Genomic DNA, 72,089 nt, shown 5'->3' on the forward strand with positions numbered 1-72,089 from the left:
TGTCCTGTCCCATCTAAATCACCTCCCGGACCATCTGTGGTATGCATCTCACCTACCACTTTGGAAAATGCTCGACTAGAATAAGACATCTCAGTTATTGAGGCCTCTGACATATTTCCGACTAAGGAACTACACACCAGAGAAACTGAAAGAAATTTCAGCAATCATCCAAGCAACATAATACAGTGGTAAAGTTACAAATGCTGGAAACAGCAGCCTGGTCTGTACCTTGCCACTTTACTGTAAGGAAAGTGAATTAATTGCTCTGAGTCTCAGTTTCCTTATCTGTAAAATGGTAATAATACCTGTCTCAAAGGGTTGTTGTAAAATTATCCGAGAAAACATGTAATAAAAATTGTAAACATTTACTGAGTATATTGTGTCAAGGTTTACATATATGATATACTGAATCCTTGCACAATCTTTTAAAGATAGACATTATTAATCTCATTTTACACTTTAGAAAACTGCAGCGTAGGAAATTTTGATTCCCCCAAGCTGGTACATGCCTGAACAGGAATTAAAGCTTATGTTTTCTTATCTCTAGCTCATACCTTCTTAGCAGTTATGCTCTAGACATGCAGATACAATGGTTAGGGAAAAAGAGGATATCTCAGGTGGATGGGACACAAGCAAAAATGTCTATATATAAGACAGACAGAGGTGGCAGAGGATTCTTTAGTTTGATTATTATATTAGTTAGCTACTGCTGCAAACGTGCTGCATAGCAAAACACTCCAAAACTCAATGCCTTACAACAACAGCTTTTCCTTTCCACTCACACTCCAGACTTTGTGTTTGGTGCATGTCAATGCCACATGTGTCGGCTTTCACCTCGGATGACCAGCTACTCAGATCCGTTCTCATGGTGGGTGACAGAAGCTCAAGAGAACAAACCAAATTACATGTACACATTTAAGTCCTCACCTTCCACTAGCTACAGCAAAGAGCCAAATCTCAAAGTGGAGCTGGATATGACACTCTACCCCATTGGGAAAAGAGAGGAAAAGAAATATTCTGGAAAATATTTTAGTGTATCACCCTTATGATGGAGAATCTACCAAGAGGGGTAATGAAAAGTCCCTCAGAAGACAAATTGGTGTCTGATTGTGGAGTACCCACATGCCAAAAGGTATGAATATGATTCTATAAGCCACATGGAACCACTGAAGTTTTCAACATGAAGCTTGAATCTCACACATTCTATCTCATTTCCTTAGAGCTCCTTTGTTAACCAGTTCACTACACAGTGTTAGCAAAAGGCAATTGTAAACTAATGCTCATGCATAGGTAGAGAACAGTGTAACCTGAAGCAGCTCATCTGGGAATACTCAACAATGGTAGAGAGGTCAAACATTGTAGCAAATTTTTAGGGAATAAATAGTAAGGGAGATACCTCTCAAAGTCCATGGGCTGGATGACTGTCTACCTGTGCAATTAGGTAACAGAACTATGAGACTGGGGAATGGGGAAAGGGGATATGTCTTTTACTATATAAGACCATTTAGAGCCTTTAAATGTTGCACCATATGCATTCATTGCTTAATAAAAAGATGAATTTAAAGTAATTTCCAAAAAAATAGAATCTTTTTAAAGATTCAATAGCCTAGGGTGGAATAAATACATGATTCTTCTACTTAATTTTTTTTCCATACTTAAGCTATTGGAAGCAGGGTGAAGAAATGTTTTTCTCCCTTCTGCTTAGAAAGAGAAAAGTAGAACTCTCCATTTACATATTATGGTATCTTCCCTTTCCACATGTAAGAAGGGTCTCTGGATACACAGCAGCTACAAGAGATTTTATTATTAGCTCCCATTAGTCATGTTTCCTGAATTCACACCTTTTGCCAAGTGATTTTTTTTTCTTTCCTTTCACTAAAGGAAGAGTACATTTTGCCATCCCTTAAATTTGGGCTAAGCCATATGACCTGTTTGGACAATGGACTAGGGGTGGAAATGACAGGGTGCCAGCTCTGAGTCTAGGCTTTAAGATTTGTCTCATGTTCCCATTTGCTTTCTAGCACCCCTACCAGTTTCATGAAAGGAACACACCTGGCTAGCCTGTTGGTCCAAGTCAAGAAGTACATGGAGCCGACCTTACCCAACTCACAGCTTTGAGCCACCTAGATGGGCCCAGCAGGTCAGCAGAGCTATTAATATATGATAAATAAGTGCTTATTGTATGGTTTCTGAAATGTGTGGTTTCTTGAAATGCAGCAATAGGTGGCTGTTTAATAATAAAAATTGAGAAATATTTAATGCAGGTTCTACTTTTCAAATTGTATGGCCTGGCTGACTTCTTGCCCTCTCCTAAAGGAAACAAACACACTGACACCTGTTCTGATGTTATAATATGTCATACATAGAGCCAAAGGCTTGACCTGTATTTTACCTTTTGATGCACACCAAATCCTACAAGAGAGGCACTAATAGGTCCCTTTTATAAGAGAGGAAATAGAGACTCAAACAAGTAAACAATTTTCTGAAGTTTATGAACATAGTGAATGGCAAAATTTGGATTTTAAACTATTTATATTTGATGTTCCTCTCTCACAGAAAACAAAATGCTATTTTTTTTAGGCAGGCACAATCTAAAACATACCCCTTACCAGGAGCTGTTGTCCCTCTCTAGCCAAGTCACATGCCGGACGCTAGAACTATCCTAAGGCATAGCTAAAAACGGAGCTGCTAGGAGAGTGTCAGGGGACAAACAGAGTTTTCATATTCATCTCTGGAGAGTTATCTCAGGAGAGGCAAGATTCCCTTCTGGAGACAGGGGCCCTGGGCAGTGTGCAAACTTCTGAGCTCAGAGCAGCCCCAGCTAATAAATCATTTGTGAGACAATAGCCTGCGGCATGAAGTTACTCCAAGCCCAGTTTTGCCATCTCTGGATAAAAAATTGTGCTCTGCACTGCAGGCTGAGGGCTGGGAACAATTTGCTGCTTTAAACTGTTCAGGCTTCTTGTGATACCCTTTGTTTCCAAAGCTCTGTAGCAGGCTTCTTTTGGGAAAGATAATAGGACCCACTCCCACTTGGCAGAAGAGGTTCATATGCTGGCTTACTTAAAATGGTTATGAAGAAGCATCATCCATCTGGGAATTATTTTGGAAGTTATGACTGACTCTCCCAATGATATTCTCATTTTCTCCTCCCTATAGCTCAGCCAGCTTTTTCACTCCTAAGTTTTGCATAAGAAAACTGAGGCACTAAGACTATGAGGGAGTAGACCCTGATTCTGCATCTGATAAGGAGGAAACCTGGATTTGAAATTCTGACTTCTGCAACCAAGTCTGGGGCTTGTTCCTGAGGACTGGCTTACCTGGTGTCACCAAGCCTGAGTTGCCATCAGAATTAAGCTTTCTTTGGGGATAAGATTTGTCCTCTCCTACGGACTCTCTATGAAATTGCAAAGTACCTGCCAAAGATAATTTTGATTGAGCCTTTATATGTTCGTGTACATGAGTTGATCATGGAATAATATGGAAAGGATGCACCTTCCTTAGAGGCATATCTATCCCAACTACTTCCTTTCGTACCTGGAGAAACAGGCCCAGAAAATGAGACCCATGTTCCCAAGACCATGCAGGTAAGTGTCAGTATTAGAAACTCAAACCTATTTCACATGATGCAAGTAGCCCACTGTCCTCCTTACAGAGCCAGTTTGAAGCAAAAAGCATTAAAAAGAGTTTGTTTTTTTTTTAAGAGAGTGGGCCCTGTTTGGCCCACTCTCTTATCAGCCCTCCTCCTGTGTAATAACCAAGGCAGATTTTTGTTTTCTCATTTCCCAGGCAGGGCTACGGGCATCCAAAGAGATGAAGTACCTTGGTTTGAAATACTCTAGAGCTGAGTGGGTTGCTAGAGATCATGGAGAAAACAACCTCTTCATTTTCCAAGGAAGCTTAGTAAGATTGATTTATTTTTATTCTACGCACACTTACTGCACAGGGATTATGCTGTATGCCAACTCCAGTGCTGGTGCTAGAATGGTAAAGCACACAAGGCTCGGTGCCTGCCCTCACAGATGTCACATTCTAATCACAAAAGCAGACATAAAGTTGGTAATTACACAAATAATTACATCAATTAAATGTTGACGAATGAAATAAGAGAAACACAGGCAGTCATAAGAGTTTTTAGTGTTCTTGGTGGGAAGAAGGATTTATTTGATCTAATAGGTGAGGAGAGGGTTCTCTTGGGGGTCACTAGTAAGATATGGGCATTCCCAAAAGGGAAGAAGAGACCAGAAGATGCAGAGACCCTGAAATGGGAAGGAGCACGTTGTGTTAGACTAACAGACAAAATGCCAGAGTGATCTGAGGACGAAGAATAAGAAGAGAGAACAGTGAGTGAGATGGGAGGCTCTGGAGGGTCAGAGCATGGAGGTCTTCGCAGGCTAGGAGAAGGATTGTGACTTTTAAACAAGAGTAAAAGGAAGCAACTGAAAATGTTAAGTGATGGAGCAAAATGATCAGATCTGTGATTTAAAATAGAAACAAAACATGCTGCCTATAGCATTGGGAACAGATCAGAGAGGCACCACGTGAAGGCGCGGCTGCCTCTGACTAGTATGGTGGCTGTGAGAGTGTTGAAAAGTGGATGCATTTGCCCAACATTTGGGACATAAACTCAGTAAGATTTAGTGATTGATGGTTTATGATAGCAGAAGAAAGAGAGAATGAAAGCTATCAAAAACGATCCCCGTTTATGGGATAAGAAATTAGGTAATTAACAGAGATGGAAAACACCAGAGGACAATAAATAGACGGGAATGTGTCTGAGGCTGGGCAAAGAGTGAAAATTTCAGTTTGGGACATGTAGCAATGTTAGGTCAATGACTGGTCATGAGCTCAGACCTCAGAAAACAATTCAGGCTGGGGAGATACATTTGGGAATCATTGCATATCGATGATACTCAACATCGTGGGAATGGTTGGGATTCTTCAAGGAGGAAGTGATCAGTGAGAAGGGCAGAGCACAATAGAGCAATGCAGAGAACCCAGGAAAAGAGGAGACCCACCATCCAGCACTGGAAATGTTTCGATCCAATATTTTAGGTCAAAAAGGAGGGGCTCACAGTAGAAACTGGGAATAAGTGAGCAGCCTAGTGGGAGGAGAATCAAGACAGGATTTCAAGAATAGCTAATGTTGCCCACATGGTATAGACACCAAATAAACTGAACACTTCAGAATGTAGCTTAGATTTGGCAACATGAAGGTAGCTGAGGTGGGATGGGATGATGAGCTGGAGAGGGATGGAGTGAATCAAGACAGGATTTCCAGAATGGCCAGTGTTGCCCATGTGGTACAGACATCAAATAAGCTGAATACTTCAGAATGTAGCTTAGATTTGGCAACATGAAGGTAGCTGGGGTGAGATGGGGTGATGAGGCGGAAATTTGTTTGAAGTGAGTTGAAGACTGAATGATGTAGAGAGGAATAGAGACTCCGTGCCCATGTTCTCACTCATAAGTGGGAGTTGAACAATGAGAACACATGGACACAGGGAAGGGAACATCACACACCAGGGCCTGTCGGGGGTGTGGGGGGTGCTAGGGGAGGGATAGCATTAGAAGAAATACCTAATGTAGATGACAGGTTGATGGATACAGCAAACCACCATGGCACATGTATACCTATGTAACAAACCTACACGTTCTGCATATATATCCCAGGACATAAAGTATAATTAAAAAAAGAAAGAAACTCCATGAGCAGCCATGTTTTTGAGAAGTATGGATGTGAAGAAAAGCAGAGAAATTTGTCAATAGCTGGAGGGAAATATGTTGCTATCTAATTGTTATGGATATATCTGCTGTGTTACCTTGGGCAAGTTAATTAACCTCTCTGTTTAGACAATATAAAAGGAAAATAAGGCATATTTGTCAACTGCTGAGAAGACCAAAATGGAGAGGGAGAGGTTGATGATGAAGAACAGAGGTTGAATGACAAGTGGAACTGGCTGGAGGGAATGGGAGTACAGAGCACTGGCAGAGGGAGTAGTCGCTGGCATGAGAGACTGTTTCTGCTGCATTGGAGAGAAGAAGTGAAGAACTGGAGCAGGCACAGGTAGGATGCCCATGTGAGTTAGAGAAAACCTGACCTGAAGGCCACTTGTGATTCAAAACCCAGTGAATATGAGGAATCAAGAAATGAGCTATGGAAGAATTGAAGACAAATGTGACTGATGTGACTGATTTCTGAGTCACTCCTCTGGTCCATATGGTGGGTAGGTCCACACTGTTTGTGGGTGGAAGCCCCAGGCCAGACCCCGAAGGTTTGAGACACAAGTGAGAGCACTGTCAGTGCACTGAAATCAGAGACAAGATCCCATCAAATCAGGTTCAGCTGGGTCACAGTGCACAGTGGGGCTGCAGAGGCAAGGCACACAAGTGTTCAAGTAATTAATCTCTTGTCTCCATTACTCTAAATGAGCTAAACAAATCCCTTGCTGGGCCTGTCACACTGATGTTCCGCATGCAAATTGTTCCTAATGAGCAGGGCACGGGGCTGGTCCCCTGGTTGGTAAATCCATTCATTTCACAACACATTGTCTTGTTCACATATTTCTGTGACACAATCCATTGGCAGATGAGCTGTTAAATGAAACACTGGCCACTCAGAACTGCTTTAGAAATGTGCTGTCTTATTCATAAGGAAGATGTCTTTTGTGCAGTGGACTCACGATTAGAGGACCTTGGGTGCTTGTTCTGATTTTGACAATTTTCCCTTCTCTGAGCTTCTACTTCTTACATACACAAAATGAGGCATTTGGGCTAGATGTGGTGTTTCCAAAGTGTTCGGTGGCATTTTTGTAGTTTACAAAACACATCTTAAGAGGGTTCCATAATAAAGTAGAGTGGGAAAATACAGGGTTGAGAAACTCAACAAGTTTTGTTTTTTATCATGAGACATCTCAGAACCATCAATATGTTAACTTGAATTGTGAATATTTGATCAAACAAGCATGTTTTAAAACAGACCTTTTTGATCAAATCTGGGAGCTGCTGGGCAGGACGAATCCTGGAGATCCCTTCAAATCCGTAACTGCCTAGAGCAGTTAGAAACCAGTGGGAATTAGAGACAGAGGGAAAACTGCAAAAAACTGAGTGAGGAGTCAGATTAACTGATTGCAGGGGCAATGATTGGGCCTCTGCTCTACGCCAGTCATTGTTTTTCTGGTTTCTCCTTCACTTCTCCTGGACTCAATGCAAGAAAACTTAGAAAAGAAAGGATATTCAAACCACTTAACTAATTGTATTGTATTTGTCTGTACTGCGAATCGTATTTATTGCATTGTGTTTCTCTCAGTGTTGGCAGCAGATCTTATTGAAACCCACATGATCCCTAAGCCTCCTCACCCACCTCTCTATTAACTGATGTCCAGACTCTGAGAATACTTCCAGGAGTGAGGAACTCTGTATCTTCCAAAACTTCCCACTTCTTCTCTGGGCATCATTTCCTTAGGGAATGCCAAAAGTTCCTCCCCAATGTTCCTAAGTGGACCAAGTGTGACCAGGCATATTATTTTCTCTTTCTGCATCTTAATAGAAAACTAAAGAGCTACCTAACTTGCCTCTAACTGACCTTCTCATTCATCACTTGGCGTTTTTGGGTTCCAGATGTGGACAAGTCATAGGGTGTAAAATTGGGGACATTGTTGCACAGTAACTGTCCCAATGTAGGAACTATTGAAAAACATGGTCTACCTATATCCATTAAGGCTGATCAAATAATATCTTATCCAAAAGGGGCTGGAATTTCTCATGATAATAAGGACACTAAAAGAAGGGCAATCATTCTAGATTTCAAGCTCTTCTCTCATCAATTAAATGTGTGACTTGTAGCAAATCAATTGCCCTTTCTGAGCTTGTTCACACACTTGTGAAATGACGGTGTTACATCACAGAACCACTAAGATTCCTTTTAGCGTTAACATGTTATATGCCTCTAACATGAGTCCAGCACTCCTTCTCAAAGGAATTTGGCAAAGAAGGAGAAAGAGAAATGTTTTTACAAGCAAAATAAACATCAGGAGTCTCTGGAATTGTCACATGATCAAATCTTCACGATGGACAGTAGAGAAACCCGTTCTGGAATATTAAGAGTAAGATCTAATAACAGTGATTACTGTAGATCATTTATCCTCACCTATTTGATGAATACATTTAAGACTTTGCTTCCTGACAAGCACTGCACTGAACTCTCTGGATACTGCAATGAACAAGACAGAAACAATTTCTGTTCTCATAGAACTTACATTTGTGCATGTGTGTTGGGGAAGTGGGAATAGACATTAATCAATTAAATAAACAAGCAAGGTGACTTGAGATAGTATATTGGTGAGCAAATGGACTTGATGGCGGTAATAGCAACTGCATTTAACATTAGCTCATAAGTGATAAAAAGTTTGTTTTTAATCATATAAGAGCCCAGATATAATGAATCCCGGGCTGCTATAATGATTCCATAATGTCAGGAAAACTGGTTCCTCCTCATTGCTTTATCATCTCTAAGGTGCTTCCCTTATCTGCATAGCTAAAGATGTAACCATTATTTTGACCTTCTAGCCAGTAGGAAGGAAAGGGAATACGTTTTTTACCAGTTTATAATGGTGAGAAGTGCCAAATTTCACTTCTGCTTACCTCTCCTTGGCCAGAGCTTGTCACATGGTTATACCACCTGCCTGAGGTCTGGAAAATGTGGCTTTATTCTGTGCAGCCATTCCTTAGCACAAAATTAAGCGTTCTGTTATGATTGAAGAAAGAAATAATAGATATTGAGGAAAAACAATCATTTTAATAGATAATAACAGGTAATGCAAAGAGTGTATCAGCCAGATTAGGCTAGGTGATGCTGCAATAACAAACAAAGCCAGAATCTTAGTGGCTTGAGATTCAATGTTGCTTATCTTAAGTCATGAGGGTGGGGCAAGGGAATCTCTTCCCATCTTAATCACTTAGAGACCCATTGTCAGTACTGCCAGTTATCCTGTCAGAGGGAAGAGAGATCTCTGGAAGTTATTGTATTGGAAATACAATGCTCAATGTAATTAATGTTATTTTTGCTCATAACTCATTGACCAGAACTGGGCATAGATTCACACCTGACAAGAAGAAACGAAGCATGTAATCCTATCCAGTTCAAAGAAGGAGATAAAGTTGAAAATCTTTGGTAAACAACACTGGCTACTAACCCCAAAAAGTAATGGGACAGAGATTGGCTTGGATAGAGAGAAGTTCTACTTAAAATGTCATGGCTGCTGGAAGATTTTCTGAGCAGTTAGTGGAGCTGAGACTTGAATGATGAGAAATAGGTCATAAGCATGTGAAAAATATCTGGAAAGAACACAGTTGTTGTTTAACTCACTGATTGCTATTATACATAGACAGGTACAAGATAATCAAGGAGATAAGCAAGGAGATGAATTGGCAGTTATTGTCACCTTAAGGCAATGTTAATAGGTAAGCATTATTACTATCTCAGCTTTAGAGATGAGTAAACAGAGGCATCAAAGGGTTAAATAATATGATGCAAATCACATAGCTAGGGTAGCTAGGAAGTGACAGCCCCAGAATTTGAACTCGAGCAGCATAACTCTGCAGCCAAGTTCCAAACCACTAAGTTAATCAGCCAATCCAAGCCCTTTAGGTAGACAGACCCTCTCTAGTGAGAATGATAGGTTTAGGATTAGTCAATTAGGGTATCACATAAATTTGGAGAAGAGGCACGGGAGTCAAAGGAGCCCACCAGAGGCCTGCATGGCTCCCTGGGATCATCAGGAGGCTTCTCCAAAAAGGCTCTCTTGTGAGTAGATGTTTGTTAAGTGGAGAAGGAGTAGGGAATACACAATCCCAGCAGAGGAAACAGGATCTACAAGTGCTCATAGACTTCAAATGTGGTTGGAGAGAAAGGGCTATAGAGAGAAAGTGGCAGGGAAAAAGCGTGAAAGTTAGTTGGGGCCAGTTTCTCCCACCAAGAATAATGAAGAAAATGCAACAATTATTCAAACTTCTTTCCAGTTACAATCTCATTACAAAGTGTTCCTGTTTTACTATAGGAAAGCCAGCTCCCCACATACTTCTGGGGCTCATCAGTGAAAACAAAAATCGTCTCACAGACCCACCCAGGAAAGCAGAGTCATCAGCAGGGACCCGACTTGAGCTAAAATGGACTTGGGCTCAGTATAGGGGGAGAGAAATAAATCCAGGCGTAAAATACAGGGCCCTGTGAGTCCACATTGTGACATTCAGCCTTATTAACTGTCACTCCTGTCTTGTACAGTGAGGCCTGGAGAAAGGAGTTCACAGTTGGAGTCAGCCGACTTCGAGACCACTGAGCAAGAGCACAGAAGGAACCATCATCAGGCCACAAGCGGCTGTCACATCAGGAGACCACCAACACCAGAGGGATCTGGCAGAATACAGGCAGGACCAAGGACTCCAGCACGCTTACCCTGGCTTCCAAGGCTTTGTCACAGACCCAGCCCAGCTCCCTAATGGATTTAATTTCTCACCACTCTCTTCTGTCCTCATTGCACTGCAGCCTTGCACTGCAGTCTTCTAGTGACACCCACATGCCCCATCTTGGTGCCCCTAATTACCTCCACCTGGAACACACTGTCCTCACCCAGATAGGCACAGGAACAACTTCTCCACTGTACATGTCTCTGTTCAAATGCCACGTCCTCTGAAAGGCCCTATCTGACACCCCTGCTGATCTAAATTAGCACCTCTGATGCTTTTCCTTTACTTATTTGTCTTGATAATACTCACTACTGCATATTGCAGTGCACTTTCATTTACTCTTTTTCTTACTTGTCTCCCTGTGGAAGACAATCTCTATGAAGTCATTGTCTACCTTTTTCACCACTACATCCCTACTTAGAATACTACCTGGCATGTAAACAGTGCTTATTAAATACTCGTGAAATGAAGGGATGATTGGAGTCAAGTCACTGGTATACAATGCAGGGGCTTGATCACAAGGGACGTTAAAAAACAAACAAACAAACAAACAAAAACAAAAAAAACAGTTACTCTGGAACTAGGGTAAAAACGGAAACTAGAATTAAGCCAAAGTAATAGAAAGTCACTTATTGGCTGGCCTGAAGCTCCTTCCATGGATTTTACTAGGATAGCAGGGTAGGATCAAGCTGAGAGTGGGCCCTATTTCCTTGGGATTGGAGATGGGTAGGTCTAAAGTGGGTGACTGGGATTCTCTTTTGCTGTCTTTCTTGAATCCAGTTCATTTTCATCTGAAATATTTGGGGAGTGGAGTGAGGACCCGCTGAGCCCAAAATTGTGGTGTGAGCCTCTAGTGCCATATCCATCTATTCCGAAACAGCCCTTACTTCTGGTTTTAGGGTCTGATGGTAAGACCAGAGATAGCCATGATCATAAACATTAGAGGAACTTGGAGCCAGCACAACTGGCAGCATCCCTCACCGTGTCATTTTGCCCAGCCTGTGGTTTGCTAAGAGCCTGTCGGCCAGTTTGCCATTCCTGTGGCAGGGCCAATTATCTCCATATCACAGCAACAAGCATCCGGACCACATACCTTGACAAGCACCATGGCTCATTAGGACGATTATATACTTGGAGGCTGCTCCCATCAGCGGCTCAAGTCTTTGAAATGGACTGGAGCCATCCTTAGCTTTCCAAGGTTCCCACCCCATGACTTCTGCCACTCCCATCCCGCACAAACAAGGAAAGAGGGTGTGAAAATCTATTTCAGTTGTAAAATTGCCAGCATGTAATACTAAAAGAGCTCTGGATTTGGTGAGCTGAGAGTAGAGATCAGCTCTTTGCTTTGTTTCTGATTTACTGCAGGACCTAAGGTGAATTGTTGAAGATCTCTGAGCTCAGTTCCTCCTCTGTAAAATGAGGTCAAGGGTGCCTGCCTTACCTTCCAGAGTTGTTAGGAAGATTATTTACGAAACCATGTGTTCTCCTGAGCAATGGTTATTTGTGACCACTTGTGGGGAGGGAAGGGCAAGAGAGGTAAATAGGCTACTATTTGCCTTTTTGTTAGGAATCCAGACTCATGTTATTACATAACACTTTCATCATAAGAATAATGCCTGCTCGTTAAAGAGACTTGCAGATTTAAATCTCTGGGTAAAGCAATTTATACCAACTTTTAAAAATAACATTGGCCACAGATCCAACTTTTCTCTTCAAGCCATTTCTTTCCACTGCACCCCACCACAAGCCTTCATTCTGGTGTTAAATAGTTGATAGGATAAGATTATCATACTACTAGGTGCATATTAAACATGCTATCTCTCCCAGTTAACATATGTGTGTTTTAATATAGTTTTTTTTGAAACATTACCGAAGGAATGGCACTAACACAGACTTTCAGGCACAATGATCTTATAATTAGGAATTCAGGAAGGGTCATCAGCTACATTATATCCTTATTCCTTGAAGTAAATGCAGTTTCACAGAGGATCAGCCCACAGAAATTTTCTTCCATCTTTCTGCCACCACTAGCCTCAGAGTCTTCCGGTTTCTTTTTCTTTGTGTACCCACCACAACCAGGGGCCTGATTGCAAAGGAAAAACAGCAACAACAACAAAAAAGTTACTGGAATAAGGCTAAAAGTGGAAACTGAGATTAAGCCAAAGTAATGGAAAGTCACTTCGTGGCTGGCCTGAAGCTCCTTCCATGGATTTCTCTAGGATATCAGGGTAGGGTCAAGCCTGCAGTGGGCCCAGAGAATGCAATGGAAAGCCAAACTCAGAGGACAGAAGACAGGCTGGGTTGCTTATTAGCAGGTGAAGAAGATTATGAAAATTGGATGTTAATTATTTCCTCAAGTCTTCTTCACCTGCTGATTTCTATTGTCTCCTGGCCTCTTGTTCAAAAATGTAATCTCAGACCCCATCAATTCTGGAAGTATGCATGGTGGGATAGTTGCTGGCCTAGGAGGTGGATAGCCTGGCTTTGAAGCCTGGCTCTGCCACTTTCTTGACCTTGTCAAAGTTATTGACCCTCCATCATACCCTGCCCCACACTTCCCAAGCTTTAGTTGCCTCACTGTACAATGAGTAGGGTTGGGGAGGCAATGTCTAAACCTTTTCCAGTACCATGATTCAATACATTCTCAATTGATTTCATTTCAATTAATCTCGATTCAATCCAATTTGCTATATTTCAATTCAATTATTTCCATTTAGTTTAGTAATTCCATTTCATTCAGTTGAAGTCAATTCAAATAAACTAAATTCCACTGACTCCAATCAGATCGCTGTTTTCCTGGTGTCTGAAGCAATTTCTAGGGCTTGAGGGCTTGAGAATCTAAGACTGAGATGTGGGGAGGAGAAGGGCAAAAGGAACTCCTCCATGCCCCCCGTCTGGATTCGAGTAAGTTACCACTGGAATGCCTGGGTCTGTAAAGGAGAAAGCCTGAAGCATTGGAAAGAGTACAGGATTAAGAATCAAATGTGGCTGCGTGTGGCCTTAGAGGTCTTGAACCCATAATAGGCAATGAACAAATACTATTGAATAAATAGATGAATAAATGAATGAATTTAACTACTAAGTGACTGAATTTAAATACAGTACATATTGAGTGAATTGAAATACTTATTGAGCCAATGAATAAATTTAAATGGGCAAATTCCTAATTCCTCTCCCTCCACTCTGGCTTTCTAGATGTCCTTGGTCAAGTCACATCACCTCCTTATTGTCACGAGAGAACTGAAGGTGCTGCACTAGGCAGTCCAGCTCTAAACCCCAAATCTGGGATTCTGTGAATCCTCTTCTCCTGCTCTCTTCTGCCCTGGCCAGGCTCTCCCCGTGGGCCAGATATCTCCTCCAAGGAGCAGAGCTGGAAGAACAATGCCCCGTGATTGGCTTTGGTGGCTTCCCCAAGAATAGAGCAGCAGGTGAGCAGGTGGAGCCCTGATTGCAAGGCCCTGTGATGAGCTGAGAGGGATTGATTAGTTCAAGCCTCTTAAGTCAAGTGGTTCTGAAATTTCCGTGAGCATGTCTCTCCCCTCAGCTCCTGGCCCTGGAGCTGCATGTTCTGCCTCCCACAGCAGCCACCCTCCTCCATCTGATGATTTCCTTCGTGTTCCCTTAAACTTCTTGGAATTTAAAGAGTTAAAAAAGAAAGAAGAAAATACCTGGTGCTTATTATATGCCAGATAGAGTCCTCTGATCTTCACAAAATCCTTATGATGGCCTCTATGAGATGATGTCATTATCACCTCCAGTTTACTAATGAAATAACAGAGGCAGCTCAGAGAGGGAAGTCACTGCCCAAAGTCACACAGCAAGTGACTCGTGAAACCTTCAAAACCAGAAGAGATGATACGCAAACAACAGGGTAATAGGCATGCCATGAACATCAGCTCCCTACCCTGTCTTCCTCAGGCCCTGGTGTGCCCAGTGAGACCTCAACTCACCATCTATTTCCATGGTCCTTAGATGCTGGTCAGCCTGATGCCCTAGTCTCCCTCCCAGGTTTGGAAGCTGAATCTTTCATCCCAACCCAGAGCCAACTCGGCTCAGGAAGCAAACTCCAGTGTTCTGAACCCTCCATCATCCTCCTGGCATTGAGGCCATGCCTCCTTTGGTCAAGAGCTAGGCCACCTTTCAAGTCTAACAGGGTGAGAGTCAGGCAGGCCAGGCCAAAGTCAAATTGAGCAGAAGGTGGAGTCTGTAGGCAGGCTCCTTTGACTCCTACACCCCAGGCACCCAGTTGTGAGATGTCCATGTCTAAGAGACTCCTAGCAACAGATCATACCAACCGAGAGCCTATCCCTCACTTTCATCTCTGTAACAGAGGGTGGGGGCTGATGGTGAATCAGATATAGGTATCCATCCTAGAGCTGCTTACTCTATTATCTCCCCTAGGTAATTTGGTTCTGTAAGCAAATTCAACAACCAAACAAAAAGTCTAATAAATAGAAACAGAACTATGGTTACCAGAGGTTGGGGGTGGGGAAGGAAACAGGTGAAAGGGTACAAATTTGCAGTTAGATAAGATGAATAAGTCTAGTGATTGAATGCATGGCATGAGGACTATAGTTAATAATGGATAACTATGGAAGGTAATGGATATGTTAATTTGTTTGCCTGTAGTAATTTCACTGTGTATATCAAAACATCAGGTTGTATACCTTAAATATATATAATAAACAAATAAATTTTGAGAAAAGACCCTCAAGGAGGAAGGAGTGGAAGAAACAACCAAAGTTGATTAAGGTGGTTCTCGAACTTGAGGGTGTGTAAGAATCCCCTGTGATGACCACAGATAAAATTAATTTGAAGACTCACTTTGAGAGATTCCTCACTCACTCATTTATTCATTCATTTGTTCTTTTATTTTCCTATCATCAAGTACTGTTCTACAGACTGGAGACACAGCAGCAGAAAAGTTCCTACTTTCAGGGACAGGACAGAAGCAGAGAAAACAGACAATAAAAAATAAGTAAATGCCAGATGGTAATTGTTATGGGAAAATTTGAAGCAAAATAAAGGAGTGGAGAGGCCCTAACAGGAGCAGATCTGGGATTTCTATTTTTTATAGGTACATCAGGGGATTCTAACACAGGAATCCCTGGACACTTTAAAAAAGGGTGGCTGGGTTGAATGGTAATTCTGTGTTTAGGTCTTTGAAGAATCAACGTAGAGAGAAACAACAGACACTGGGGCCTACCAGAGGATAGAGGTTTGGAGGAAGGAGAGGATCAGGAAAAATAACTAATGGGTACTAGGCTTAATACCTGGGTGACAAAATAATCTGTACAACAAACCCCTGCAATATGGTTTGGCTGTGTCCCCACCCAAATCTCACCTTGAATTGTAATAATCCCCACGTATCAAGGGTGGGGCCAGGTGGAGATAATGGAATCATGGGGGCAGGTCTTTCCCGGGCTGTTCTTGATAGTGAATAAGTCTCATGAAATCTGATGGTTTTAAAGAGGGGAGTTGCCCTGCACATGCTCTCTCTCTTGCCTGCCACCATATAAAATGTTCCTTGCTCTTTTGCCATGATTGTGAGGCCTCCCCAGCCATGTAGAACTGTGAGTCAGTTAAACCTCTTTCCTTTATAAATTACCCAGTCTCAGATATGTCTTTATTAACAGCATGAGAACAGACAAATACAGGCTGTGACATGAGTTTTCCCATATAGCAAACCTGCATATGTATCTCTGAACTTAAAAGTTAAAAAAAGGGGGCTTACTCTATGTCACGGTTTCATAGAGAATCAGCCCAGAGTACTTCCTTTCCATCCTCCTGCCACTAGGCTTAGAGTCTTCTGGTTTCTCTTTTTTGGGAGTGTACCCAGACAGAGAATACAATGGAAAGCCAGCATCAGAGGAGCGAGGACAAGCTGGGTTTTTTATCAGAAGATCAAGAAGGTTATCAAAGCTTGGTGCCTAATTGTTTCCCCAAGTCCTCTTCACTTACTGATTTCTATTGACTCCTGGCCTCCTTTTTAGAAATCCAGCCTCAGACCCCACCAATTCTGGAAGATTTATGTGGCAATTTTATTTAAGGCTTGTACCAGTGAAGGTAGTTATTGTTATCATTATTCACATCTAATAGATGGAAAATCCAAAGCTTAGAGAAAAGAAAAATTTTCCAAAGTTATCACAGCTAATAGGAAAGTCTGACTTCAGATCCTGCTTACTTCCTTGTATAACACATTAAGGAAAGGTGAAAACTACCAAGAGCATAGCCAGCTTCAGAGCCTATGCATCTTTCCCATTGCCCTTCTAATGCTGTCAAAACCTTCCCTATTTGCAAAGCTCATTCTAACCCTTTGTCCCATTTGAGGTTCACAACTCTGAGGAGGAAAGCATTGCCCCTGTCCCCTGCCCCTACCCATCAGTCACACAGTGGTAGGCATTGACAAGTATCACTGCAGATACATGAAAACCCTAATCCAAGTCCATCCATATTAGGTTCATCTACCCCAGAAAATGGGAAATGGTCTTGCTGATACACTTAAAGAGACTCCTGGGTACTCAGGTGTCCAAACAGAGCTTTTGGCTTTCCCTACCCCATAGGGTTTCCCTACCCCACAGTTATACAACTGGCTGTCAAGCTTGGTTCTCTGAACCTCACCCTCTTTCCCTTACTTCCCTTTCAGCTCAACCTCTCTTCTGAACTCTCAGTTTCTGTCTAAAGAGCTGCTCCAAACACTCTTTTAGACAATGTCTGAATAGCCGCAATAATAATAAGCACTTGGCTGACACATAGTAAGTCCTCAATACATATTTGTGTAACAAGGGGTTGAATGAATGACTAATTACAACTAATATTTTTAAGTGATTACCATGTTCCAGTGCCATGTTAAGCACTTTTGCATTTAATTCTCACAAGAGCCCTGTGAGATAGGTACTATTTTCATTACTGTATTTCACATAAGAGGTGACTGAAACTTGGAAAGGTCAAGTTATTCGCTCAGGTTCACAAAGCTAGGAAACAGTTTGCATTTGCACCTGTGTCTGTCTGCTTCCAAAGCTCATGCTCTCAACCATGATCTATAATCAGAAAACAAGATTATATCATCATAATCTTCTTCCTGGTTAGCTTTGCCCATGACCACTGCCTGGAAACTTCTGCAGCATTATAAGAAACCCTGGATTAGGTCATCACAAATAACAGCTCAGAGCAAGACTGAGTTTTCTCCACTGTTTTGGCCACTATACTTTGGACTCTCAGAAAGCTCATTTTTAGGCCAATGTGATACCTAATGAGCTCTCTTTAGCTGTGATCTCATCAGCTTCTTCAGTCTTCATCAACCTACCCTGATGCAATGTGAACATAGCTGACAGTGATCTAATTGATGGTGGTTTGGTAACATGACCACAGCAATTAAAAAAAAAAATTCAGCCCATCGAGAAGTAAGTCTATGTCCCTACCCATGGACTTTTGGCTGCTTTGACCAACAGAGTAGAAAGAAGTGTTACCATGTGACTCCTGAGACTAGCTCATAAAAGTTCACGTGGCTTCTACTTTTATTTTTTAACTGGAATTCTCACTCTTAGAGTTCCTGAATAAACATGTAAAAAGTTAGAATACCTGGGAGGTCACCATGCTGTGGGGAAGCCCAATTCATATATAAAGGTCAGGGTAGGCACTCTGGTCAACCTTTCTAGAATGAGCCCATCCTTTGAGTTATCCCAGCCCAGCAGCCAGACAAAAAGCCTCTTCCCAACTGAGGCTCCAGACATTGTAAGGTAGAGATAAGACATCCGCACTGTGCCACATCCAACTTCCTTATCTATAGAATCCACAAGCATAATATAATGGTTGTTGTTGAAGTTACAAAGTTTTGGGGTGGTGTGTTTCATAGCAATAGATAACTGAAACATCATCTACCTAGTATAACTCAATAGTATAGTGTAATTGTTGAGTATTTGGCTCTGGAGTCACACAGAACTGGGTTTGTATTATAGAATATGACATTTCCTAAATTAGGCAAATTCTTTCACTTTTCTGACCTTTACTTTTCCCATCTGCAAAATATTAGTAACAATATTTCAATCCAGGAACTATTATAAGGATTAAATGAGATGATGCATAAAGATCTACTTAGATAGTGCCTTGCATATAGTAAGCACTCAGTATATACTGGGTCAGATTATTATAACTGAATATCTTAGTAAGTGCAGTTATTATTGCTTTACTTTATGAAGGAGGAAATCAAAGCTATGAGAAGTGAAATGACTTCACCAAGGGCACATCACCAATCAGATTTTCTAACTCCTTGTCCAGAGTGTCAAGGCCTTGCCAGCATGGACATGGCTAGGCTCTGGAGGGAGCCAAATCATTTTCAAGGGGCATAGGAGATGGTAAAGTACTTCTCAAGTGTTAGACAAGCACCAAAGGAGACAGTAGAAATAGTGCAACTTCTTTCCCTCTGTCCCGACATTCACGGAGTTCCAAGCACCAAATTAGGGACATCTTCCAAATACATTCCCAAATCAGCTTCCCTTTAAAGCAAAGCTATAAAAAGACATGGCACTCTGAATGCCACCCCTTCCCATGCTGGTAAGCAGCTTATTTAGCCCAGCGTGTGGCCATCTTATGAACCCAGAGAAGAGAGGCTGCTGCTGGGAATTATCTCTAGGAGTGCTGGGGGTGAGCGAGTCACTGTGATGATGAGGAGGGAAAAGCAGGGGAGGGGCAAGGAACAGCTCAGGTGACTGCACAGGGACAGGAATCCCCACAGAAGTATGGTGAGGGGCAATGTAGGAAAGGCAAGGGTTGGGCATGAATTTTCACAGACATAGAAACTAGAGGTTTGGCAGGTGCGGTGGCTTGCACCTATAAGCCCAGCAACTTGGGAGGCCAAGACAGGAGGATTGCTTGAGGCCAGGAGTTTGAGACAAGCCTGGGAAACATAGCAAGACTTCATTTATACACACGCACACACATGCACACAAACACACACTTCTTTTTTTTTTAAATTAGCTGGGCATAGTGGTCCATGCCTGTAGTCAGTCCCAGCTACTAAGGAGGCTGAGGTGGGAGGGTCACTAGGGCCTAGGAGTCAGAGCTACAGTAAGCTATGATGACACCACTGCATTCCAGCCTGAGTGACAGAACAAGCCTCCATTTCTTAAAAAATGAAATAGAAATAAAATAAAAAATAAAAATAAAGAAACCAGAGGCTTAGAATTTGAGAGGTGGAAGGAGGCAAAGTGTTTAGTCCAACTTCTATCATTTTACAGATAGGAAAACCAAGGACTTGGAAGAACATGGAAGAGGAAGCTTTTAAATCTAAAAGTTCACTTACATGAACTGTTTTAAAAAGATTCCTTAGCTGCCAAACTACAGAGTTCATGAAGCTATGAAGTAAGGTAGTATAGTTTTTGGTGTTTTATTGTTGTTGTTTTTGTTTCTTTTTTTTGTTTGTTTTTAGTAGATGAGGATACTGAGGAAGAGGAGACGAGAAGAGGAAGTACCTTGCCAAAGTTTACACAAGAGATTAACCTGGAAGCTACGCTAAGAGCTTCGTCTTTAGATCCTGGGTTTTCTTTGCATCAGACCCATACCCCTTCCAACCCCCATAAACCGAGAACAAGAGATTAGCCCACTACTTCCCCTCCCAGAAATTCACAGGACAAGAGTGTGCTTCCTCCGTAATAATAGGGAATGTGTCCATTGTCAGAGACTTAGAGTCATACATGTCTTCTGAGACTGAGAAAAACAAAAAAAAAGTGTGAAAATTAAATTAGAAAAGAAGAATTTTTAGATTGGAAAAGATCTAATTTCATAGAAGGAGCCAATACCCAAAAGGGTAATCACTTTCTAGCTTTTGGAAGGTTACATTGTGTAAAGAAAGGAGCAAGGGCTCGGGAGCCCAGATGACCCAGATTCTCATTTCTCTTCCCAGGCTAGACCTTCACCAGCCATGCACCCTTGCATAGGTTAGTTAACCTCCCTAAACCTCTATTTCTTTGCGTGCAAGATGGGAGTAAAAATAACCACTTCGTATGGTTGCTTTGAGAATTAAATATAAAACAACTAGCCTGTGGGAGGTCTCTCATAATTTTTCTTCCTAAAAGGAGGACCCAAGACTCAAAACAGGCTTCCTTAGTCCCAGATTCTATTAAAAAATTTGAGGCTGGGTGCGGTGGCTCACACCTGTAATCCCAACACTCTGGGAGGCCGAGGCGGGTAGATCACCTCAGGTTGGGAGTTAGAGATGAGCCTGACCAACATGGAGAAACCCTGTCTCTACTAAAAATACAAAATTAGCCGGGTGTGGTGGCTCATGCCTGTAATCCCAGCTACTCGGGAGGATGAGGCAGGAAAATCGCTTGAACCCGGGAGGTGGAGGTTTTGGTGAGCTGAGATCGTGCCATTGCACTCCAGCCTGGGCAATAAGAGGGAAACTCTGTCTCAACAAAAAAAGAAAATTGATATTTCTGGATGGGGAGCATGTAACTACTTCCCTGGGCCCCCATTTCTCATCTTTTGCAGTGGATACCACCTGAAGCAGCCACCAAGCTCTCTACACCTCTCTCACTTTGGGAATGTCCTCGGTACACAGAGGTGGAATGCTGGTGGCCATGTTTGGCCCTAGCCCCAAGCCATAGCTACTGGCCCAGAAGTACACCTTGTATATAAGCCAGGCCATTCAGAGTTTTTCCCTGGGATTTTCTTATCAGAACTAAAGGGAGAGAAAGGAAGAGTCTCAGTCTCTCTCAGGTGGTAGTCACGAAATATGAGTGGTAGGAACCACGGCCTTACAGAGGAAGCCAGCAGTTTATCTAATGGAACTGGCATGCAGAAATGAAAGACATAAAGAAAGGTGCGATTCTGTTAAGTGAAGTCCCAGATTCCAAGTGTCCCTACAACCCAGATATACCCTTTACACAAGGCTTGCAAAATGCTCCAGTGTTTTCTGGTGGATGAATATCTTCTTGCTTAAGGTAATATTTTGCCTAAGGATTTCTCTCCATTGGGTTGAACTGGGTGATCATTAAGGCTTCTTCATCCCTTAATCATCTGTGGTTCTTAAATGCGGACTGAAATACCTACTGTACTTTTATCCTGGGATCCTAAGACTTAAGGACAGAAGAGATTCTCAAGACCCAGGATGATAAGCCACAGGGATAAAAATTTCTAATATATTTTTCCTATGCACCTTCCTATGACTTATCCCCGACTCCTAAAGCTAGCAGTATTATTTATGTATATGTATGTATAACAATTAAATAGCATTTCATATCTTACAGTGTTCTTTATCATATAGAAAATTTATAACCCCCCTGCATGGAGGTGTCACTCTTTTTGCTACTGTTATAGAAACTGGTCTTTTGGTCTTTCCTGGCTTAAATCTCCAGTCTTCTCAGGGAGCCCAACCCTGGAAAAACATATACCATCTCCACCACTCCTAGGTCAATCAAGTCTTACAGCAAGAGTTTTCAGTTCTGCGGTCCTGACATATCCTTTGCTCTTGAGTCAATGCATTAGTCTGTTCTTATACTGCTATAAAGAACTATCTGAGACTGGGTAATTTATGAATAAAAGAGGTTTAATTGACTCACAGTTCTGCAGACTATACAGGAAGCATGACTGGGAGGCCTCAGGAAACTTACAATCATGGCAGAAGGATGAAGGGGAAAGAAGGCACATCCACACACGGTGGCAGGCGAGAGAGCAAAGGAGGAAGTGCCACACACTTTTAAACCATCAGATCTTGTGAAACTCACTATCATGAGAACAGCAAGGGGAAAATCTGCCCCTATGATCCGATCACCTCCCACCAGGTTCCCCCTCCAACATTGGGAATTACAATTCAACATGATTTGGGTGGGGACACAGAGCCAAACCATATCAGTCAACAACGCCTATTGTAGGCTCACACTGTCAACGTATTCTTAAAATAACCACTAGGGTCACCTGCAAGAAGCCCTGCAAATTGATTCACTTGAATGGTGTTTTCAGCACCCATAGCACTGGGGCCTAAGAATACGTGCCAGAGAGAATGTCAGAAATGCAAAATATAAGACTCCTAGCCCCAGCAGGTCACCACCTGGGTGGGAAGGAGGTCACTGACACAGATAGTGGCAACCTTCTAGGGATTATGCTATGATCCAGGCAGGTGCTACATTATCCAAGGAAAGAGAACAGCAAACCCACCTCCATGAGTTCTGAGAAGGCTTTCCAGGAAACAGCACAGCTGAGTCTTGAATCATCTCAGCCACTTCGCAGTTCTGTAACTTTGGGCAAGTAACCTTATCTCTGGCATGTTAGTCTTCTCCTCTGTAAAATGGAAATAATAATTGTGCTCCCTCATAGGCTTGTTGTGTGTATTAAATGAATTAACGAGTGTAAGGTACTTAAAACAGTGATGGGCACACAGTTAGTATTTAACACCCATTAGCCATTGTCATCATCATTATCATCATCATTAAAAAGTAAGAGTTTATCACAGAGGCAGGCAGGGTAGGATGTCAGTCAGAGGGAATGACAGGGGTGTGTAAAAGCATGTTATACTTGGAGTTTGGCAAATTGTGCCAGCTTGCTGCAAAGTCAAGTGTGTAGGGATCTTAGGAGCTGATTCTCCAGGTATCACCAAACTTTTTCAATAGAGAGTCAGATAGTAAATATTTTAGGTTTTGTGGGCCAAGGGGCAGCGTCCTTAACTTTTTAAGCAACTATTCTCTCCAAAAGTATAATGGCTTGTTTAGCATTTTATGTTTAAAAATGTCAAAACCATGTTTTTTGTTCATGGACCATATAGGTTGTGGGTTTTATTTGGTCCGTGAGACACAGTCTGCTAACCCCTGCTGCAGAAGGCGCCTAGGAGCTGGGCTGTTAAAGATAGCATAGGCCTTGCTAAGGAGGACGAGCTTCTCTAGGCAGGGGAAAGGCAAAGGGTTTAAACGGAACTTCAAGATCAGATTCGCATGTGGCAAAGTAACATAGAGAGTGGATTGGGGTGAAGAGGGAGGGGCAAGCTTAAGCTAGCAGTCTAATTAGAAAATGACTATAATTGCAATGGAAGTGATATTTGTACAGAGGCAGTACTGATGAGGATGCTGAGAGATATTTAGGGGCAAAACTAACATAACTCGTCTGGATTTAGCCAGTAAGAGAGAAAACAGAACACTCAATGTATCTGCTTATGTAAAGACAGATAGACCTCTACTTAGGGTAGAAGTGAGTGCCCCATCCCCAGAAGCATTCAAACAGAGCATAGATTCCCACCTGACAGGTATTCTGCAGACAGCAATGAATGGAAATAGAAGCAGATAAAGTATCTTCTAGCTCTGAGGGCCCACAGTGCTATGGTTCTGTGATCGTCTTTATCAATCTAAGAGGCACAAACGATTTGTTTAGTCAATGAGGGATATAGACAAACTTCACCCCTCAATATGAATCACCTTAATTTTGCAGAAAGCTGTCTATTTTCTATAGTGCTCACATCCATTATCTCTCTGAGGAGCCTGGAACAGGACTCAGACCTGAAACACACTGGACAAACATGAGACAGTTATCATTATTTTAAAAATATGCTTCAGTTGAATATAAAAGTTCTTTACATTATTTCAAATTTAGTGCAGTTATTCTGACTTGGGAACAGCAAATTATTCACTTCTATACCCCTCTAATTTCTTGGACAATAGTTGGCACATTGCAATAGTACACAAATGTTTGTTAAATCCTAGCAATCCAGCAGGAGCCAGCTTGGAAAGCATTTCCTCCACGTGGCCTTCCACCATGATGCTATAGAAAAGACCCGCTCGTGTCATTGCTGGCTCCCGCTGCAATGAGAACAGCATCATTGTTGATAATAACAGACACCTTTTTTTGGTATTCCTTGTGTGGCAGGTGAGGTGAGGGTGAGGTTCCTTAGAGACATTCTGCACTAAGCCTCGCAAGGACCTAATGTGTTTCTCTTTTCTTTTCTTTTCTTTCTCTCTCTCTCTTTCTCTCTTTCTTTCTTTCCTTCTTTCTTTTTTTGTCTGAGAGAGGGTCTCACTCTGTCACCCAGGCTGAAGTGCAGTGACATGATCACAGCTCACTGCAGCCTTGGCCACCTGGACTCAAGCAATCCTCCCACCTCAGCCTCCCAAGACTACAGGTACACCACCTGGGACTACAGGTTAATGTTTTTTGTTGTTGTTGTCGTTTTGGTTTTTTCTTTTCTTTTCTTTTTCTTTTTTTTTTTTTTTTGAGACGGCATCTCCCTCTGTGGCCCAGGCTGGAGTGCAATGGCACGATCTCAGCTCACTGCCACCTCCGCCTCCCAGGTTCAAGCAATTCTCCTGCCTCAGCCTCCCAAGTAGCTAAGATTACAGGTGCCCACCACCACGCCCAGCTAATCTTTGTATTTTTAGTAGAGACAGGGTTTCACCATGCTGGCCAGGCTGGTCTCAAACTCCTGACCTCAGGTGACCTGCCTGCCTTGGCCTCCCAAACTGCTGGAATTACAGGTGTACACCACCACCCCTGGTTAAGGACCTAATGGGATAGATGCCATTGCACTGCCCATTTTACAGATGATAAAGTTGCAGCCCAAAGAAGTGAAAGGCTAATTTTATTTTATTTATTTTTTAGAGACGAGGTCTTGCTATGTTGCCCAAGCTGGACTTGAACTCTTGGTCTCCTGTGATCCTCCCACTTCAGCCTTCAGAGTAGCTGGGATTACAGGCACCTGCCACCACACCCAGCTCACACAGGCTAATTATTGAATAACCCTGCTTTTCCAGCAGACACAATGAGGGCATTTTTGTATCTATTTATTCAAGGAGGGAGACATTGGGGCTGGTAGGTGTGCCTGGACTGGTAATAAGGTCTTTTATCATAACCGTCCCAAAGTCTCAGGGCGGCTGTGGCCAACACGCGCCTCCAGGCCCACAGGCTCTGAGGCGGAAACCACAGTTCCAGGTCCCCAGGCTCCAGCCGCCAATGCGGCTACCGACCAGCAGAGGGCAGCTGCGGGAAGCCGTCCAAAGGCGGCCTCCACCCCCATTAGTGCCAATTAAGCCGCGAGAGGCAAGAGGCGAGCGCGTGGTGAAAGAAAACACATCTACTTCTGGGTTGAGCTAGGCTGGGTGAGCTGCTGGGAGGGACGTTGACCTGCTTCCAAAAAGCCGGCTGGATGGTGCCGTGGTGGCTGCCTGCAAAGGAACACCGGCCTATGGGAACCAGACCCTGGGGCTTCCCGCGAGCTTCTCTTCCTCCAGCCAGCAAAACAGGAAAAGCCTGGCCCAGGGACGGAGGGAGATGTTGTGGAGCAGACGGACTGGCTGGAGCCAAAGGGCAGCCTCTTTGGAGCAGAAAAACAAACCCAGACATATCAAGAGATGCACAGGATGTCCCCAAAGCGCGTGCTCACGAAACAGGGTGAAACACACACACATTCAGAGTGAGCAACAGTCCCAGCCTGACTGATAAAATCCGGACAATCTCAAGCAAATCACGATGGTTGGTTACTTGTCAGTTGAATACACATGCAGGCTGTGTACATCCACAGGCACAAGTGTATAGATGTAGCACAAATACCCCCCCTCCCCCCGCCACCACCACCAAATAAATGCAAATGTTTACCCACTCAGGCATAGGCACATTGAGGCTGGAGGCTGCACTGGTTTGAATTCAGAAGGTCTAAATTCCAGTCCCAGCTTTGCTCCAAATCTGTGCCACCTCGAACAAGTTACCAAACCATTTTGGTTCTCAGTTTCCTCATTTGTAAAATGGAGGAGTCAAGCCCGTCAGGTTTCTTAAAATTATATAGCTTAAAAGCATTAAGTTCTCCAAGGAAGCCTGGGACTGCTTCTTATTTCTTCACCAAATCTCCAACCTTAGGGGAGGAACCAGCAAGATGGCCCAGTCCAAGTCCCTGGCCCCAAACCATTTCATGCAACAGCTCTATGGATGTTCTTATCTATCTGACAACCTGGAAATCTTTAAGTCAGCGCGTGTATGATCGTCTCCCTGTGAACACGATCGTACTGAATATGCAATTTCTTTTTCTGTCCTCCTTCTTCACTTAACTTTAGTACACAGCATAAGAATTTCACAAACATGTTTTTAAATGGCCATGAAATGTTTCCTTATATGGATAACTGTACCCCTCAGTTCGCTTTTTCTTGCGCGCCCCCCCATCTCCCCCCCACACCCTGCGTTAGCTACTATAAATAATACTCCACACACACAAAAAAATCTTCATGCATGTATCTTTTTTTCTATTTTTGGATTTTTTTCTTTAGAAAAAAAAATCCCATAAATTAAATTACTAAAATTATATCTTATTTTAAGAGTCTTCATGCATATTGCCAAATTGTTTTCCAAAACGGTCGCCCTAGTTGACATGTCTACCAGCAATGCGTGAGATTCTTTATATCATCCCATTCTCAAAAGCATTGACATCCTCTTGTTTTTGTTTAAACTTTGCTAATTCAATAGGCAAAAAATGTTATCTCATGGTTTTAATAAGCCTTTCTTTGATTATTAGAGAGAGTGAACTTTTTTTTTCTTGTGTTTGTTAACCAGTTGCATGTATTTCCTCTTTTGAGAATTGTCTGTTCTTGCCCTCTGCTCACTTATCTACTGGGTCTTAGTGAATTTAATTGATTTGCATGCGCTCTTTACATAATAAAGATAGTAATCCTTTGTCATATTTGCTGTGGGTATTTTTCCAGTTTGCTTTATGTATTTTCCTTTGTGATTTCTTCTATCACTTCTAAGCTTATACAGCCACCCCATCCTCCAGAGACTTGATAAATATTCATTTCTAATTCCTAGTATTTTTTTCTCCTGGGATGATTTGATTCTATAAGCTTAAGATTCCATGAGACCATAAATCTATGATTTTGTGCTTCCAAGATGAGTACTTCTAGCTCTTGATTTTCTTTCAAGGCATAGAATCCCTAATTTATTTCATATTTCCTTTTTACACGTCCTCACCCTTTGGATTATAAACTCCACGAAGGCAGGGACTGGGTCTGCCTCATTCCACCTGTATCCTAGGGGCCCAGCACAGTGCCAGGCACATAATAGGAGCACACTAAATGTCTACTGCTTGCTTATCTCCCTGATCTGTTTCAAGCTCTCAAGAATTCCCCAGTTCTGGCCCCACATCCAAGCATGCAGCATGGGTGGTCAGATGCATGATGTGACAGCACCTGGGGAAGCAGGAGGGCATTACCAGAAGAGAAGATAGCAATAGTTGAATTAAAAAGTGTGAAGGAACATGGCATGTAGAAAACACTATTGAGTCTAACATGCCAAGAGTGCAGGATGTGTGTGCTTGTGATAGGAGATATAGCTGGAAATGGAAGTTGGACCCAACTGGTGAAGGGCTCCGAGACAGTTTTGGAATTTCAGCCACAAAAATTCCATTCTCCACAGTTCAGCCAGAGTGATCTTTTTAAGAGGTAAATCTGATCACGTCATTTTCCTGCCTCACATCTGGCAAAAGCTTCCCTTTGCAGGTAGGACACAGTTGAGAATCTTATTAGAGTCTCCAGGGTCCTAGCTTTCCCATTCACCATGCCTCTTGCCACTCTCCCTTTGCTCACATCACAATTCCTTGCTGTCCTTTGGCTCTGCCAGGCCTATCCTGTAACCAAGCTTCTGTGACTGCAGATTTTTTCCCATTAACCCTCTCACCCCGGGGCTACACATGTCTGCTGCTTCTCTTATTAGAATAGAGTTCAAACACACAAGGCTTCCCACTTACCTATCACTCTTCTCTTTCTCCTTGCTTTACTATCTTCATCCAGTGTATCACTATCTAAAGGCATCTTCTTTGTCTATCTACCTGTTTCTTTTTTCTGTCTTCTTCTTGAATGCAAACCTCAGGAGGGCAGAGGCCTTCCCTGTTTTATTTACTGCTACAGTTCCATCACCTACAACAGTGCCTGGCAGGCATAGTAGGAGATGGCTAAATTTTGCTTGAATGCATCAGATAAACTCATGGGCAGCTGGAGCCACAGGGAAAGGGGGTTGTGAGTAGGATGGTGTGTCTGTTTCAGAGATAATTCTGCTGGCATGGTGGAGAATGGTTTGGAGCTAGAGAAACCAGGGACAGGAAGAAGGAATAATGTTACCCATAAATGGCTGATATCAGAAACTTTTCTGAGAAGAGGATTTGATCCAGGGAGAGCTAGAGATGGAAGAATGTTGTGTACTGGGTACTGGAAAGGGTTTTTAAAAACATGCAGAGTTAGCAATGTGCTGGCAACCAATCCAAAAAATCTGTAATTGTAACAAACAATTATACGGTGTTTTAGCCCCCTTAAGGCTTTGACACTATCTCATGATATCCTCACCATCACGATTCAAAGTAGGCAAGGTATAGGCTGCTATCTTCATTTTACAGATGAGAAAACTGAGGTCCTGGAAAATTAACCCAGGGTCACACAGCTTGTGAGCAGTGGATGTACAAAGAAACTGAGGTTCTGATGCTCAGCCCTGCCTGAGCTCTGCCTGGTGTCACAATTTTCCCACAGTAGCTGCCCTCCATGGAATGCTGCTGTGGCTAAAATCATATTTTAGGGTTAATGATCCAGATGAATAGTGTTCCCCTGCCTTTGGGCCAGGCAGGACAAGAGAACTGCAGTGTCACTTTCTTCCTTAAGAGAGTTAAAATATCACAAGTCAGAGAGGAGGCCATTTACCCCCACATTAACAGCAAATGCCATTTGTTCCCAATGATATCTCCACATCTGACTTTTGTTTCCCTCCCCCGTGGCTGAAATTACAACAAAATGAAGCAAGGGCCAAGGGAAGGAAGAGATAAACAAGGGTCGGAAAAAGACAAGGAGTGACGCCTCTGTTCGACTAGGCAGACAGGCTGAGAGTCCCAGATCTCCTTATCCTTTCTAAACTGGAGCCGGTAACATCTTCATTGAGGTAGCAATTACTGGTGGCTCAGCAGGAAGCCAGGGGCAGGTCTGGTGGAGAAGTCTCTGGATGTATGAGCTGGAGAGGGAGAAAGAAGGGCTTGGAATGTCTTACGATTCTCCTGAATGGAATAGCTCCCCAACCCTCCAATTTGGCATGCCAAACCCTACCTATTGTTCAAATGCCATCTGCTTCACGGAGCTTACATAGGTCACACCAGTCATTTTAATTCAGAGCTTGCACATATCTGTCATGTTTCTTTAGACTGTGAGAAAGATGTGGAAAGCAACAGGGGCATGGAGAACTGCACCCATCCTTGAGCCTGAGAAAAAAGCATGAGGTGAGGGCACAGCACAGACATGGGTTCTCTTCTGGACAGCTCCAGAAGGTGCTAGAGCAGCACCTTCCAGCTCTTCAAGTCTTTCCAGCAATGTGCACCCAAATGCAAATAGAGGGGCCATTTGAAAAGCCTTATCCCTAGATGCTGACAGTGGTTCAAGAATTGTGTGGCTAAGGAGAGATAGCGTTTTTAGGGAAGTATGTTCTGGTTGAGGGAATGAGGTCCCATAGCCCACTCTCCCAGAGCCCACCAAACAAGTAATCTGTCTTGACAGGAGCAAATCAATAAACCTTTTTTTTCCTTCCTTCCTCCTTTCCTTTTTTTCTCTCCACTGTTCCTTTCTTCTTCTCTTGTTTCAATTTTTTTTTACTCACTCATTCCTCTGTCATGTTTTTTTTTTTTTGGCCTCTCTCTCTTCTGTTTCCCTGAACCCAAGTTAATATTTTCAGATATCTTTCCTGTGTTATTAAAAAAATTTCCTTCTATAGAATGGGAGAAAATTTTTCAATCTACTCATCTAACAAAGGGCTAATATCCAGAATCTACAAAGAACTCAAACAAATTTATGAGAAAAAAACAAACAACCCCATCAGAAAGTGGGTGAAGGATATGAACACACACTTCTCAAAAGAAGACATTTATGCAGCCAAAAGACACATGAAAAAATGCTCATCATCACTGGCCATCAGAGAAATGCAAATCAAAACCACAATGAGATACCATCTCAAGCCAGTTAGAATGGTGATCATTAAAAAGTCAGGAAACAACAGGTGTTGGAGAGGACGTGGAGAAATAGGAACACTTTTACACTGTTGGTGGGACTGTAAACTAGTTCAACCACTGTGGAAAACAGTGTGGCGATTCCTCCAGGATCTAGAACTAGAAATACCATTTGACCCAGCCATCCCATTACTAGGTATATACCCAAAGGATTATAAATCATGCTGCTATAAAGACACATGCACATGTGTCTTTATTGCAGCACTATTCACAATAGCAAAGACTTGGAACCAACCCAAATGTCCATCAATGATAGACCGGATCAAGAAAATGTGGCACATATACACCAGGAAATACTATGCAGCCATAAAAAAGGATGAGTTCATGTCCTTTGTAGGGACATGGATGAAGCTGGAAACCATCATTCTCAGCAAACTATCGCAAGGACAAAAAACCAAACACCACATGTTCTCACTCATAGGTGGGAATTGAACAATGAGAACAGTTGGACACAGGAAGGTGAACATCACACACCAGGGCCTGTTGCGGGGTGTGGGGAAGGCGGAGGGATAGCATTAGGAGATATACCTAATGTAAATGATGAGTTAATGGGTGCAGCACATCAACGTAGCACAGGTATACATATGTAACAAACCTGCACATTGTGCACATGTACCCTAGAACTTAAAGTATAATAAAAAAATTTTTTTAAAAAGTTTCCTTCTTCACTACTGAATTCAAGACTTACTGCCTACAAATTATTACAAGGAAATTGATTTTTGTTTCTGCATAGTTCAGTGTATTTTTGTCCACAGATAAACAGAAACATCATTTCAAGGTAAAGAGCAGTTTGTGTGTGTGTGTGTGTGCACGTGTGTGAGAGCAAGTGTATATGTGCGAATGTGTCTGGGTGCATGTGTGTATGTGTGTACGTGTGTGTGTGTGTGTGTATGTGTGATGATCTGATGGCTCCCAGGAAAGCAAGGGAAAAAATGAGAAAACACAAATCAGATTCATTCGTTCATTCACTCCATCAAGAAGTATTTGTTGAGAGCTTACTGTAAGCCAGGTGCTATGCTGATCCCAGACTCATGGAGTCCCCAGCCAGGTACAGGAGTTAAAGAGAAACCGGGAACTTGTAAGCCAGTGAGCTCAGCCTGTGGTAGGGGACGTATGAGGAGTGCAGATGAAGGACACAGCAGAAGCACTGGCCTTGGGATCGTTTCTTGGAACAACTGAAGCAGCTCAGGCAAAAGAAAGGATATGTGTAAGCTCTGTCTAAGAAGAAAGGCAGAGGGTGAAGTTCAAGAAGCCCTGCTAGCCAGTACATATGAGAAAGGTGTGCAGGGTCCAGTCCAGAAGCAAAAACTAGGAGCTGGGGCAGTAAATGAGGAACAGGAGCAGGATATGTGTGGGGGGTGGGGGGAAGTGGGGGGATGTGGGGGTGCATGCTTATCACTTTAATTAGAAAAAAAAAGTGTTAACTATTCAAAATCTATATGTCCACACCATTCTCAGGCTCCCCTAGGAGAAAGAATCCTAGGAAGCAGGTCTGGTTTTGGTTTTGTTGAATGAAATAATTGTTGAAAATGCAGAGGCTAAACTCTGAGAAAGGGATATTGTTTTAAAATATAAGTTTCCCAATTATTCAGGTGTGGTGAGGCTAACAGATCAGGAGATGATTGCCACTGGAAAGATAGTTTATTAAACTCACAAATCATAAGAGGAGGGGGGAAACCTCATACCATAGTGGTCTACACGGGGAAGCACCAAGGCTGGTCGGGAGGCAGAAGCAGGCAGAGGAATACATGGACTAAAGTCTTTATTGTTGTTTCTGTGGGAAGAACTGGGCAAGACATTGAGCAAGGCAGGCTAAGCAGGTTTTGGATTGGCCAATTTAAATAATTTTAGTGCATAGGGGCTGTCTCTACTAGTCTGGTACCTTGCCCTAGGGTGATTAGAGCAGGAGAATAGTGGCCAGAGTATAACAGCCCAGTCAAGGAAGTGCTTGGTGGTAAAGGCTCTGGATTGATTGGTTTGCACATGAAAGACACACTTGCAGGGAGGTCTTTTGCTGTCTCTAGGAGTTGGCTAGCCCTGGGAGGGGCAGTCCCTTCAGGATCAGCAAGGCCCCAAGATGTCAAAACATCAAAAATACAGTAAATAAAAAAGCATGATTAATACAGACAGCAAGCTTCTAAGGATGGGAACAAAGGGGAGTGGTGGGGAGTAGGGAAGAAGCAAAGGTTTAGATGCAGGTAAGAGGAACAGACAGGCTGAGAGGATAGCTGTGTTTCAAAGCGTGAGTGCATGTTTTTATGTTTTAAAGAAAGAAAGGGGCCGGGCGCGGTGGCTCATGCCTGTAATCCCAGCACTTTGGGAGGCTGAGGCAGGTGGATCACCTGAGCTCAGGAGTTCGAGATGAGCCTGGCCAAAGTGCAGAAACCCCATCTCTATGAAAACTACAAGAATTAGCCAGGCGTGGTGGCACACCTGTAATCCCAGCTACTCTGGAGGCTGAGGTGGGAGAATCACTTGAACCTGGGAGGTGGAGGTTGCAGTGAATTAAGATCGCACCACTGCACTCCAGCCTGAGTGATAGAGCAAGACTCCATATCAAAAAAAAAAAAAAAAAAAGAGAGAGGAGAAAGAGAAAGAGAGATGGCAGCTGCAACAAGGAATGAAACATTGGACAAAGAACCAGGACAAGTAGAGGAAATGCTCAGGACACTTTGCTGCATGACAGACATGTAAGTTCCTCCTTTATTATATCAATATTTTTCATTAATGCTTTCAAAGTTGGACTTGGGAGGGGCTGGTATTACATTAGACTGATCTATTATATCAGAAAACCCATTCATATTTAGATTTTATCTCGATATTCTAATCCAGTGCAATAGTTTTCAAACTTTTATGAGCCATGGAATCTTTTCTCCAATTGAGAGCTTTTGCAAAAGTCCAGTATGTTAAAAAATAATAATAATAATAACAGAAAGAAAACTACTCTGGCTGATGATGGGGTTTTCAGGATTTACCAGCCCAGCTCCCCTCAGCCCCCATAGTAGCCCCTGGGACCCCTCTACTCAAAGTGCAAAGCTTCCCTGAGCATATTTTGAAAATCTCTGCTCTGGGGCAGTGACAACTGTATAAACTGAAGGCAAACGTGAGGATAGATTTGAGCTAAGCCTCAGGACAGGTTTGAGATGGAATGCAGATCTAAAGTTTGAGATAAAGTGCAGATCTAAGGAGGTCCCACTCTGGAAAGGACCCACGTACATGCATATATGCAGTATAGGGAAGAAGTTAAGAGAATGTGCTTTTTCAATCATATGAATCTAGGTTTCAAACTCACCTCCAATCCTTGGGCAAATCATGGGAACCTCAGTTTCCTAATCCATAAAATAGGACGCATAATATGTATCCTAAAGCACAATAATCAGAATTAAACCAGAAAATGTACTTACTAGAGTGTTTAATTGGTAGTCAGTGTTCAGTAAACGTAGACTATTATGAACATGCTCATTAGTGTAATTCCCCAATGAAACTAGGCAAATTATACTAGTTGGCCTCAATAAGACCTTTATACCCCTCAAAGTTGTATAAAAATAGAATGGAATATCTAATGGTGGTGAGTTGCCCAATTTGAGGGATTTTTAAAGAGAAGCTCAAGGTTATGCATAGGGATATTGCCAGGTGAATTAATTAATTAAGTGAGGAGTGGGACTATATGATTTTCCTAGGTCTATTTCAATCTTGCAAATCCAAGTGTTGTGGCTACATAACTCTAATCCCACTTGGTTATAGGATCCTCAGACATTAAAATTCCATCAGTGGGGCCAGGCGTGGTGGCTTACGCCTGTAACCCCAGCACTTTGGGAGGCCGAGGCGGGCAGATCACCTGAGGTCAGAAGATCAAGAGCAGCCTGGCCAACGTGGTGAAACCCTGTCTCTACGAAAAATACAAAAATTAGCCAGGCGTGGTGGTGCACACCTGTAATCCCAGCTACTTGGGAGGCTGAGGCAGGAGAATCGCTTGAAGCTGGGAGGTGGAGATTCTAGTGAGCCGAGATCGCACCACTGCACTCCAGCCTGGCGACAGAGCAAGACTCCGTTTCAAAACAAACAAACAAACAAAAAAGATTTCATCGGTGTTCAATTTTGTTAAGCCAGTTCTGACTTAGTCCAGAACAGACCAAGGCTCAAACTCAGATTCATTGAAGGGATGTTGAAAGAGAGGAAGGCTGGGCAATGGGGGTGTCAGCCTGGGAGCATAGCGTTCTAGCCCTTTGCAAGGCTGCCAGGTCTCACATCACTCAGGTGGATGAAACTTCCAAAATATTAACAGGTCACAGGCAATTGCTGCTTCCCAACCCAATTAGAACCTAATTTGGAGAAGTATGCCTTTCCGAAGAGGTTCATTAGCCAAATGCCACCCCACCTCAATTCTGTCATGCAGAAAAGATGAATGGGCCCAATATGTTGGCACTTGGCTGATGCCTGGGGTGAAAAGACAGATGCATTCAATTCAATGGGAACACAAATCACTTTCCATCTTTGGAGCAGCTAGTCGTCATTAACCCCGCCCATCACCCAGCACATGAAGGCCTTCAGGACAGCTTTGGGAATGGCACCACCCTTCCCTCCACGTAATCCCATAACATTCAAAAGACCTTAGAGGTCATTAGTCCAAGTAACCTCTCAACTTAGAAAGCAGTCCCCTCGACAAAGACCCCAACCATGGGGCTTGAGCATAGGGAGGGGTAAGAAACTACCTCCTTCCCTACGAAACTCATACCCCTCTTATAATAAAAAATAGCTTTTAAGACATACTCTCTCACCCTCTCTGCCCACCCGTAAATGGAGCTTTGCCTTGTGCAGTCAAGACAAAACAGCTTTATTGTATTTGCCTTTCAGTTCCTTTGATGTTCTCTTTCAGCTTCTCTTCTCAAGAGAAAATGCTCTCAGTTTCTTCAAATGCATTTAACTGTACTTCAAAGTCACTCACCCTCCTGGTCCTACATGCCACTATATACCTTTGAACACATTCCCTTTGGTCTACAAGTCTCCTAAAGTATGGTGCCCAGAACCAGAGACAATTCTTCAGGTGTCACATGGAAATTACAGAATATAACTGACCTAGTTCCTTTATTCTGGATACTATATAATGATACTTCAAACAATAGATGCCTTTCACCGCATATCACCATGTGCCAGACATATGCTAAATGTTTTCATCATTAATACAAACCTATAAGGAGAGTATTATCCCCATATGCGGAAGCCAAGGCATGAAATGATTAAATAATTTGCTCAAGATCACACAACTATCTATTGTAATGTCAGGATTGGAATCTGGGACTCTCAGACTTTGAACTACTATTCTGTTCTGCCTCTGCTTGAGATCAGTTGTAGCATCATTCTCATTTTACAATAACTGTATTATGTTTAACAGTTTATACAAAGTGTTTTTATATAAAATTCATTTTATTCTCAAAAAGATGCTGTCCTCTAGTTCCCTAAAACCTCAATGTCTGTGCCACATGAATGGCTCTCAGGTTAGATTTACCTCATCTGGTACTACATTTTTAATTGTTTTAAAATATAAATAAAGTACAAGAGTTAATGTACCCCTTTAAATTTCACTGTGGTTGTTTCTCCTGATGTTTCCACCCATTAAGATAATTTTGGCCAGGCGCGGTGGCTCACGCCTGTAATCCCAGCATTTGGGGAGGCTGAGGCGGGTGGATTATGAAGTCAGGAGATCGAGACTATCCTGGCTAACACAGTGAAACCCTGTCTCTACTAAAAAATACAAAAAGTTAACCAGGCGTGGTGGTGGGCACCTGTAGTCCCAGCTACTCGGGAGGCTGAGGCAGATGAATGGCGTGAACCTGGGAGGTGGAGCTTGCAGTGAGCTGAGATTGCGCCACTGCACTCCAGCCTGGGCAACAGAGCATGACTCCATCTCAAAATAAAAAAAAAAAAAAAAGATAATTTTGAGCTTTTATTTTGTCTTCCAATGTGTCTGCAACACCTATATACCTGATCAGCACCCCTTCTATATCTTCAGCCAAATCATGCAGATGTGTTGACAAACACCAGTCCAAGGACACAAACCTGCATCTTACCCAGGTAAGTAACCCTGATAATTCAACCACTGACTGATCCACCTGGTTATTCTAGCCCGCTGGTTTCCAAAACAAGATGATCTTCAGAATCAGCTGGAAATTGTTGTGATTATCAGGTACTACCCGGGACCATCTCAGTCACGATTTCTGAGAAATATATATGTTTAAATAACTTCCTGGAAATTCTGGTTGTCTCTCAAGAGCACACACTTACCACTGATCTAGTCTATGTGTTTCCAACTTGGCCAGAATGGTATAAGGAAAAACTTGATCATGTCATTTGCTGAAACTGAAACATATCATACCTGAGATTCTTATATCTGATATACCCATAACAGAAAATTAGGTTGCTTTAACAAGTAACTTATCTTGATAAACTGCAGAATTACTTTATAACACTTGGTGAGGTTGAGGATTAATTTTTTAGACTCACTAATGAGAATTATAATATGTTTACTGAATTAGTGATTAATTTCTGATTATCTAGCAATATAATTTTATCAAAGAAAAAACAGAACCCTACGGGAACAAAGTGACTTTCCCAAGGTCATGTAGTGAGTCAGTAGCTGAGTCTAAACTAGACTCCAAAGTGCCTGATTTGAGCTCATTGCTCTTTCCTACACATCATGCTATGTCTTAAAATTTATACTTGTCTTTGAAATTCATTGTGGTTTTGTTTGATTTACTACATATCAGATGGCCTTCCTTATTCAATTTTGCTTTTGCTGATGTAAAAATGAACTTGCATTCACAGAGCACATGCCAACTAATAGCAGAACTAAGGGGAGGGGAAAGAAAGGAAGCATTTCAACCATCTTCCAAAGGATGTGAAGTGAGATTCAAATTTAAATACGTTTGAAGAAAATACACAGAGACCACGTTAAGTTCAAAAATTTGAGAGAATAGTGGAAAGTGGTCTTGACTGAAGATCTTGCTTGGTACTTCGGATAAACTGACAAACTTTTTACAGAATCCAGGAGTCTTGAGAACATCACTTTGCTATGGAAAAGTGTATTTCTAATAAGATAGGTGATTTCATTCATTTGTTTAATCTATATCTAAAAATGATTCTATGGCATCCTCCACAGAATAATCCTCCAGCTAAATGTTGTATGCACTATGGTTTGGTACTGCATTTATTTTGACTTGAGACCCAACTTAAAAACCATCCTGGCCAACATGGTGAAACCCCGTCTCTACTAAAAATACAAAAATTAGCTGGGCGTGGTGATGCACGTCTATAGTCCTAGCTACTCGGGAGGCTGAAGCAGGAGAATCGCTTGAACCCAAGAGGCAGAGACTGCAATGAGTCAGGATCGCACCACTGCACTCCAGCAGCCTGGCGACACAGTGAGACACCGAATCAAAAAAAAATTAAAAATAAATAAATAAATAAATAAACATTAAAGGGATAATGAGGTTGAATAACCAAGAAATAACAATGGCTTAATATGTATACCTATTCTTGGAATCTAAATTTAGGACCATAATACACAATGGTTGAATACCACATCTCTGAAATTATCAAAAGAGATCATTGATGGCAAACTATATTATTTTTATTTATTTATTTATTATTTATTTTTGAGACCAAGTCTCACTCTATAGCCCAAGCTGGAGTGCAGTTGTGTGATCTCAGCTCACTGCAATCTCCATCTCCCAGGCTCAAGCGATTTTCCTGCCTCAGCCTCCCAATTAGCTGGGACTACAAGCATGTGCCACCACACCCAGCTAATTTTTTTGTATTTTAGTAGAGATGAGGTTTCACCACATTGCCCAGGGTGGCCTCGAACTCCTGAGCTCAGGCGATCTGCCTGCCTCGGCCTCCCGAAGTGCTGGAATTTTAGGCATGAGCCACCACGCCTGGACAAAAACTATTATTTTTAACTACACCATTACAAAACATTACTAAGACAAACACAAACATTTTCCTATATGGCACTACAAGTAGCTTGAATGACTCCACCTCACTGAAATGCACTGTCATACTGAATTTTGGCATTCTGTATACAAAACTGTAAAATTACTCCAAAATTATTCATTGTATCAGTATATATTGGCATGCAATTTCACTTAGTTTTTACCAGCTGGAAAAAAAATGACACTTCACTCTTTTTGGCACTTTTTAAAAATATTACCCAATTCTATTAACCATAGCAGGGAGGGGAGAGGTAGCATGCATTGAATACCTGCTAAGTTTTAAGCACTTGCCAGGTATTAATGCCTTCTATCCTCATCACCACCCTACAAGGAAGGGCATCATCATTCTCCTTCTCTGACAGGAAGAGAAGGCTTGTGTAGTTCAGAACAGCTAAACAACCTGCCCAAGGTCACACCACTGGTGAAGAGCAAGATCATGCTTTAAATCCCATAGCTCAGGCCCATTTGTCTACCGCGAGCTCCCTCCCAACGGTAAGCTTGGAGCACAGAAAACCCATGCAGTGTTTTCAAGGCCACACAGCAAGTCCATGATGGTTTCAAGCTGAAAGCCAAATGTGAATCCTCCTGGGTTGGGGACTCTGCAATATTGACATTTCTCTTTCATAGGAGGCCTAGATGAGTTTTAATTGAAATGATGGATTCCTGAGCACATAGCTTTTTGAAATACAAATATGACAGGAGACAGTGTCAATAACACAGTCCTTTTCCAGATCATTTCAGAAAGTGAATTTGTTGGCCCACCTCTGGGAACATATATGCAGGGAACAATGAGTATGATATTCGATGTATTGGTCTCTGGGGAACTAATTTATGTAGGGGTTGGGAAAATGCCCAGAAGGTCTGCAAATAAATCAGGGAGCATCCACGTAGTCAGAATCCTAGTTATTGAAGCTAACAAGCCAGCTGCCTGTTCTCTCTCCCTCCCTGCTCTTTTCCTACAAGACACACTAAGCTCAATAGAGAAGAGATAGCAGAGAAGAGCCAAGAAGTAGAGGTAAAGGAAAAGCTACTCCCTCCAAGCACGTGAAGTCAGTCCATTTCCATTGCACTGGCTGTGGTTTCTATCTCCCTGCTCACTACACTAGTCTCCCTCCATGGTCTTCTTGCCTCAGTCACAGTCCTTCCAACCAGTTCTCTATAGCACAGCCAGTAGCCAGCGTAATGCCCTCTAACACTCAAAGCACAATCTGTTCCTGTCTTGCTCAAAACCTCTCCATTCCTCTTTGTCCACTGGATAAACTCTGAACCCTCAGCATGGCACTTTGGACCCTGTATATCTGACTCATGGCTTTCTCTCCACTGTATCTTCCCTTCTAAAGGCTGGCTCCCATTTATAAGTGAGAACATGTGGTGTTTGGTTTTCTGTTCTTGTGTTAGTTTGCTGAGGATAATCACTTCCGGCTCCATCCATGTCCCTGAAAAGGACATGATCTTGTTCCTTTTAATGGCTGCATGGTATTCCATGGTGTATATGTGGGAGCTGAACAATAAGAACCCGTGGACACAGGGAGGGGAACAACACACTGGAGCCTGTTGGAGAGGCGAGGGAGGGAGAGCATCAGGATAAATAGCTAAGGCATGCTGCATGCAGGGCTTAATACCTAGGTGATAGGTTGGTAGGTGCAGCAAACATCCATGGCACACATTTACCTGTGTAACCAACCTGCATGTCCAGCACATGTATTCTGGAACTTAAAATAAAATAAAATAAAAATTTTTTGAAAAGCTGGCTCCTCTGATGCTAGGACTAGGGTGGGGTGAGTGAGACACTTGCATTGGGAGCAAAATGGAAGGGGATGCCAAAATACCCAGTAATCAAGATACATAATACACTAATTCAATATTTTAAGAAATCACAGTCAATGCAAGTAAACCCATCATGAGCCAAATATCAGAAGTTTAAATAAAAATTGCTGTGCCAAAGCATATTGAAGCCTGAGGCAAAAAGAAAAATCAGTAATACTGATTCTGTTTTTATTTACACTTTTGGCATTTTGTTCATCATGGATTTTTTGTATTGATTTTGATTTTTAAAAATTTTAATATTAAATATCAGCCCCAGTCCTGCCTGTTAGATCCAAAATGCAACAGTCTCAGATTACAAAGGACCCAGAAGAACACGCAAAAAAAAGGGTATCCTTAAGTTCTGTTTATGGCCATGAGAGAGAGATAATTAGAATTTGGACAAGGAGAATGGAATAATTTAGCTGGTCAGATAATTCTGGAAACAAAGGGCTGGCCTGGAGATGACAATGGAAGACAGGATCATTAATTGTCTTTTTGTTTTGTTTTGTTTTGTTTTGAGACGGAGTCTGGATCTCTCGCCCAGGCTGGAGTGCAGTGGCGCGATCTCGGCTCACTGCAAGCTCCGCCTCTCGGGTCATAAGTTGTCTTTTGACATAGTTTCCCATCACTTCATGTCAGCATTATAGGAGTCTTAGGCATACATCGTTGACCCTCATTGTCTATGTCGAGATAAGTGAAGTGGCTGATGAGGATCAAACAAACCAGAACTGAATGAGAACCAAGATCTCCTGAACCTTCATTTAACCATTAATTTATTTATTCATGCATTTATTCATTTAACCATTAAATATTAAGAGCCTAAAGTCAGAATTATTAGATAAACTATAGGACATTCAATTAAATTTGAATTTCAGGTAAACAATAAATAAATTTTGGTGCAAGTATGTTCTAAATATTGCATGGGACATACTTATATTAAAATTTAATTGTTGTTGTTTATCTGAAATTCATATTCAGTTGATCATCCTGCATTTTGATTTACTAAATCTGACAACCCTACTATATATAAGGTTACTATGTAGCAGGCACTTTACTAAGAAATAAGAGCATATTGGAAAATAAAGTATACCCAATCATTGTCCTCCTGGAACTTAAAATGACTGAGGCAGACATTAATAAAAACCACTGCATAGATAATTTTAAACAGTATATTGTGATAATTTCTTAAGAAGGTAAAGTACAGGGTGTAAAAGCAGGAACTAACTTGATCTGAAGCACTAGTGAAACCTTTTTTGGGAAAGGTATATTTGAACTGAGATCTGAGGGTTAGGCAGGATTTAATTAGATAAATAGAGTGAAAAGAGGACTTTTTTTGGACAGAAGGATCAATATGTATGAAGTGATCCTGAGGTAGGAGGAGTTATGGTCTGCTGGAAGGATGGGAAGAAAGCACGGTCGCTGAGACTTAGAGATGGAGGATGAGAATGACAAAAGGCTTGGGGAGGTGGGCTGGGTGGGCAGGGGCCAAGACAAATGAAGCCTTGTAGTTCATTTTCAGAATGTTGGACTTTGTTCTAGAAAAAGGTTAAATCATTGATAAGGTAATCTTATCATTAGATAAGATTTAGATGACTAAAGCTGAGTTGTCAAAACATTGCCTAGTGATGGGTGGAGAGTTTAAGACCCAGGAGGAACCAGCAGATCTGTTAGGGACCTCTGCAGTAATGCAGGTGCGAACGATAGTGCCTTGGACCAAGGTGCTGGCCCAGGGTTAGGAGAGAGAACATTTGAATGCATTGTCCTTCCCATTACCTTAGTCTGTCAGGCAAGAGATGACATTAGTGATCACGAAAATGGAAAGGAAAGGATCGATACAAGAGACACTATAAAAGTAAAATTGACAGGGCTGGTTCAATAAGTGCTTCTTGATTGATTGACTAGAAATTAATGTCTGATGCCTTCTGTGGAAAGAAAAAAAAGCACACACATTATGCAACTGTTTAAAAATTGCTCCTTTATGTTCTCCTAGCTCTTTTAATGTCATCAAATGTCACCTCTTCTGATTGTGTGCATGTAATACGACATGTAATTAATCCTGCAGGTAGCAGGATGTGTAATTAAGCATATATGCATGGTGACTTGTAATTAAGCACACATTTATTGTGATGTGTGCATTGGTGGATGCTTCCTGGTGTGTGTAATTATGCATATGTCAGATGACATGGAATCACAACTTGTTCGGTGAACTGGCTAAGGTCTCAACTCCTATCCCGACCTGTTAATTGGTATTAATCTACCTCTTTTAGAAAAACATCTTTGGTAATTGAACCTGCTCTACTCTGAAGCATAAGCTATGGAAACATTCATGGATGCCAAAAAGAGGGCTCTATTTTCTTTCAATGTGTATGCAATTGATATACATCAATAATTCAAAAGAGAATATTAGGAAAAATTTCCAAACAATCTTCTATGTACAATAAAATGTTCTTATGAAGTCAACAAAATAACACACGTTCCCCAATCATTTCTCCTGTCAAAGAAGACAGCCTGGAACGGTGAAAGAGCATATGCTGTAGTCCTTAGTAATCTTCAGACAGATATTAAGCCATCCTATCTACCAATGAAGCCTGACTTGTCTACTTTGGATTGGTTTTGGGAGTCAGACTGAACTTAGTTCAATTCCTACACAGCCATTTATTAACTTCATTGGGCAAACTACTTGTCTGCTTTAAGCCTCAGTTTTCTAACTTGTAAAATAAGAATAATAATGATAGCATCTTGCTCAAGGTTATTAAAATCAAACGAGTTTGCATCAAAGGGCTTAGCATGAAATAAGATGCACACTTGTTAACTAGGTACACTTATATATATTATCGTTTTCAATCCCCACCATAATTCCACAACAGAGATATTATTCCATGCTATAAATGGGGATATTGAAGTTCAGAGGAGTTTATAGTCTCACACAGCTATTAGGAAAGGAAGAAGTTCAAAGCCAGCCTATCAATGCTATATATTGTGCTTCTTCCTTTTGGTTATAATAAGACTTTGTTTTATTATAGGCTCTATATATAAGGGTGGCATATATATAACTTTCCAGCCTGCTGGACTCATTGGAGAAAATAGAACATAAATGTTAACAGTAGAAGTGCTGGAACCAAAAAAACCTAAATAAGAGTCCCAGATCTATTACTCATCACTGGCGGGAGCTTAGCAAACTATTTCCCCCTCTCAGATCTTCAGTTTCTTCATCTGTAATATGGGGCTATTAATACTGTACTCATAGTATTACCAAGATGATTAAATGCAAATTTGTATGCAGTAGTAACCACAGAACCTGGCACATAATGTTTGCTCAAGGGGAGCTGCCATTATAATTTTTTTTCTTTTTCTCCTTTTTCTTCTTCTTCCTCTTTGCAGCCTCTCAGCATCAAACACTTTTGCATGGCACCAAGTAGGATCGTCTCAGGAAATGTGTGTTCAAGTGAGTTGAACCAGATGTTTTACTGAAAACCCTTAGGCCTGGAGATGAAACTTTTTACCTAGAAACTTTTTGAACAATGGAATGGGGTTCTCCTAGACCAAGGCGGCTTGTTGCTGCTGCATCAGCCTGGTAAGCGGATGGGCAGAAGAGGCTAGATCCCAGGCCCCAGCTTCCCAGCTTTCCCAGCCCTAACCTGCCTCCTTCATCTCAGTCTTGTGATTCAACTACAAAGCCTCCAGCATCAGACAAACACTGTATGTCTCACATACTCAGTTATCATGTCAACAGTGAGACACAGGGCATCGGAGTGACAGGGGTTTGTCATGAGGCTGAAATGTTTGCTGTCTGCACAGGAGAATGGTTTTGCTGGAAATAAGGAGGGAAAGAACACAGGTGCCTGATGGGGCTTGGCAGCTGATTTTATTTCTTTGTCAGAAATAATCTTCACTCTCATGCTAAGGATAGAGCAGCTTAGGGAACTGCAGAGGGGAAGAAAGCTTAGATATCCCACCCAGATGGCATGCCAGACCCACTGAGATGGATGAGAACAGGAGCCATGAGAGGCAGATCAGCTCCAGCCAAGGTCCCCCTCACCCATCAACTCAGAATACCATGACTTTCCTGGGGTGCCCCGTGAGCCCTATCCTTGCCAATGACCTTGATCTACTGGTTTGAAAGATGACAAGGCAAATTTGACTGCTGATTGTAGAAAATACATAGAACCTTCTCTTCATTACTCATCAGCTACCATTTTATTCCAAGACTATATGTCTTCTGATTCTGCCCTTTGATATCTTAGCTTGATTTCCCCACCTTAACACTTAATATTGCCCATCAAGAAACTTTGTCTCAGACCCATTGCTCTGGCATTCTTTACTCTTAAGAGTCACTTGAAATGCATTCAAGTGGGAAAACTTTCTACCATCTGTCTGGTATTTCAACCAGAAAAGAATACCCCACTTCATATGCGTGTACACACACACACACACACACACACACACACACACACACACCCTCCAGAAGAGAAATTGCTGGTCTAAATAGCAAAGCCTGATATTCACCGGGCTTCATTTAACTAGTGGGCAGAGTCACTGCTTTGAAGATGAAGCATATCTGAGCCCATGCTGCCTCTCCATTAGTGACTACCATCCTCCTGAATGACAGTCCTTGTCCCAGAGCCTGTTTGAGTAAGTAGATTCAAAGTGTGTTATGCAGACCCTACCATTTAGATTCAGTGGAATATAGAATACTTAAGTTTGTGATTGCAGGCCTTGTATACCAGCATCTCTTAGCAAAGATGATTGGCCATTTGGAAAGTGCTTTGTGGGCCCAGATATTTTTACTCATAAAATCTGTACCTTTGTTCCCCCATTTTACCATTTTCCATATAAGCATTGTTTCCTCTTCAGTGAGTTCCAGAGGAGATTAGCGATGAAATACCAAACCCTTACCCAGAACACTTTGTAGAAGCACCACCTTGGCTTTGAAGTCCCAGGACTCACCTGGTAAGTCTTTGAACAATTCAGACAGAAACACATTATTTTACAGTAGATCTAACAGTGATTTAAATTGATTTGGCATCTTAGTTGTGCACATAGATAACCATCTTATCAAAGATAGAGATTTACATGTACAATATATATATAGAAGTCAGGGTTAAAAAAGACGACAATTTTGGGAAAGGCTTTTCGGATCTTAGGAATGCCACATTCAACAAATTGGTACTAATTTTCCCCCAAAGGACCAAGAACTACATTAGGTACCAGGGATTCAACATGAGTAAGTCATAGCCACTACCTCAAGAAGCCTCCAGTCTAATGGGCAGGAATGCAAGTAAATAGGTCCTGATATACTATGATAAGTGCCATATGCAGAGTGAACACAGGGCACTGAGGCAGGCGTTCTGACTCATAAAGGACAAGTGGAAGATAAGTAGGGAAGGCAGAGGGCATTCCAGAAAGAAGGACTAGAATGTGCAAAGGCAGGGAACTGAGATCAAACATGGCATGGATAAGAGGAGCTGCTTGGAGGTCAGTTTTGTTGGATCAACGGTGTAGAGTAGATGTAAATGGGGAATGGTTTATAGTGCTGATGAGTGCAGGCTCGGAATGAGGCTACCAGAATTCAGACCTGAGCTTTGTCCCTTACTAATTGAGAACCTTGTGTAAGTTTTCTACCTTCCCCAAGCCTCAGCCTCCTCATTTGTACAATAGGGATCACAACAGTCCCTATCTTATAAGGTTGGCATAAGGATTAAATGAGCTATTGCCTACACAGTGGTTAGAACTCTGTGGGACACAGAGTAAGTGCTGAACAGAATGGTGGCTGGATGTGATATAGACAAAGAAGAGGATGGTGATTAGAATAAACCTGTGCAGAGATGAGGTTGGCAGAGCTCAGATCCTGAAGGCATTGTTAGTTGTGCTAAAAAATAAGATCTGAACTCTACCCATAAAGAGTTTGACAGGCCAGTTGCAGTAGTTCACACCTGTAATCACAGCACTTTGGGATGCTGAGGTAAAAGGATCACTCGAGCCCAGGAGTTTCAGATCAGCCTGGGCAACATCGGGAGACCACTATCTCTATAAAAAAAATACAAAAATCAGCTGGGTATAGTGGCGCACACCTGTGGTACCAGCTACTTGGGAGGCTGAGATGGGAGGATCGCTTGAGCCCAGGAGGTCAAGGCTGCAGTGAGCCATGATCTCACCACTGAACTCCAGCCTGGGTGACAGAGCAAGACATTGACTAAAAAAAAAAAAAAAAAAAAAAAAAAAAGAGTTTGTCATCCATAAGGGGAAAGACAATTACAACAGGGTGAGATAAATGTGACCATGTGGAGAGAGAGTGGGTGGTGATGAGGAAGCTCAGAGAAGGGCCTGGGAGCTGGAGGGACTGAGGGAGATTTCCCAGAGGAGATGAGGGTTGGAGGAAGTCCTGAAGGAGGTGACCTAGCTGCAACGCAGGGTTTGGGGAAAAGGACAAGCTGTGATGGGAACGAAGCACTGCTCGGGTGTATAGTGCAGGCAGAAACTATTTCCAGTAGGTCAGGACAGGAAGTACTGCATGTTCTAGCCAAAAGTTCTAGATACCTAGAAAGTGCATAGAGAAAAGCATCATGGAACCTTGCTGTGCAGGTACCTTGGGAAGCAGTTTCATATATTCTCTCATTTAATCTTTCTTACTCCCTGAAAGGTATGAAATCCCCCTTTTACACAGGTGGCTCCATGAGGTCAAATGATTTACCCAAGATCATAAAGGTAAATGGTGGAACAGAGCTGTGAAGCCCAAGTTCATCTGACTTCAATGCCTGGACATGCAAGCATTAATTTCAGATATCTAAACTTCAGGTAAGATGCGTCCCTGAACATGTTTTTCCAGAAGACAAGGAAGCGATTGTTCTAGATGAGAACCCAAGGGAAATCCATAAAGCCAGAGAGTCCTTTTAAAGCATAAGTGCAGTTAAGTGACACTAGGAGATGAAGCAATTCTTAGTGTATTAGCATGTGTGTATGGATGGGTGCACATACGTGTTGCTGCATGTACAGGTGCATTACCAAGGCTATGCCCCTTTTGCTATTGGTTAGTTTTATTTGCTCCATATACATGCATTGGAGATAGGTTGGTAGACAGACAAACAGACTTACATATATGCAGATGGACAATTTAAGGGGGAAGGGGTCATAAAGGCATCTCAACTACCCTGGTGGTTGACTCTAATAAAACAGCTCTGTTGGAATAATGCAGTGTCTGAGAGATGGGGTGTAATATGGTTAAATGCTTTTACAGTTCCCCATTAAAGTAAGTGGATGGAAATTCATAAAATATTGATAGCATTTGAAATGTGTTCATTCACAGCTCTGCCCAGAATCTCAAGTGGTAGCAGGGTGGCTGGCCCAGGCAGATGGCATGCCTGAACCACTGCAGCCCCCCGATGCCCAAGTATCTAGGATGTCATCTGGCCACCTGAGCCTAGAATGGGAGTACAGTGAGAGACAAGGTGGTGGGGTGGGGAAGGAGGGCTCATTTTTCAGTTCCTATGCCCAGAAAAGAAAGAATAGACAGAGGGCGTGTAGCCACCACTTACGCAAAATTGTAAAGTCAGCTCTGCAAAGTCGACAGGTCTCCAAGTAGACCTTTTATTTTTGTAATGCTTCTTCCACCACTCCAACCATGAGAAAGAATGAGGGTTTGATTCCACTCTCCACCCACTGGATGCAACTGATTGTGCCAGGAGTGAATGCCTGGATACAAGGGACTGATCAGAATCTTTTCCTGGAAAATCTTAAATGGTGCCCCAGGGAACCTGCCCTTAATTGGTGTACACAGCCACAGACTACTCGTAACCCTGCTCCTCACCATGGAGACAAAACTTTCCAAGAGGACAAAACTTGCACAAAGAGAAAAGCAGAAACAGAGATGGAAACAGGTCTTATGACATTCAGAACCTTGGTGTAGTCATGCCAGGAGAGCAACTGAAACACTGTTTTAATTAAAAAAAAAAAAACTAAAAAACTTTCTGGTTTTGCCTAAGAAAAATTGACTTCTAGAAAATGTTACCTTCAAACCCATTTTACTTTATATCCTCCATATGTTATCTAGTAATTAATAATTACATGTAATGCTTATTGACCATTTTCCATGTACTGATCATTTTGCTAAATTCCTTTAGGAATTTTCTTATGGAATCCTCCAAGTAATCTTATGAAGTTGCCGTTATTGTCATTACCATTTTATAGATGAAGAAACTGAGATTATAAGGGGAGATGCAGCTCCCTAATTTTGTGTATTTATTAAATAGCAGATCCAGGAATCAAATGAGATTAAGTTTTATGCCAACCTTATGTTCTTAACCAGCATACTCCACTTCCTCCCTAAAGTACTCCTGAAAATCTAGACTGACAATCTCAGAGTAGTGTGTAACTGCTCCCTGGCTCTTGTCTCCTCCAGGCAATCACTCCATCGTCTACATGTTCTCACAACCAAACATGTATTGATACGGTCCCTGTCCTAAGTCAGGACCTCATCATCCCTCACCTGGGCTAGAGCCTCCTACTTGATCTCTTAGGCCCTAGTCTTTGTCAAAGAAAATCTGTCCCCTACTTTAGAAGTGTCCTTTTTCTTGTTATCAAATGCTACTTTAAACATGCTACTAGTTTGCTAGAGAATCTTCAGTGAAAACACATTTTAAACCAGACTAAGGTCAAATTCTTCATGAGACATTCAATATTTTTCACAGGCTGACCCCAAACCACCTAGAAAGTCTCCATAACATCTCCTGTTCTCTGTTCATACTGGAAGGACTTCTCATTTCTAACACAATGCTTTTGTATGTGCATGTGTGTGTGTGCCTCTCTTCCTGTCCTTTTCCTGTTCTCCGGCAGAGCTGATCTTTTTCACAAGATGACACAGTTTCTGAGAAGGAGATCTAGAGCTGAAACCAAGGTTTCCTTCCTGACTCCCAGTGTCTACTTGCTATGATAATTCCCTTAATGTTTTTTCCCTCTTCTTTGATGAGGACACTGAGCTGTTCAAATTCTAAAATTCTGTACTTCTGTCTTTAGCAGTGAAGGCATTAAAGATCTCTGTTACCACACAATTCCTGGGAAGAAAAATATTATCCTTTTTTTCTTGATTCCCAAGATCATAATTTGTCATATACTAGCATCTTTAAAGACTTTGAGGTGATGTGTCATAGGATATATATGTTCTAATACATAGGAGAGAAATGTATAAAGTCTGCAATCATTTCCAAAATTATAGGAATTTATGAAACACATTCTATTCACAAAATGTCCTAGGATGGACCCAGGAAAGTCTAGGTGAAGGTCAGAATGAGACTATTTGGAGGGAAGACAAAATGGATAGGAGACAACAAAAATATTGTTATTTTTGTCTTTTGGCCAATTATTCCACGGATAAAATAATTATTAGGCTAGAAATTTTTTTAAAGGACTTTTAGTCCTTAACTTTCCAGCCAGTATAAAACTTCCCTGGCCGGGCGCTGTGGCTCAGGCCTGTAATCCCAGTACTTTGGGAGGCTGAGGCAGACAGATCACGAAGTCAGGGGATGGAGACCATCCTGGCAAACATGGCGAAACCTCGTCTCTACTAAAAATACAAAAATTAGCTCAGCGTGGCAGTGCATGCCTGTAGTCCCAGCTACCTGAGAGGCTGAGGCAGGAGAATCACTTGAACCTGGGAGGCGGAGGTTGCAGGGAGGCGGAGGTTGCAGTGAGCCGATATCGCGCCACTGCACTCCGAACTGGCAATAAAGTGAGACGAGACTCTGTCTCAGAAACAAAAATAACTTCCCTGAACAACGAATTTGACAGCTGGTAACCCAGTCTCTCCTACAACTCCTTTAGAACAGACAGTAATTGGTCTGTTCGGACTTTCTGTCTCTACTGAGTTCAGTTTTGCCAAGTTCTAATTCTCTTTAAAAAGTATCAATTTCATGTTCTTTTCAAATGTATTCCATAGCATCATACAAAGCAGTCTCTTAAGATTTTTTCTTTTAATAGTTATTTATACCTTATTTTAAGTTTTATATGTCTATATTTTCCTCATTTTAGTTTTTTGATTCGTGGTTTGCTAGTGGCTTATTTTATTGTTTTTTTTTTCAAAGTACCACTTTGGGATTTATTTATTAGTTCCATTTTTTCTGCTTTCTATTTAATTAATTTCTATCTTTATTAATGCCTTTTTTAATACTTTCTTTGAGTTTACTTTCTTGCAGTTTTACTAGCTTTTCTGAGTTAGGTGTTTTATGTTTTTTATTTTAAAGACTGTGTTGGTATAGGAATTTCATGCTATGATATTTTTCTCTAGAAAATGCTTTGGCTTCACAAAAAATAGATTTTTTGTGTTATATTTTCACCATTATTAGCTTTTTCAAATAATTTTATAATTTTATTTTTCTTTCCTCAATGTTTGTTTAGTAACTGTGTTGCTAAATATGTTGGTAGAGACACATTTTTTAAAATTTTTATATACTTCTACTTTTTTCGAATATCATAATAATTTTTATTATTTCTGTTTTATGGAATTTATCGGGGGGGTGTATTTGTGTATGTAGACATGCATATTGTCCTAAAATAAACATAAATGTGTGGATGTTCTATGCACGCTAGAAAACAACTTTTATTCTGAGTTATTAAAGTTTGGAAACTTATTGATTATCTGGTTTAGGCCTTCTAAATATTATTAAATATTGTCCACTTTATGCATCTTTGCTTGAGTTAGAGACATTAGATACTGCTATGAATTTAATTCCTTCTAGCATTTCTTGTAGTGGGATTTTTCAGTGCTAAAACCAGGAATGTCCTAGGCAAACTGGACAAGTTAGTCATCTTATCTAAATTCTACCTTTTCTCAGATTATGAATCCTGATTTATTTTATCTATCTATTTTTTGGTAACAGCTTCACTAAGATATAATGCACCTAGTTGGTGTATGGAACTTAATGTTTTTAGTATATTCACAGAATTGTGCAACCAGTGAAACGAATTAACCACACGATGGAATATTATTTGGCAATAAAAAGGACTGAGTATTAATATACACTATAACATGGATAAGCCTTGGAAGCATTATGCTAAGTGAAAGAAGGCAGTCACAAAAGAGCTCACATTATATGCTTCTGTTGTTATGAATCATGCAGAATAGGCAAATCCATAGAAACAAAAAGATTCGTGGTTGCTTAGGATTAGGGGGTTGGAGGGAAATGCAAGTTGGCTGCAAATGGGTGTGGGTTTCTTTGTTATAAAAATAATAAAATAACAAAAAACCCACAACATTATTTGATTTATTTGATTTCATTTTTTACTTTAAGTTCTGGGGTACATGTGCAGAACATGCAAGTTTGTTACACAGGTATACAGGTGCTATGGTGGTTTGTTGCACCCATCAACCCTTCATCTACATTAGGTATTTCTCCTAATGCTATCCCTCCCCCAGCCCAGCAACCCCTGACAGACTACTGAGTGTGATGTTCCCCTCCCTGTGTCCATGTGTTCTCATTGTTCAACTCCCACTTATGAGCGAGAACATGTGGTGTTTTGTTTTCTCTTCTTGTGTTAGTTTGCTGAGAATGATGGCTTCCGGCTTCATCCATGTCCCTGCAAAGGACATGAACTCATCCTTTTTTATGGTGGCATAGTAATCCATGGTGTATATGTGTCACATTTTCTTTTTCCAGTCTATCATTGATGGACATTTGGGTTGGTTCCAAGTCTTTGCTATTGTGAATGGTGCTACAATAAACATATGTGTGTATGTGTCTTTATAGTAGAATAATTTATAGTCCTTTGGATATATAGCCAGTAATTGGATTGCTGGGTCAAATGGTAATTCTTGTTCTAGATCCTTGAGGAATTGCCACCCTGTCTTCTACCATGGTTTAATTAATTTACAGTCTCACCAACAGTGTAAAAACATTCCTATTTCTCCACATCCTCTCCAGCATCTGTTGTTTCCTGACTTTTTAGTGATCACCATTCTAACAGGCGTGAGATGGTATCTCATTGTGGTTTTGATTTGCACTTCTCTAATGACCAGTGATGATGAGCTTTTTTCCATATGTTTGTTGGCCGCATAAATGTCTTCTTTTGAGAAGTGGCTGTTCATATCCTTTGCCCACTTTTTGATGGGGTTGTTTGTTTTTTCCTTGTAAATTTGTTTAAGTTCCTTATAGATTCTGGATATTAGCCCTTTGTCAAATGGATAGATTGCAAAAATTTTCTGTCATTCTGTAGGTTGCCTGTTCACTCTGATGATAGTTTCTTTTGCTGTACAGAAGCGCTTTAGTTTAATTAGATCCCATTTCTCAATTTTGGTATTTGTTGCCGTTGCTTTTGGTGTTTTAGTTGTGAAATATTTGCCCTTGTCTGTGTTCTGAATGGTATTGGCTAGGTTTTCTTTTAGGGTTTTTATGGTTTTAGGCCTTATGTTTAAGTCTTTAATCCATCTTGAGTTAATTTTTGTATAAGGTATAAGGAAGGGGTCCAGTTTCAGTTTTCTGCACATGGCTAGCCAGTTTTCCCAACACCATTTATTAAATAGGGGATTATTTCCCCATTGCCTGTTTTAATCAGGTGTGCTATTTGTGACAAACCCACAGCCAATATCATACTGAATGGGCAAAAGCTGGAAGCATTCCCTTTGAAAACCAGCACAAGACAAGGATGCCCTCTCTCACCACTCCTATTCAACATGGTATTGGAAATTCTGGCCAGGGCAATCAGGCAAGAGAAATAAATAAAGGGTATTCAAATAGGAAAAGAGGAAGTAAAATTGTCTTTGCAGATGACATGATTGTATATTTAGAAAACCCCATCGTCTCAGCCCCAAATTTTCTTAAGCTGATAAGCAACTTCAGCAAAGTCTCAGGATACAAAATCAATATGCAAAAATCACAAGCATATCTATATACCAATAATAGACAGAAAGCAAAATCATGAGTGAACTCCCATTCACAAATGCTACAAAGAGAATAAAATACCTAGGAATACAACGTGCAAGGGATATGAAGGACCTCTTCAAGGATAACTACAAACCACTGCTCAAGGAAATAAGAGAGGACACAAATAAGTGGAAAAACATTCCATGCTCATGGATGGGAAGAATCAGTATCATGAAAATGGCCATACTGCCCAAAGTAATTTATAGAATCAAAGCTATTCCTTTCAAGCTACCATTGATTTTCCTCCCAGAGTTAGAAAAAACTACTTTAAATTTCACATGGAACCAAAAAAGAGCCTGTATAGCCAAGACAATCCTAAGCAAAAAGAACAAAGCTGGAGGCAGCATGTTACCTGACTTCAAACTATACTACAAGGCTACAGTAACCAAAACAGCACAGTACTGGTACCAAAACCGATATATAGACCAATGGAAAAGAACAGAGGCCTCAGAAATAACACCACACATCTACAACCATCTGATCTTTGATTTATTTTATTTTCATTTGGCTGACATATATTCTTTTATTTTTATTTTTAAAAATTTACTTTATTTTTGACCTATCTCTCTTAGTCTTAAGTTGCTGTATCTCTTATTGATAGCAGAGTATAGAATTTGTTTTGTTAGAGAAACTAGATTTTTTAAATAGGTGAATTAAATAGGTGAATTAAGCCCTGACATTTATTGATATGGTTGTTATATTTGTCCTGTGCTGTGTCATATTATCTAGTATTATAAGTATACTATGTTTTAGGCAACTTTTTTTTTTACAATATAATTTATTTTATGTATTTCTATCTTTTTAAGGCTTTTCTGGGGGAAGGGAGTGGAGCACTTAGGAAGGTTTGTATTTTTGTCCTAATTACCTTCTCTATACCTTTATATAACACTTCTTGTCTCCCCCACTGCCAATGTACAATTTGGTACTATGAATAATATTGAAATTTGCTAGAAACATCTTCTTCACCTTTTTATATCCCAGAAACTAATCTGAAACAAGATCCTTTTACTCATTTATTTACTTATAGTTAATAACTATAAAGACCTCATAAGCTTAATATAGTTTTCATATGCTCTATCCTTTACCTCCTTTTTAAAAATACATGCACTGTTTCTACAGTTTCAGGGCATATAGGTGTTATAGCCTATAGTGTCGCCCTTATAATCATTATTTATACTTAGTACCACAGGCAGGTATATACTTAAAGCTTGCCACCAGGCCTTCTGTTAGCATCTCTCTAGTCATTTTCATTCTCTGGTAGTTTGCTTGGGAAAGGCTCCTGGGAACAATATTTCCTAAGTTCTTGCTTGTTGATAGCAGTTTGTCTGCAGTCTTTATACTTGAAAGTAAGTTTGGCTAGATTTATAATATATGGCTCATATTTTCCTTCCTTGAGTATCTTAAAAATGTCACTCTATTGTCTCCTGGCATAAAGCGTTGCTGTCAAAAAGTCTGATGACAATCGGATTTTCTTTCCTTTTTAAAGTGACTTAGTCCTTTTGCCTCAGAGCCCAGAATATGTTTTAGGATGTTTTAGCATTGGTCATTCTGGGTCATTTTTCTCAAGTACTATACAGTGTTCTTTTTCAGTATGGTTTTCAATCTTTTATTATTCGTTTTTAATTTTAGGAAAGCTGCTTTAAAATGTTATTTTGATTCATTTGGCTTTTTCTTCTCTGTGAACTCTTATTACACACAATATGCATGTGTGTGTGTGTGTGTGTGTTGTTCTCTACTTACCTTCTATTTCTGCCACTTTGAAATATTTTTAAATCTCATCTGTCACTTGTTTTGATATTTAAAATTTTACTCCTTTTCACTTTTATTTCATAAGGTATTGTCTGCTCTATGTATTCGCTTGTGTGTTTTTCCAGTTTAATCTTTATTTCTGAAATGACGTTTTTATTTCCAATTCTTTCTTGAATTCTATAACCTCATTACTAACTTCTTATTTTTCTGATTTATGTTTTTCTTTCATCTCTCCATAATTTCATTAATTTCTTTTGGTTCATTTCGAAGTTTTAGGCTACAGTTTCCATCTGTTTTGTAGGAATTTTTATGGTGTTTTATTGTTAGTAGATTGCCAATAGAGATTTCATTCTCAATCTTCTTTATTAATACATTTGCATGGGACTCAAACTTCATCCTTTTTTGTTGCCTGTTCTCATGTGAAATTAATTTTCTTGAGCTCTTCGGAGGAAGAAATGAGTCAAAACAGATTTTCTAGCTTCATAGTACTAGAGCATTCTCTTCTGTTGTTTCCTAAAACAGCCTTGTGCTTTCTGAGCTCTCCCACTTTTGTCTTCTTTCTTTTGTTCTATCGTCTCTATCCAGCTTAATTTGGATTCTGTTTCCTGCAGTTTCCCACCTATGTGGGAGTTTGTTCTAGAATGGAGCTTAGGGAGATCCTTTTGAAAGCTCATTGAACTCAGGCTATTCCAGCCCCTTCAGACCTTCTTGGGGATGTCTGCAGTGCAATGCATACGAGAGTGTACAAAACCCTAGCAGATAAAGATGCTGCTTCCAAATTCTTCCCCCTGCCTTCCATTGAATATCCGATGGAGATTTGGCTCTTCTGCTTTTAGGGCCATCAGAGAACCTGTTTCACCCTTCTGTGTTTCCCCTTCCAGATGCTAATACTATACAGGTCTGAAAGTGATGTCGTGTTGTCCTCAACCCATCTCTTTCAAACATTTTCAGATCTGCATAGTATCAGAATGATTTTGATGCTTAGAAGCTACATTGATAATATAGTTATTTTACATAAATATTATCAGTAGGTTTTTGGTTTTGACACTCCAGTTCTGATTTTAGTGGTGATTTAAGGAGATGCAAAAGCCATCTCATCAATGTTATCTTCCCAGAATTTGCTGTATTGCCTTTGGAGTGATCTTTAAAAGACTCGTTTACAATGACATCCAACATGTGCAATTGCCAACTCGCCATGAATAATCACCGAATCTATGTTAAAGGTCTTTGCCTCATTTGTTACTGGTTCTGTCACACGGCCTCTATAAACCTCTACAGACATGCACAATTCATGTTACTTGAGGTTATTTTAGACAAATGTGTCTTACTCAAACATTAATTCATTATTCAATATAAACTATTGAGAAAATCTTTGTAAAGACAAAGATATAAGTAGACTTCCTCTTTGGGGGGTATGTCATTTAGAAAAAAAAAAAGTCTTCCCTGCATGCAGTGTAGTCATTGAAAACAAGGCTGGGATGTTAGACTGAAGTTAGGACAGAGAGGGACACAGAACAGTGTCAGTCCCATGAGAGTCGGATGGATGGTCTAACAACCATCAGTGCTGTAGCTGCTCAGAGAACTGAGAGCCTGGTGAGAGCTTAGTATCTGCGACATCCTTTATGGAGAAGAGACTTTGAATAGGGTCTGAGAAAATTAATATATTTGGATAGGTCTGAGAAAATGAATATATTTGGATAGACAGGGCATTACAGCTGCATATATATATTGTATATTGTGGGAGTAGATGGAGAAGTTTATGCTAATTTGAGGGTCTCTGAAAGCACAAATCTCTTCCTTCACCTCCTGCCTGGCTGGTAAGAGAAGTCATGTCTGATTTCGAGCTCCCAGAAGCAAAAGTAATATTTCCAATTTTTTGTTTACCAGCTCTAGATATATTAGGTTTAATAAACTAGTAGAATGTAGCAGAGATGCAGGTTTTGCTGAGCTGTGGGCTGAGGACTCTGCTGCCACCAACATGGATATCTCTTAGTTCCTTTTCTTGTCAATGCTAGATGAAACTCATACTTTCAAAGTCCCTCCAGGTAAGCTGTCAAAGGCTAGAGTTCTGCCGTTGTAGTAATATGAACCTCTAACCCAACTACAATCCAAATTCCTCAGGTCCAGTCTCTGCAGTTCTCACATCCAGACACATACACTCACACTCCCATCTTCCCAAGGATTGATGAAAAAATATAGACTTTGCTGATTATGGAGAGGAACAGAAGGTGGTTACACTGCATACTGCACACCAAAACTTCCCAATCTTTCCCCTGGTTATTTTCTCACTAGCAGTTGTCACCTCCCCTTTCCTTTCCAGCTATTAGCACCATCACCTTTCCATTTAGCCTATTTCCTATACCTTTTCTGGCTGCCTTCTCCCTCCTTGTGTGTGTCCCTCACCAGTTTCACCACTTCTTCCTTATGAGAATGTATTTAGTCCTCCCTCATCCTGACTTCTCTATTTTGCATTCCTATCTGTGATGGTTTGTATGCCTTCACTTGACTGGGCCAAGGGATGTCCCGACAGCTGGCTAAACATTATTTCTGGGTGTGCCTGTAAGAGTGTTTCCAGAAGAGATTAGCATTTGAATTGGTGGACTTAGTAAAACAGATGGCCCTCCCCAATATGTTGGGCATCATCAAATCCATTGATGAACTGAATAGATAAAGAAGATGGAAGTAACCTTGCCTTACCTGACCACTTGCACTTGAACATCGTTCTTCTCTTGTCCCCAGTGCTTCTGGTTCTCGGGCTTTCATATCCAGAACCTATACCATTGGTTCCCTTACTCTCAGGCTTTCAAACTATGCTACCCCCCAGCATTCCTGGGTCTTCAGCTTGCAACCAACAGATAGTGGAACTTCTCTGCCTTCACAAGTGAGTGAGCCAATACGTTATAATAAATCTCTTCTTAGTTATATAGATTTATTCTACTGGTTCTATTTCTTTGTAGAACCCCAACTAATATATTACTCACACCTCTAATTAGACAATTAGAGGCTCTTGCCTGGAATCTATTTTCCTTATTTTAAAAAAAAAAGAGAAAGGGGTGAGTGTAAATATGTAAATAGTACTCAAAAATAGTCCTAACTTGGTGAGTTCATAGTTTCTTTTCTGACTCAGTTTTAGAGATCTTGTAAAACAAAGAGTTTGCTTCAAGATACTTGCTATCCTTTCCTTGCTAGCCAATCAGAACAAATGCAACAAGTAAAATAGATTATCTAATTGCTATTAATGCTCTTGGCTTTTAGCTGAACTGAAGGCAGAGAATAAAACATGCTGTTAATTGCTGTCATTGCAACCTTGGCATTATGACCAGATGGTCATGGAAACGTGGGGTGCCAGGAGACACAAGCAATCAGAAATATCACTGTACCCTTATTTGGAACTGTAATTCTAAGATTCAGAGCTACTTTACTGGTGTAAAGAATAGGATGGACATGCCACTACTGGTAATCAGAAGAAAAATACTATTGTCTCTGTCTCTGTGTGTGTGTGTGTGTGTGTGTGTGTGTGTGTGAGAGAGAGAGAGAGAGAGAGAGAGAGAGAACATGTGCTAATGGAGGCATAGTAGTGAACAATGGATAAATTTATTATACAGGCATTTGTGACCCCACTACACAAAGCATAGTATAGTGCAGTGATGTAAGTCAAAACTTAAGTGTCAGACAGAATGGTCTAATCAAGGAAGGAAAAGTAGCATTTATTAAGACACGTTTAACTATGTCTGTAATGGCTTCCTCCCAACAATCCATTATCAGCTCCTTTGTGCAGATGACTAAAACGGGGCTCAAAGAAATTAGATAATCTGCCCAAGGTTATACAACTAATAAAATCCCCTTGACCCTTCAGCTCATGCTCTTCTGCTTTCAGGTACTGCTTCCAGAGTGCTCCCTATCCACTGACAGCTTTGAATTTCAATAAGGGTACCAGCTTGGGAATGAGAAGGGAGTAGACATTGACACTAGCTTCCCAGCAAATCTTTCCCTAACCAGGTGTCCACAAGTCTTCACCTCTCAGAGTTGACAGATCCCAAGCTGGCCACATTGACTCAGCCCAACCGGTTGGAAGGGGCAAGCAAAAGGCCAGCTCATACTTTCTCTCGAGCCAGCCTCTGCAGCCTAATCCTCTTCTGTCCTTCTAATGCTGGGATCGAGACCCTCCCTTATCCCCCACCAGCCTTGCTGCTGAGGAGAGCAGCACAGCTGGAAAAATAGATAGGTCTTTCTAACCCTCTCATGCATGTGCCGTGGGGCCAGGTAGCTCTATAAATATGGTAATGGCTTCTCAAGCATGCCCAGACTGGAAATGAGAGGCTGGAGAGAGGCTGTTCCCACTGATAACCGCTGTGGCGGCTTTGCTGGAGGAGACAGTACATCTGAGCTTCGGGTCAAATTAACTCTCCCCTCTGTAACCTTGAGTAGATCCCCTCTCCTCCTCCCACTTCCTACCCTATTAATCGTCTGTACCCACCTGTTCCCTGATTACATTGATGACATCCACAGAGGGAAGGAGGCAAGCAGCAGCTCATGTTTCGTCTATTACCAGGAGGCCCAGACTTGTGATTAAAAAAAAAAAATACACCAGCAACAACACAGCTACATTGATGTGTACAATAGGGAACCAGCTTGACAGTTCCCTGCCGTGGCCCCACTGAGCAAAACGACAGCTACAATAAAAAGCCAAATGCCTGCTCAGCCTAAACAACCACATGCTCAAAGATGCTCTGTCTGTAGCCCACCTTTCCCCAGCTTTCCTTTCTGCTAAGAGAGTGGACAGTGACACTGCCCCCCATTCCCAACCCACCAAATGCCCTGGAAATACTGTCTATGGGAAATGGTGACTGGGGTTCTAGAGTGACTTTAGACAAAGCTCCTAACATGGCTGTAAACCTCAGTCCCTTCCTTTTTGGTCAGACGAAAATGATAATGCCTTATTTCAGGTGGTTAGATAATGATTCTGAAGTCTTAGTCAATGCTTCTCCTTCTTCTATCTGCCCCCGCCCAACCCTTGTTCTATTTCTTCCCAGTGTGACCATTCCCTCTCACAAGCAGTAGCAGGACCATGTGGCTTGCATTGCTTTGGCAAAGGTATAGTACTGCAGAAGAAAAGAAAAGGCTTTCAAGTGTCACAAGTCTAGAGTCCAGAGGGTACTCAAGAGGACTAAATGCTGGGTAACTTAGCCTTTTTTTGTTCCATGAACCCCTTTGGCATTGTAGTGATACCTATGGATACGTTCTTAGCATAATGTTTTTACGTGCATAAACCATCTTAAAAATAATTTTAAGGGGTAAAATCATGACTCTTGTACAAATATCAAGCGAACATGTTTCAGAGTTTTTATTGAACTTGTTAATGAATGAGGAAAATCAGTTAGGTGTTACAAACTGGTTCGAAGGGGAATTCAAAGAGCAGAAATATGTAGGCACTCAGTGATGCTGAAATGAATGCATTCATACATGCAAAACTTGCTTGTAAGTGGGAAAGGCCATAAGTGGAGAGTTTGGGGAAATCAATTGTACCTCTAACAAGCAAATTTCACCTCTATGGGAAAGAATTATTTGCATTGCTCTCAGTTTTTCTCAAGTTCAGAGCTGTAAAATAGCTCAAAGGCAATGAAAGATGAAGTCCACTATAGAGTCGGACAACCAAAGGAGGCACTCAAGGTTGTCCAGCATCTTATAGGAAACTAATTTTCATTTTGTTGCCATTTCAAAGTCCTTTGCTTTTCTTACAATTTTTTTCCTAACAAAATAGATACAAACAGAGAGGAAACTAATTATTTTGGAATACACTCATTAAAATAGTTTAAAATTTTGTGATAGAGTAATATATCTACTTATTTACTAACATGTTTTAACACAGTATCACAACGAATACTATAATTTTAGTGGAATAATGTAAATCAACAGTATTTCAGAATATCTGCAATGACTATAATTGGCTATGAAAGTATCTGTCATTTTTCTGTGTGACAAAGTCACAGGCATTGCCAAAACCAATGTATTTGTTGCTTACATTTATGATGGAAGGAAGGAAATAATAAATTTACGTTCAAAATTAGTAAAAATAAAGATGAATTTTTTTTTCATTCAAGTTCCTGGATATTCAGAATCTATAAGACCTCCTATTAGGAACTCCGAGTTAGAGAAAGAATTCCCCCTAACTCCTAATGATGAGATTAACAATGATAACCCAAGTTGGAGGAAGAGGAAAGAAGAAAATTGAAACAAATTAAGTGAGTTGGATATTACTATTGAAGAAGCTGTGCTTGGCTCTATCTTCTCAGAGGTAACCAAGGAATTAGAAGAACCCATCATAGGCATAGAGACTCTGAGAATGGAGAGTAAATATGCTTATATTTCTTGGGTAGAAACCTAGAAGCTTACAAGACCCCACAGCCTGGGGAGATGGCACTGAGACAGTCTACTAGAGTTACCCCAAAATGATGACAACACTTCTGGGTGATGACACAAGTATGGAGTGAAAAGATGATCAACCCAAAGAGACCTGTGGTCAAAAAGATGGGGGGATTCAGCAGGGACCTGATAAGCTCTTGTCTTGTTGTAGAGTGGTGACTTGAAGTAGAATTTATGTCCAGTTATAAACGGAGAAAAAAGTCCTATTTCTTGCACACCCAAGTGTGTGGGCTAAATACTGCCTCTGGTTTATTCCACTTGAGAAATATCTTCTAAATCTAACTCTTCCTGTTCCACACGGCCACATCATTGATTCAAACTCCTTACACTGGGGTTCAAGGACCTTCACAAAATAGTTTCATATTTTTATCTCTCTCTCCTTTCCTCACATGTCCCAGCACCCCTAGCTGCTACCTGCTTTGCAAGTCACTCTGTTCTCTGACAACCCCATGGTTTGAACTGCACTGTATTCTTGGCCTTGAATGCCACACCAACTATTACCAACCCTTAAAACTCTTCCCTGAGGGAAGTTTCATTTTCCTTGGCATATACCCTTTGCTTTGGCCCAGAATACTCTCTGTTCCCTAAATGCACCTCCTCATCTACTAAATTTTTATTTATCCTTCACGACCATACCCCTCCAGCATAAATGTCTCTCCTGTAAAGAACTCCAGAGCCTCTTCTCTCAAGGTATTTATCTCCCTCTGGGTCCCATAACAAACATTATTCAACAGGTAAAAAGGATGGGGCAAAGAAGAAGAGGAGAAGGAGATGAAATAATCTTTTATTTCATACTATCATGCAGTAAGTACCAACTTGCTCAGGTCTCAGAGCTATTAATGAGCAGAGCCAGAATTCAACCTTGAGCTATGATTTTAAAGCCCCATGATGTTGGTGATGATGTGGCAATGCCACCTCCTTTATAGCACTTTCCTAATATACTCACCTACATATTCTTCTCCCTATTTAGGATCAAGAGCAGGGACAGTGTCTTTTATATCATTACTGTAAAATAGCATTTCTAAACAGCCACAGAACTTTTAACAGTAACATTCACCAATCACCTATGAATGCCTACTGGGTGGTCAAGTTTTGATGTGGCAGCTCAAGTAGCTCAGGAATGATCCCTGTCCTCCTGGAATGTATATTGTAATGAGGATAGAGACACCAATCAAATTAAGACAAAAATAAACATGTAATTACAGATTGTGATATGTTTTGTTAAGTAATAGAACTGACAAAAAATTGGGATGGCTTTATTTCTATGTGGAGAGAAGTGTCTAGGGCTGGCCTCTTTGAGGAAGTTATATTTTCATTGAGGCTTAAGGATGAGCAGGAGCCATTGACCAAAAGAAGAGTCCAGGAATAGCATTTTAGGCAGAGGTGACAGGCTGGGCAAAGCCCCTGAGCTAAGAAGGCATTTGGCAGACGAGAGAAATGAAAAGACCAGTGCAGCTGGAATAGAGTAATAGAGTGATGAGGCTGAGGGAGTAGGCAACATCCAGATAATGTGGGCTCTGCACTCATTCATTTATTCCAGATATATTTATAAAACACCTGCTAGGCATCTCCACTCTTATAGAGCTATAATGGCTATCCAAACAGACACAGCTCCTGCCTCATAAGCTTACAGTCTAGAGGAGAGGCAGACATGACACTAATAATAACACAGGTTAATGTGTAAGTATATGTGACCTAGTCTACAGGAGAGAGGAGGCCATAAAAAGTGGATGGGTTGGATTGTAACCCCTCAAAAGATATGTTGAAGTCCTAACCCCCAGTTCTTGTGAATGTGACCTTATTTGGGCAGATGCAATCAAGTTAAGATGAGTTCATTAGGTGGATTCATATCTGATATGACTGGTATTCTTGTAAGAAGAGGAGAAGAGACACAGGGACACAGACACACAAGGGCAGAACTCCAAGTGAAGACAGAGGCAAAGATTAAAGTGATGCAGCTGCAAGCTGAGGAATGCTCAGAAAACTACCAGAATCTAGGAAGAGGCAAGGGAGGATTCCTCTACAGGTTTCAAAAGGAACATGGCCCTACCAATACCTTCATTTTAGACTTTGAGCCTCCAGAACTATGAGAGAATACATTTTTGTTATTTTAAGCCACTCAGTTGGTGGTGCATTATGCCTAGCAAACTAATATAGAAGACTTCCTGGAAGAAGTGATATATGAATAAATTCTGTCTTTCCAACCAAAAATGCTAGGGATTTATTTGGCCATGAGATGTTAGGATGTCTTGACCAGAGGACTTTTTTCTCTATTTCTGATTTTTTAATATTCCTAAATCTGCAAATTTCATGAAAATATCCTGACATCTAGCTTCTATGAAAAGAACCATACATAACCATGAGCTTAAGTGGAGGCTACCCCTTCAGAAAGAGCATGTGTTCTCAGGTTGACCCACTTCCCAGTTCTCTCATACCTGGCCTGCTTTACAGAACTCTTATACCTGGTCCTCTGCACTCCTTACATTTCCTGCCTGACACCTGTGGCATAATAATTTCATGAATAAGGTCTAAGATTTTGGCCAGAAAAGAGTGCAGACAAGAAGTCTGTGCAAATCTCCCCTGGAGCCCTAGTGAATAGCACTGATTGTCACCTGTCCTCCAGAGCCCTGGCCACTTGCCGGTGTCACTAGCAGAGCAGGGAATGAAGCCTATCCCACTATCTGTAATTAAATCACTGCCACTCAGCCATTCCCTTGGTCTGCAACTTATTACCATACCCTGGAACTCTTACCTTTACTGCTGAATTCCAATGTGATGGATCTCAAGTCCCCTGTGTGTTCCACAACTTGCTCTTTAAGTGGAAACATTTACGTTTTAATTGCCTAATATATTCCTATCATATTCCATCCAATAGGATGTCAGGACTCTGTACAGTGCTTAGTAAAGTAAACCAGTCTAGATTGCAGCTCCTCCATCATCAAGAAGAAGCTCAGGTCAAACCCAATGCATCCAAGAAAACTTCCAGGACAATATAATGTGAATATTCCTATTAACTAGGGAAACCAAGTCAGAAAAGCTTGGATATGAATTTTAGCTTTACTACTTCTTAGCTGTTTGACCATGGGCAAATTACTTGACCTCTCTGAGTTTTATCTGTAGTATGCACATAAAAATGGTCTATTGCACAGGGCCCCTATGATGATTAAGTGAGATAATCATATAGCCATTTCTTAATACAATGATCAGTAGGTATGTAACAAGCACACTTTAAAGCTGGCTGTTGCTGTCACTATTTTTTTTTTTTTTTTTGAGACAGAGTCTCACTCTGTTGCCCAGGCTGGAGTGCAGTGGCATGATCTTGTCTCACTGCAACCTCTGCTTCCTGGGTTCAAGCAATTCTCCTGCCTCAGCCTCCTGAGTAGTTGGGCTTACAGGTGTGCACCACTGAGCCCAGCTAATTTTTGTATTTTTTTTTTGAGATGGGGTTTCACTGTACTGGTAAGGCTGGTCTCGAACTCCTGACCTTGTGATCTGCCCACCTTGGCCTCCCAAAATGCTGGGATTACAGGCGTGAGCCACCATGCCTGGCCTATAATCTTTATTATTATCAGTTTCATTGCTGTTTTTATTGTTACTATTATTATTATTGTTAGTAATATTCCACTATAGTGTTTCATGTGGAATCTAAACATTTAATGGCATAAAACGTGGGATCATATTATTGAAATATTTAAGAAATACTAGAATAAAGCAGTTATGGAGAGGGGAGGAAATTGCGCCTCATGTTGCATCTGAATTCATGGCTTCATGATATGTGCTGTTTACAGAGTTCTTCTGCAACGCATTTATTCTATGGAGAAACTAGACCTGTTTGGCACCAATTAGAGCCACAAGGAAGATCAAATATCACAGAAGAGCTCTCCATGGCCAGAGGGTATTTGGAAAAGCCAAAAGCTGTGCAAAGAGCTATGATCAATGACTTGAACCAAAGATTATACGGAAAGATCGAGCTGAATGGAGTACACAAGGCAACATGATAGGCAGTCTTCATTTGGGATGCCACTGTAAACTGATGGAGATACAGAGAGATAGAATATCTGAATAATAATAACAAAGTTAGCAGGTACCTTCCCCCTGGGAGTTTGGGCAGCCTATTTCCTCATTTAGTTGGAAAGAAAACAAAGCCGTTTTGTTTTTACTTTCTTTTAAAGTCAAAATTTTCCAACAAGGATTGCAATTTATCCATGCAAAAGATGAGGTCATGTAAGCAACAGTGAAGAGTCTTAGACATGAACAGACCAAAATGACACAAGGTAGAGTCATCTGTTTTACTTCACTATGAACCATGTAAACTTCCTAAGGAACAACTTGTTTCATGTCACTCCTCTGATCAATAAGCTTCAAGGGCCCCCTGTTACTGAAAGAGCAATGTCTAAATTTCTAGGATGCCTGCCTGCTGCCCAGATATGGGAAAGACAAGTGTTTAACAAAATGAAGCAGTGGCTAAAAGAACTTAATTTTGTGTTTTCTCTGTCAGTGAAAACACCACCATCCAATCAGTCACCCTAGTCAACAATATGGGAATATTCCTGATTTATCTCTTTCCTTTTTTCTTATGCATACATTTCATTAAATAATTAATTAATCACAATCAATCAATAATTGAGTTCTTATCAGTGTAACTCCTAAATAGCTCTTGAGCTTGTCCAGTTTGTTCATTCCCACAACGTCTATCACCATTCAGGCCTGAATGATTGCAATATCCCAAACTGGAATATCCCATTTCTTCTCCTAAATTCATCTTTCATATGCATTTTCATGAGTGGGGAAAAAACTCCAATTTATATGTGTATCAGGGAGAGAGGAGGCGCAGAAGAGGTAATGGCCATGAGGAAGGTTTGGCTAGAGAAGAGACAACTAATAATTACAGCTGACCTTTCATTGATTGATTATTATACATCAGGTTTTATGCTAATTGCTCTCTGTTCATTATCTCATTAATTCTCCAAAAGTTCCAAGAGGTACACGGTCAAGGCTTAAAGGGTGTGGTAAGTTAAATACAGTTATAAATTCCTGGCTGTTCCTCCCATTGAGATATATTGAGTCAAATTCCCATCCTGGAATCTGGGCCATCTTAATGACTTGCTCAATGAGAAGAATGCAGCATACATGATGTAACTTTTGATGGAATTTGAAGGTATGTCATAAGAAGTCTTTTTTGGAACAATTTCTCTCTTAAAACCTTGAAAAACTGCATTAAAATCCCACAACCCTGAAGCTGTCATTCCGTGAGAAGCCCAGACCATGGGGTCTGGAGGGCCTGGAGCATGAGCTGCCACGTGGAGATACACACAGGTCAAGGAGCACTGAGGCACCAGGCACGTGCGTGAACAAGTCCTCTCAGAAGCTACTCCTCCACCCCAGGCACTCCAGTTGATGCCATGTGGATTCAGGATGAACTGCCCAGCTGACCCCAGAGCATTTTATCCACAAAACTGTGATCAAAATAAAATGGTTATTGCAAACTGCTAAATTTGGGGAGTTTTAAATGCCACAACAGATAAACAGAGAGGTTAACTCATTCGATGAAAGTCACATAATAGATGTTAGAACAGAGGCTCAAATCCAGGCAATATGATTCCAGAGTCTATACTCTTAAGCATGGGGCCATACTTTGTCCTTAAGTGGACAATGCTGGTTAATAAGGTTAGGAATGTCAGAAGTTTGCAGAGAACATGGCCTATGAGACTAGGATGAGGGCGGGATGAGGGGAAGAGAGTCAAGCTTCATCAAGGAGTTTCTGTGCTAGAAATACTTTCTCTGATTTAATTTTTGAAAAAGCCTTTTAAAACAAACAAGATTACCTTCATTTTATTAAAAAAGAAAACTGTGTCTGAGAACAACCAGACAAACTCCAACATGAATGAAGTCATAAATTTGGGTTTTAAACTCAAGTCAGGATCCAAAGCCATTGTAACTCTTGCCCTGGGTGTCCTGCCAACGGAGTGAATTTAGGAAGCAGTTCTCAGGGCTGGATTTCCCAGAAGGAAGACATCTGAGCCCACAATGGCAGGCTCAGCTCCAGATAGGGCCTGAGCATGCTAAGGTCAGGAGTGATTTATTCCACTTCTACATCAGAAGACAAAAACTTTTAATTAAAAGAAGAGAGAAAAAACTGCCAGAGACTGAGCAGGGAGTCCACACCATCTGACAGTTTCAATTTTCACTTACAGCTTACTTTCACCGATTGATATCCTTCTCGTGCCTGCTGACGAGAACCATGGGCTTCTATAAATCACCTTCCAGAGTCACAGGCAACTGCCTTTTAACCCTCACTTTGACAGAAACATTGGCAACAACAATAATGATAACAATTACTTTTCATTGATCACTACCTGTGTGTCAGAATCTATGAAAAGTGCTTGCATCTATTAACTCCATTTAACTCCCATAAAACCCCATGAGGTATGGGCTGTTAGTATTCTTAATTAAAAGATAACTGAATTGAGTCTTGGGAAGTTAGCTTGACTTGCTCACAATCATAAGGCAAATATGTGTCAGAGTTGAGATTTGAATCTCTAGTTAACATCTGAACCCAAACTCATTTTTGCAGACTAAACATCCTTGTTGGAACAGATATAATGTTTCATACTTTTTACTTTCCCTTTTTTTTTTTTTTGTAATTTGTATAGCTGGGTGTGGTGGTGGGCACCTGTAATTTCACCTACTCAAGAGGCTGAGGCAGGAGAATCACTTGAACCCGAGAGGCTGAGATTGCAGTGAGCCGAGATCATGCCACTGCACTCCAGCCTGGGTGACAAGAACAAGACTCCATCTCAAAAAAAATAATAATAATAAATAAAATAAATTTGTAGATACATGATAATACTGTAAGTTTTGAACATGAGCATTTTCCCTTCTATTTTATGAAGACAACAAAAAAAGACATTAACACAGAATCACGAAGCCAGTCAAGCAACCATAATAACAACTACCATTTATGTCATGCTTTCTATGAGCTCATATTTTAACTACTTTAAACATACTAGGTAATTTTTATAACATAATATGATAATAATAAGACATAATTCAACTCCCATTTTAGAAATGATGGAATTGACACACAATGGAATTGAAATCCCTGAAATCACACTATTAAAAGGAAGCACAGAAATAAAACTCATTTTTTCCTGCCTCCTAGTCTAGAGTTTTTCCCATTGTATCTATCACATATTTTCAGATATCTGTCCTTTCCTTAAGGAAATGGAAGAATGCAACCAGTGGTTGGGTTATTAGGCTGAGGCTCTTCAGAATTTGATGTCAAAGCTCTAGGATATTGAATAGTTTAATTAATAAGAGAGCATATCTGGGCAGGGACTAAAGCTCTAAATTTAAGGAAACACTCAAGGATAGCAATTGCACCACTATGATCACGAGAGTGAACATCTCCTTAAATTTTGCCTCCCAGGATGCCTTACTGCCTTCATTCTACTCCCAGCTTTGGAGCATATTAGTGTTGGTCTCATTCGAATTGTGGAAGGTGTTCTATGGGGCCTGTGATGGGAGATAATGTTAAATACATTAATTTATCATTTCGTAGCACCTAATGCATGCACAACACTATGGGAGACTCTGGAGAGGAATCTTTCATTCAACCATTAAACACTGATTAATTGAGTGCCTCTAATTTCCCCAGAACTACTGATACAAAGAGAAACCTAGTCCTTTCTCTTGAAGTGAAAGGTGGGGAAGCTCTTCACAAAGTCACGCACAGATCACCATGTGAGTGCCAGAATAGGAGTGCACATGGGAAGTGTCCGGGACACAGAGGAGAGCCTACCTACTTCCCTGAGTCTGGGGAGATTTTGGAGAGGAGAGATAATTTGAGCTGGGGCCTGCATGATGTGTGGGTTCTTTGGCTGCAAACAACAGAAATCAGCTCTGCCTAACTCAAGAAGATAACAAACAAAACAAGCAAACAAAGATTATTGAAAGAATGTGGTCTTGAAAAGTGGGAAACAGAGGCTGCTCCAGAGACCTAGGGAAAAGGAACATGTGGGCGGTCTCTTCAGAACAAAGCCAAAAAAAGAACTTAGCTCCAGTCATTCATCCATTGGGTGCTACTCTGCTTTTAAGATTCAAATTTCCAAGAGGAAGTGCCTGAATGGTGTAACAGGTCACTAATCCACTCTTTGGCTGAAATAGCGCAGGGTCAGTTTCACAAAGGGAATTTAGGCACTCTGATCCCCAGGATGAGAGGAGATGTTGAGCAGACAAAAACCACAGCTGTCCGCTAGGGAGAAAATACAAAAAACAAACAAACAACAACAACAAAAGCAACTGTAATAGTTTTCTAGGGCTGCTGATACAAAATACCAAAAACCAGGTGGCTTAATACAACAGAAATTTATTCTCCCACAGTTCTGGAGGCTAGATATCTGAAATTAAGGTGTTGGCAAGGCCATGCCCCATTCAAAGGCTCTAGGGAAGAACCCTCTCTCATCTCTTCCTAGCATCTAGTGGCCACGAGCAATTCCTGATGTTCCTTGGCTTGTAGCTGCATCACTCTAATTAATTTCTGCCTCCATCACTGCCTGGCTTTCTTCCCTGTGTGTATCTCCTCTCTTCTCTCTTCTTATAAGAATGCCAGCCATTGCTGGAGCCTACACTAATCCAGTATGTCCTCATCTTGACTTGATTACACCTTCCAACAGCCTATTTCTAAATAAGACCACATTCACAGGCACTAGGGATTAGAACTTCAACATATCTTTTTAAGAGAAATATTCAAGCCATAACAGCAACCAAGTAGAGAAATACGATTATTTGTCCAGAGAGAAAACTTCAGGGGCACTGGGAGATGCAAAATGTTCAGGAAGCATCCAGGTACACTATGTGGTCAGGGACAACTATCACAGGGAGATGAGACAGCTAGAGGCCAGATCGTAAAGCATCTTTGGTGCCCAACTAAGAGAATTTAGACCTTATATTTTAGACAGTAGGGAGCTTACCTGTGTCTTAGAATCACCCCTCTGGCTGCATGGTGGAGATGGATAGGAGAGAGGAGCCCAGCAGAGGGAATATATTCCAGGAGCAGCTCCCATCCCAGGCAGCCTGGAGGTGGTTATCTCTCCTGATGAACTTCGAGGACCTGTATCTAATCCCTCCAGCTCCTCCTGTCTGCCTCCTCTTTGTTAAATGTCCCTTACAACTCCCCACCCTGTCCCCATTAATGTATCCCTCTTTTATCTCCGTACTTGTAATTTGATTTTCCAGATTAACCTGCTTTTATCTGCTCACATTAACCTTAAAAGTAACACGGATCGTTTTTTCTGTAATCTAATCTCTCTGGCCATCTATTCAGCCTCTTCCTCTCAGCAGTTCTACTCATCACATCTTTTTGAAATATACTCGGGAAAAATGGTGGTGCAAAGCAACAAGGGCAAAGAGAAAAAATCCCCCTGGAGTACACATCTAATCATCTTTGCCTTTTTTTCACCCAGATGGGTGTCTGATTGCGCTCAAATCAAGATTCAGTCTTCAGTGCCCAAAGGCGGCAGAGTGTATAAAGAGCAAACATATGCAGCAACTTGAAAATACCATAGACAGGCTTCCACCAAACCAGAGAACTAAAAGAATCCTAGCATTTAGAGAAAATGTTCCTCATTGAGAGGCTTGAAAGCTCAACCCAGGTTACTCTGTGAGCTCATTGCTGAACTGAACTTGGAGTGCTGGTCATTTGTTTCCTGAGATGCTTTCAAGATCTAAGTTCAGTTTTTACAGCATCAGTGCTCCAGCCACACTGAACCTCTCTCAGTCCCTGGAGCACACTCTGCTCTCTCTCTCCTGAGCTTCTCCCCACCACCCTATACCTGACAGCTCCTCATCCTTCAGATTTCAGGTTGGAGGTGACATCCTCTAAGCAGCCCTCCTGTACTCATCATGCAGGAAGAGGGATGCCTCTCTCCTCTGGGCAGCCCAGGGCTGCTCCTCTCCCAGCTCTTCTAGTAAGTCTGACCACTCCTGGGTTTCGGCTGCCTCAGCCTGGGAGACACAGGCACACCATTACTGCTGTGGCTCTATGAGCAAAACTTAGACACAATCACCTTTGGTAACTCCTTCCCCTTCCTGGGCCTCAGTTTTTCCATCTCTAAAATAAGTGGGTTGGGCTTGAACATTTTCTGAGGTGCTGACAGATGTTGTATAAGAGAAAAAAGTTTCCAACTTGAGAATGCTAATTGGGTTTCTGTGTTGTAAGACCACTTCTGAAAACCCTGACCATGCTACTACCTGGGAAGTTCTAAGAGGGAGCTATTATTATTGTTGTTATTATTGGTCTTAGTATTAGTAGTAGCAGTATTTTCCTCTCTCCATCACATCATATAGAACTTACAGTTTCTTGATGATTACTATGCACCAGACACTATTCTAAGTGTCTTATAAGCATCAACTCACTTAATGACTTTAACAACCTGAACTATTGCTGCAATTTAATAGATGAGGATGCTAAGGCATGGAGAGGTTAAGAGATCTGCCTAAGGCCACACAACTGGGAAGTGGGAGAAACAGAATTCAAATGCAGGCAGGATGACTTTCAAGACGGTGCTTTTAACCACTGGGTCATTGGAGGCATCTCAAAGGATGAGGGCTCCACAAGCCCAGACAGTAGAAAAAAGTTTTCTCAAAGTTCCTTGAGATTTCACCCAGTTTTCCGTCACTGGCTTGGGAACTGCTGTATTAGCCTGATCATCGGCAGCTGTGTGTCTGCTGATCAGCCTGCATTACCTACCCATTGCC

Source organism: Gorilla gorilla, chromosome 13 (assembly GCF_029281585.2).
Source record: "Gorilla gorilla gorilla isolate KB3781 chromosome 13, NHGRI_mGorGor1-v2.1_pri, whole genome shotgun sequence".
NCBI classification, from domain to species: Eukaryota; Metazoa; Chordata; class Mammalia; order Primates; family Hominidae; genus Gorilla; species Gorilla gorilla.